The sequence below is a fragment of the Melozone crissalis genome, unplaced genomic scaffold, assembly GCF_028551555.1.
Source record: "Melozone crissalis strain CALT ecotype California unplaced genomic scaffold, PUWL_Pcris_2 ptg000006l_1, whole genome shotgun sequence".
Taxonomy (NCBI): domain Eukaryota; kingdom Metazoa; phylum Chordata; class Aves; order Passeriformes; family Passerellidae; genus Melozone; species Melozone crissalis.
Window position 1 is genome coordinate 21,720,600 of NW_026535784.1, and position 71,725 is coordinate 21,792,324.

The 71,725-nt window shown below is 43.8% G+C and overlaps 1 protein-coding gene across 1 annotated transcript; it reads left to right on the forward strand.

Moving 5' to 3' along the window:
• The first annotated feature begins 4,864 nt into the window (after window positions 1-4,864).
• On the forward strand, window positions 4,865-37,113 carry PDGFRA (platelet derived growth factor receptor alpha). Its single transcript, XM_054293717.1, has 23 exons — window positions 4,865-5,037; window positions 12,293-12,353; window positions 13,644-13,958; window positions 16,693-16,956; window positions 17,634-17,764; window positions 19,080-19,251; window positions 19,354-19,543; window positions 20,046-20,161; window positions 20,634-20,760; window positions 21,262-21,455; window positions 21,908-22,002; window positions 22,112-22,244; window positions 26,298-26,402; window positions 27,076-27,186; window positions 27,920-28,073; window positions 29,095-29,261; window positions 30,414-30,529; window positions 31,083-31,205; window positions 31,795-31,906; window positions 33,494-33,593; window positions 33,715-33,820; window positions 34,518-34,753; window positions 35,829-37,113. The coding sequence occupies exons 2-23, from the start codon at window positions 12,305-12,307 to the stop codon at window positions 35,974-35,976; spliced, it is 3,264 nt and encodes a 1,087-aa protein (XP_054149692.1). The 5' UTR covers window positions 4,865-5,037; window positions 12,293-12,304; the 3' UTR covers window positions 35,977-37,113.
• Window positions 37,114-71,725: the final 34,612 nt, after the last annotated feature.

Sequence of the window (71,725 nt, forward strand, 5' to 3'; positions counted from 1 at the left end):
TGCCACAGAAATAGAGGGACAATGTTTTGTTTGCAGGGGTATTCTGGAGCATGAAAGATCGGGTGAGGAGAAGGATCCTTTTAGAAACCTAATTGCAATTAATAAGCCTTGGCTGTTGCTCCCGTATTTCCACAGGAAATCACCCCAAAGGTGTGTGTTAATCACTAAGTGTCAGAAGAAAATCTGTTGTGAGATGAGGCAGAAAAATGTCATCCCTTGCCTGGAGCATGGGCAACTCTGGGTACTCGGTAAACAGATATGTTTCTCTCTTGAGTCTGACATTTTATAATGCTCAGCCTACCTTGGGTCTTCCATGGTAGGAATGCATGGTGGACATGATCAGCCCGGAAGCACGTGGGGACGGACACTGACACAGATGTTGGCACATGCCCACCGTGTCACAGCGAGCACGGCCGCGACATCCAGGGTGGCCTGCACACCATCCAGCCCCCCGTGTGGAACTCGGGGCTGGGCTCCCAAGCACAGTAGCCCGAGGGGAGCAAAGCTGGTACTAATAGCGAATAGCTGCAGAACGAAAGCAGCTTGGTCTGGCTGTGGTTTTGTCCTGCTGTAATCCATTAATTGCTGCAGCTCGAAAGAACAAAGGCAGGGATAATGGTCTAGGGAGTTACGAACCGAAGGCAAACCTGGGCTGAATCAGCAGCAGACGATCCTTTGATTTCAGAGGGAAAACTTATCATTTGCGGCACGGGAGGAATTTATCTCTCTGCTTTGCTCGCAACACGCCACATCCCCCGAGCTGCTGAGCCGGGTGCGGGCTGGACCTGCGGGCTGGAGCCATTGGGTTCCCGGACGGCCCCTCTCGGCCGCATTCTCCGGTCTCTGTGCCCCTGCCGGGCTCGGCGGCTGCTCAAGCGGGCTGCGGTGCCCTCTAGTGTCGCGGGGCGGTGGCACTGCCCGGCGGTGGTGCCCCGGTGCGGCTGCGATGCCTCCCGCCCGTCGGTGCCGCGGCGGGGCCGGGTCTCCCCGCACGGGCCCGGAGCGCAGCGCGGAGCCAGGCGGAGGCGAGGGGCCGGGGGGGGGAGCAGCCCCTTCCCCCTGGCTTTGCCTCGCCCCTAAATTGCGTTCAGCCTGCTTCTGGACCAGAGCGACGTGTTTATTCTGTCGCAGTCAAAAAAGTCAGGGCGGGAGCAAAAGGAAAAACAAAGTCTGTTTTTCAAAGAGTAAGGCTTCCACGGCTGTTCTGGCATCTTGTAATGTCGAGAGCCAAACGCAACAATGAAAGCAAAACAGCTCGACGTCGTGGCAGCAGCGGCCTCGGTGGGAAAACTACGGGCATGGGGAAGGAAAACGACGGACGCGGGGAACTACCTCAAATAGCCATGTGGCGAACAAAAATAAAGGCTAGGGAGGGCAGGCTGGGCAAAGTTAATTTCTTTTGTCTGGCTGCCTGTCCTCCCAGTGACACGGGATCCCTGCTATTCAGAGCCAAATTCTGTTGAACAAACAAAATGAGGGAATGTGTACTCGTGGAAAGATGGAAAGAAATAAAAATCTAAAAATCTGGTAGGACTGTAAATGTACACAAGACCCTGCCGCCTCCAGAACACTTTTCCAGAGGGGCTCGGGCCCTTGAGTTCCCGTGCTTAGCTCTCCTTCCAGGTGGGGCAGCCCTCACCGCTGCATTCCCTCCCTAGGCGTGGATGTGAGCACAGATGTGAGGCCGCTCTGCTTTCTCCCTCTCTCAGGGGTTAGAGGGGTCTCTGCCCCGGGCTGTAGCTGCTCCTCATGCAGGGGTTCCCGCTCTAAAAGGTAAAAAGGGTGACTACTGCTCCGTGCATCGCAGAACGTGGGTAACGATAATGAAACCCAGACAAGCCTTCCCATCCAGTCAGAAGGCTGCGGCCCCTCAGCGGGGCTCCCTCGGAGCCCTCGGGGCCGGGGCACCCCCTCTCCCGGGCCTGCCCGGTCCCGCCGGTGGCCACACAAGCCACCTATTAGCTCGTTCAATAGGCTTATCCAGTTAAGCGCTCCCCGGCTCACCCTTGGGAGAGAGCCGCAGGAAAGGATTTATTACTTGAAACAAATTGTGATTTCCCCAGGCAGGGGGATGCTGAGGGGAGGAAAGGGGGGATGTGAAGGGGCCTCGAAGGCTCCCAGCCCCCCTGGAAGGGCCTGAGAGCCGAGAGCCCGCCCCGCAATAACGCGGGCCGTCGGTGCTCCCGCTGCCCGGGGAGGGGGACACACACACACCCCGCCCGGCCCGGGGACAGGCTGGGAGCACAAACAGGCCAGAGCGGCTCTAGCCCGGGCACGGCACTCTGTTTGAGACTCGCAGCTTCCATCTGTTACCACATAAACACAGCTAACGGGATGCTGTATGCTGCAGCCCTTCAGGGGAGGGGAAGGCGGGAGGACAGGGAGAGGTAAAAAATCCCCCCACCCCCAGCCTGTCCTCTCGCTAACCCCACGTCCCCCTCGCCTCCCTGGACGGGACCCCCTGCACCACACGGGGCGGGAGGCAGAGCTCAGCAGCCGTCCTGGAGGGTTTATTTTAACTACCACCGTCTCTGCGCGGGAACAATCCATAGGCACAGCGCAGAGGGATCGGCCCAGAGCGGGCAGAGCCCAGCTCCCGCCGGCCCCGTGCTTGGGCCCATAGTGTGGGCAAGGGAAAGCTACGTCGGGGAAAGCGCCACCGCTCTCACAAGGGTCCCTGAGCCACGGAACACCTCGGTCCCTGTCTCCACACCTCGGTCCCTGTCTCCACAGAGCCGTCGGGCCCCCGCCAGAAGGGCCAGACTGGCCTAGCAGGCAGCCTCGCCAGTCGCCCAGTTCACAATTTTTATTTTTGTGAGATCCCACGTGGAAGCCGTTAACGACCTCTGGATAATGATCGTGACAAAGGCATTATTCAAATAAGGCAGATAATTGCAAGCAGAAGGCACCTCCTCCCCTTTCCTTTCGCTCCTTTCCTTTCGAAAGAGTAACTCTCGCATTACATCCCATCCTGATGGTGTTTCGCCAGGAATCACCCCGCACGTCGAACCACACACGCTCACGCCGGTACAGCGCGGCCCGAGCCCTGCAGGATGGCCCCGGCGCTCAGGGAGCTGATGCTCATCTTCGAGGGGTTTAAATTTGCGAGAGCCCGCAGCTCTGATCCGAGTAATGATAAAGCTTTTCCTTCCGCAAATTAAGGGGTTCAGGGTGCTGGGTGCGCTCGCCCTCTCAGATGGAGAGTTCCAGGGTGTGGTGTGGGGTTTTTTTCTCCTGTGTTGTTTGTTTGTTTGGTTTAGCTTTTTTTCTTTTTTTTTTTTTCTCCATGTTTTTTTTTGACTCTCTGGGAGCCTGTTGTTTATTCACAAGCATTACGGTATCCTGTTAGCATTCCGACCAGGGGCTGCTCATAGATGTGACTCCGATGATTTCCTGGAGGAACATGTGGAAGCAATAGCGGGGTTGTGCTCTCGCCCGAGCCGAGGACGCGCTAGTGGAGGGCGTGCAAAGGGCCCGGAGCCCCGAGAGCCCAGGCAGGGGCACCTCAGCCCTGAGCGCGCATCCTTGGGACGTGGTCATCTTGGGACGTTTCTGCCTCTGTTCTCTTCGGGGCATCTTCGTTTCAGAGGCTGAACTCTCCCTCGCTTAGGAAAGAGAAAAGCCACTGGGTCCTGGCTCTTGACTTCGAGAACAAACTTTTGTTTAATACTAAATGGGAGAAAAAGGTGCGGGTGGTGTGGTGCTGGGCTGGGGAAGGAAGGAAAAGGGAGAAGCCCCGGCCCAGGGGCACCTGGGGGCCCGTGCTCTGCCCAGAAGGCAGGCGGCGGGCAGGGACCCGCTCGGCTCCGTTCCTGGGGCTGCAGTGCCCCCTCTCCCGCGGCCGCCGCATCGCCGCCCCGCCGGCCGCGCTCGCCGCGCTCCGCACGAAGCCGGCAGCCAAAGGGCGGCGAGGGCAGCTCCCCGGCAGCCCCTCGGCCACCCCTTATCGCCAGCGATAGCGACTGCCAGCAAGGCAGAGATAGCCAGCGCTGCTCCCCGGCGGGGATCAAAGCTCCGTCGGGAGCTGCTCAAACGGGACGGGCTCGGACGTGCGCTGCCCGCGCCTCCGCCGCCACCTCCGGCCCCGGCCGGGTCCCCGCCTTGGTCATTACTGGGCTCTGTTCGAGCAGAGCAAAGCGAAGGCAGAGACGAAGAGAAGAGTGTTCTCGGTCCCGTCGGAACTGAGGGTTTTGGGGAGGCTGACTCCTGGCGAAGGTTACCTTTCGTTGTGTCTTTCATTCATAAATGTTAGTGATTCGTCTCTCCCCCTGTCTCTCCGCGCCTCCTGTCCCGGCTGGCTCACGGCCGTCCGTCCAGCTTTCTAGCCCGACCCCGAGCGCAGCGATGTACAAAGGACACGAGGAAGCCGCGAATTCGTTTCCAAATCAAACTCCCCATCCATAAACTCACACTGTAAGCGTGGACATCGAGCCCGGCGCCCGAGCCACCATCCTGGAGGGTCTGAGGAGGGAAGACTCATTCATGAAATTTGGGAGCACTCTGAGTTTTCATGAAAGTTTTTTGGGTCTTTTTTTTTTTTTTCCCTTTCTTTCTTTCTTTTTTTTTTTTTTTTTTTTTTTATTTTCTCCCCCTGCAGTGCAAAACTCCCCGCTCCCCCCTTTCCTCCCCCTCGCCCCTGCCATATGGCCAGCCTCCCCCTCCCCTGCGAGGCTCCTGAAATCTGGAGGCAGAGACTGGCCCCCCTGCCTGCGTAAGAGCCTCCCGCCGGCGCGCCCGCCTCCGCCCGCGGGGCTGGGGGCGCCGGGCGAGCCAGCAGCTCTTATTCTGAAGGGAACGGAGGGGGGCTTCATTTCCTGACAGCTATTTACTTAAAGCAAATGATTAGTTTTGGAAGGATGGTCTATAACATTGAATCAATTACGGGACGCGGTTTGTGAGACCAATACAGTCGGATCGGGAGAGAGGGCGAGCGAGAGGGAAAGAGCGCGGCTGAGCAGGGAAAGTCACAAAAGACGTGGACATATTTTGGATGTTTTACAATCTGCAGGATTGGGGCTGCGGGTTGTAAAGGAGAAGGTAAGAGGTGCGGGGCATTTCCCCCACCTTTTTCTCTTTTTTTGCATCTTTTCTCCCGCGTTTTTTTCCTTGTTTATTTTATTAGGTTTTTTTTATTTATTTGTTGGGGGTTTTCTTATGTTGATTTCTTTTCTTTTTTTTTTTTTTCTTTTTTTTTTCCTTTTCCCCCGATGCCCTGAGCCGAGCGGAGAGGTTCCTCTGGCGGGGCGCAGGCGGCGGGCGCTGGTGACCCCGCGGAGGGAGCGGGGGAGCAGCGCCGGCCGTCGGGGTGCGGCGGCAGCAGCGCGGGCAGCGCTAATGACAAACACATTGGGACGGCGGCGGCCACCGCGCCGCATTCCTGCCGCGGGGGCGGGAGCGACCCGCCGGGCTCCGCGGGCAGCGGCAGCGCCCGCCCCGGGGGGGAGAGCGGGGACGCGCACCGACCGAGTAAGCGGCTCCGTCTTTTCTCGCATCCCTCTCTCCCTTCACCCCGCTGCTCTCCCGTCCCTTCCCCCACCCTTTGTTTCAAACCACCTTCCCTCCTTTAGATCCCATTTCTCACCTCGCTCCCCTGACCCGGTAGCCTAAAATGCCCCGAGATCCCGGGCGGAGGCACGCACACAGCCCCCGAAAGGCGACCCGACCTCCATCACTGCGCGCCCCGTCTTTTCTTTTTATTTGAGTGTCCCGCTGAAAGGAAAGATGCTGAATTTAGACAGGGCTGGTACCTGGAGCCTTTCCAGCCTGCAGCCCCTCTCTCGACGGGAATGTCAGCCCTGCCGTATGCCCTGCCGGACTGCTGGACCCCACTGCCTCCTACCCCGTGAAGGGCAAAGTCTTCGCGGCCACCTTTTGGATTTTGTCAAGCGCAGAGTTGCAAACTTGCCAGCCTCTGCCAGGCTGGAGTCCCCTGGAAAAGTCCTAGGAGCAAGTAGGAAATGGCTTTTTGGCTGTCCGCGGCATTGCTCAACATTTTTGGACGCGGATCCCATAGCTCAGGAACCGTTCCAGAGAACAGGACTTGGACAGCTTTTTCTGGAGCCAGCAGCGGCAGATCTAGCGAGGCAGCAGCAGCAGTCCCAGGGCACAGCCGCCAGCCCCCGGGGCCCGTCCGTACCCCGTCGGGGAGGCGGGAGCGATGCCCTGGCCCCACCAGTGCCGGGGGCACGCTCCCAGCGCCCCTCGACGGCATTCCCGGCGCGTCTCTCGCCGGTGTTCGAGCTCCCTAGCGCTCCTGCGGGGCCCAAGTCTGCACGGCCGGAGAAGGCAGCGCATCGTCTCGCCCTGATGGGAACCCACGAGCCCGTTCCCGGGGCTGCGGGTGCATGGCTCCCTCTTGGTCCCACAGCTCCCGGGGACACAGCCTCTGTCCTCCGCCGGGACCCCCGCCCCTCTCCAGACCCCGCGCCCCGGGGCTCGGTGCTTCGCCCGACGGAGAGGGCTGGAGGAGAAGCGTCGGGTCGTAGCACCAGCTTCGCAGGGAAAAACGTCTGGGCTCCGCTCCTGTCCGTCTCCCCTGTCCCGCTTTTGCTTTTCCCCGACCACCCCTCATTAAGAAAAAAAAAAAAGTGGTCTCTCCAGCTTGGCAAAGGCTTTCCCATTGTTTCCCAGACAAACAGTGGAGGGGCTGGGGGCTGCCATCTCCGCTAGGTTTGCTCGGTGTCCCGGGCAGCCTTTGATGTGCAGCGGCTCCGGCCGTCGGGCAGCGCCGGGGGTGGGCGCACCGAGGGCAGCCGCGGCAGCGCCGCTGTCCCGCTCCCCGGGGGCTGTGCCCGGCTCCCTGCGGGCCCGCAGGGTCTGCCGGGCTCCTGCAGCCCGATGGGGGCCGGAGGGTGCGAACGGAACCTCCCAGCGTCATCCGCACCCCAGTCCCGGCCGGCTGCAGGCCGCTGTCCCCCCGACGGGACGCACCGAGGGAAGCGGGATGTCTTGTTGCGCTCTCGGCGTCTCCAGGGCCGGTGTAGAGCCCAGCTGGAGCCCCAGCGCGGCTGACTAAGCTCTGTGTCCTTAGATGGGACAAGACACGGGATCAAAGCAAGGAGACAGGCATCAAAGATCTCTCTGTCATCGTCTTATCAAAATCTGAGCTGTGGAGATCCGACTTTTAACTCTGTGTGTAGAAACGCTAGGAAGAGATCTCCCAGCAAGGGACTTTGGTTTTAGCTTCTAGTTAACAATGAGTGTTTTAGAACGGCCCGCAGCTAAACAGCGGTGTAGCCAACCTCAAAGCTTGGGGGGAAAAAGTTTGCAGAAAAATGAGACCTCACAAAACACTGGGATTTAGGAGTCCACGAGCGAAGCAGGTCTCTCAGCCTGCAGGCACTCTGCTGCTGCTTTTAAATGAGATCCCTTGTTGTGGTCCTGCTCTTCAGGCACTGAGGGGCAGGAGGTGTGCCAGTCCAGCTGCCGTTGGGTACTGGGGCCATCTTTGCTGTTACTAGTTTGTTGATGTATGGGAAATCTTCATGTGGCTCTGAGGGTAATACATAGGTATTAGGTTTCAAGAAAGCAGGAAGTAATAAATATTTTAATAAAATACTTCCCTACTACAGCATTGGGCTAGGATTGAAGTAAAGTATATCTAGACAGAAAGTCTTGCATAGCCCAGACCTCACAGATCATTTCCAGCTATACCCTTTGGTCTAAAGAGGAGGCTGAAATGTATAACTTTATATAATCCTTGCCTTGCTTGCTTCTTTATTTCGTCATGACTACAGTTGTACCTACTTTTGTACATGAACTCTAAAATTTTTAATAGAAGATGTTTCCTTTTTTACCTTTGAAGACATAAAGACAAAGGAATGACTTCTGAGAGGTGATTTTTCGTGGTGGTGATGAGAATTGCGGATAATTTAAAGAAAAACAAACAAGAAAGCAAATGATCCTTTCTCTCCCTTATGCCTTGCTCTCCTGCTTGACTCATCTCTTTCAAGCCTACGAAGCTTTGTGTGAGTGCCCAAGGGAAAAGTTTGCAATAGCTAGGCTTCCTAGCTCTTGTGGTCAGCTGAGATGGATATTTTTTTCCGCACAGTGCTTCTCAGCACTTGAGTTGGGATCTGAGGTGTTTTTTTATTTGATTCTGAGAACCTAAGGAAGATATATTACTTGGAAATGCTAGCTGGTTTGTTTGTTTGTTTGTTTGTTTCTTTTTCCTCCTGTTTTCTGGGACAGTCCAGAAAACCCTCCTTGGATCAAGTGGGAAAATTTAGGCTTTGCAATTCCCCCACCACCGTTAGCTCCTAGATGGAGGGACTCTGTCCTGGAGGGTTAGGCTGAAGAATTGGGACTGACTAGAAGGCTCCTTGGGAGGCAGCCTCACTGTGTCCTGCAGACCACAAAGTACTCAGCAGGAGACCAGCACTGGGCTGCCCTTGATGCATGGCTGTTCCTTGGATTTTTCTTGCTGCATAGTTTTTCTATGTACAGGCTATGTTGGATTCAAGTATTTGTAAAGGGCCATGGAGCAAGCCTTATTTTGGGAGAATATTAATGCCAGTCTTTTTCATCGAAGAGCTTTGAGCCTTTCCCCAGCAAAACCATCAGACCCACATGTTAGCGCTGCAGGGCAGCGCGGCTCTTGTGGAGAGTTGAGTTTGCACTTTGGGAACTGAGGACCAAGAAATGTTTCAGAAGGTCCTGTCTGAACATTTACATTCAGCTGGTGACATATACCACAAGAAAGAAATGTCTTTTCTTGGGCTGGCCTTAGCTCTTCCTGGAAAAGATCTGCTTTCCCAGAAGGACAGACTGCCACTCTGACAAAATCACTGCTGAAATTACCCAGCCCTCTCACAACAAGGATAATCATATCATTACGTGCCAAGATTTACAATCCAAATACTCTCCTATCACTTATGTAAATACAGAGAAAATGGGACCAGGGTTGATGTGTTGTTGGGATTTGGATTTTTTTGTTGCTTTTTTTTTGTTTGTTTGGGGTTTAGGTTGGGTTTTTTGTTTTTGGTTGTTGTTGTTGGATTTTTTGTTTTGTTGGTTTTGTTTCGTTTCGTTTCGTTTCTTTAATCACGTGAAATTCAAAATGTAGGAATTTTGAATTTTGAGTTGATCCGGAGACCCAGTTTAGGCGGCTCCGTTGGAGGCCAGCGCTGCCTTTTGCGGGCAGGGGATGTGTCTGGTTGGTGCGGACCAACATTGCCATCCTGCGGCCGCGCCTGCGAACTTCAGCGGGAAAATCAGTCCCGCATCTCGGCAGATGGGCTGCTCTCTGTCTTGAAAGGGGTCTTCGGTTGATTCGCAGCAGTACGAAAATAACATTTACCCTTGGCTCTTCTCGGTCCCCCTCCGCTCTTTCTCTGTAGGTCACATAGAGCACTCACCTAGGAATATCGTAATTTTCTAAGCGTGCATTTCCATTGAGTTTCTGAACATTGATTTTACCCTGCCTTTTGTGGCACAGTCAATGAAATCTTTCTTTATAGGAAGCCAGTGCTTGGCAGTTAGTGTTTGGAAAATTGACTCCTGGCTGATAACAGCTCTTTAGAATTAGCTTTCTAACTTGTTTTGTTGTTTGGTTTTTTTTTTTTTTTTTTTTTTTAAACCACAAAAGTGCACAAGAAAGATACCAGAATTTCAGTCAGAACCTCTCAAAATCTGTGTGAATGCAATGACTGTCCAACCCTGGGCAAACCCCTGCAAAGAGTTTGGCAAATCTGCCAGTGCATTACCTTGCTTTTACTATACACACCCACACTTCTATTTTAGCCAGCAATGTCTTAAGTATGCAAGAAAACAAGGTTTGCTCAAACTCACATTGTATAGGTTGTGCTAATACTGGGTTTCAGCTTACATAAACCTACTGGTTTTAGCAAGGCTACACCAAGTTATGGGTTGATAGGCCAGTGTTAGGAACTGAACCTGAGGTATTTATCCAGGGCTGAGATGCGGATAGCTGGGGACAAAGATAACTGATCTGCCATTAGGAAGGTAAAGGAGCTAAAAATGTAAATATAGAAACCCAGGATAGGTGTACCTGCTTGGTGTTGTGGGAATGAGTAAAATCTCATGCCTGTAAGTGTGAAATGGTGCCTGTGTTAAACCTCGAGCCCGGCATGGATGTGTGAGGGTATGCTAGTGCATTCTTAAGTCAGATGCGTGATGTGACTGAATTCAAACAGGTTTTGAATACAGCGATGTGAATCCTTTGTACATTATCCTGTCTTTCACAGCGAAGAAGTGTTGCTCTGGGTCTTGATGAGATTAACGGGTCATTGGGGAAAGATCAAAGCTCTGGGTTGCGAAAGAAGAGCCAGATGGAGAAAGCAAATTTAGTTAAGTCCTTGTGTTTTTAAACTGCAACGCTACACTGAGACACTCATTGATTTCAGTGTCAGCCTAGCCAAGACAGCAAGTTCAAAGCAGCACTTTGGAAATGCCATCACCTGCATGTCCATCGTTGGGCTTCAGTCCTCACTTACACACACAGCTCTGCAACAAGTCCCCTTCAGCACAGCTTCTGGTGTGCAAGAGATGAACTGGCTTTGTTTTTTCTCCTCCTCTGCTGCATCACTTGCACTGAATAGTCTGGCAAAACAACACAGGAGGGGGAGAGAGTTGTCTTTTCAGTCAGAAAAGGGAGGGAACTTGGCAGAAGTGGGGTAATATTGTCTTGTGGATGTTGGGAGATCAGGAGTCAGATCAATAAAGTAGACCATGGTAAGCCTTTAAAGAGCTACAGAAGGATGCTTTTCTAGAAAAAAATGCAGGGTATAAATGTGATTAAAATGAGTAAAGAGGCTGAAAGTGAGGGAACTATTTGATATGCAAGAGTCTGTTATTGATGGGAGACAGACACATAAACACATGGCAATTATTGCTAATTGAAGAAGCAGGCAAGATGCCTTGTCTCTGCTGGAGCTTTGTTAGCTAGATTTCTGATGGTGTTTGTACACGTTTTTGAGGCAGGTAGTCTTCTAATCCTTCTCTTGAGACCTTTATGTTTGACTATAAAGTTCTTTTGGTCTGCAAAGGGCTGCTGTCTGCTCCACCCATTGCAGGAGAAAAGCAGGACTAGATCAGAAACACTCCTTGGCATGCTGTAAGCATTTAGTTCCCATATGGCACTGCCACAGATGTAATAAGTAGATGCACCTACGTGTTTTCATATCTCAGCATCAGGAACTGAATACCAGAGGATGAATAGAAACTCTCCAGAACCTTTGTAAAAAGTCCCTGTCTTGGCACATCATCCTTTGTTTTACTCCTTGGTCAGTGTTTCAAATTAGGGGCTCTTCTGTGCAGTGTTTATTTAATCTCTTTTGGATTTGGGCCAAATCCTGTTGCTGTTAAGAGTCACCAACAAAGCATCTGTTGGTTTCAATGGGAGCAGGGATTGCAGGGTCATCTCCTTTAGAAATTACCTAGCATGCTGCTAGAGGGTTTCATGTAGAAATGTCATTACAAGGCACAAAAATTACATAGATGCTGATTGCTATTGTTGCCTCTATAAGACAGATACTTTAGGATTATATGTTTGAAAGCTGAAATAATTGCATGTGATCTATGACTCTCTGCACTGTTGGGGAGAATAGATGCTCTTTGAATGGCACTGCTGGCCTAGAGTCTGTAATGGATTTATTTCATTAGAAAATTTCAGCATGTGTTTTAAATAGTGTGTCTCTTAACCAAGGGAATTCCTGCTAAATAAGCAATAAGCACTATTGTATTACATTGTATTCTGTAAGCTATATATACACACATGTACAATGGCAAAACAAAAATATCACTCAGGGTTGTACTATTTGTAATAAGAGTGGCTTTAAAAATGTACTTTTTTTCCCATAATACTGCTTGCAGCTGAAAGGCCAGAACTTACTGCATGAATATGTTACATCTTCATTGATGCTTGTGAGGGTGCTGCCCCTGTGCAGGGGCATTTCTGTGGGCTCAGTCCCAGAGGCTACAGTGGGAGCAGAGCTGCCTGCAGGCTGTTGGAGAGGGGATGCACCAGGACTTGGCACCCTACACCAGGACTTGGCACCTCACACCAGGACTTGGTTCCTTACACTGCCAGTGTGCAGAAGGGGTCGTGGTGTCTCATCTGGCTGTGATCAGTCTGTGGCCACACGCACCTGGTGGCAGTAGTTGGCATGTGAATTGGGCTGTGAATTGGGGTCCCTGGGCCACTCCTCTTGGTGGCACTGTGTGTAATGATGGGAAGCTGCACTTGGGCGCTGCAGAAGAGGGGTCCTGCTAAGCCTTATGCACTTGTCAGTCCATTAATTGTCTCACTCCTGCCTTCTCCTTTCTGTTTCAGCTGTTGGCAGCTATGGGTACTTACCCACAGGCGTTCCTGCTCCTGGGATGTTTTCTCACAGGTAATGTTCCTCAATCCTCTAAGCTTCCCTATCCCAGTTCTTCTTAAGCTCACTTTCATTCTGCCCACAATAACAAGTGCCACATGCTTGCCAGCTGGTTTTTCTGCTTTTCCCCCCCGGCAGGCTATGACAAGCCCTACTGAGAAGGCAGTACTTTCACGGGCCCCTATCGGCCGCTCTGTCTCTCCTGAGCTGCCACAGCCTCCCACCGAGCAGGAGTGTGTGGGCACAGTGCTCTGCCCACCTGCGGCCGTGCCCGGGGATCCCGGCCGGGCTGCCTCTGCCTGGGTGGGCTCCCTGCATCCTCCCCGCCCAGCATCCCGGCTTTGCTGCGCCATGGGCATGGCAGGGCAGGGCTGGCTGGGCCACAGTGTGCCAAATATAGAAAGGGCCCCTAGAGCAAGGTAACTCTGGGCAGGAGTGGAAAATTATTTCAAAGAGTCTGGATTCCTGGTGCGGGTTTATTGCAGAGAGTGCCAACTTCACTCAGTGAGCCTAGGTGCTTGTTTATTGTACAGGTCATTTGGTAGACTGGAACCACAAACATATTTCCTTGGTGAGTTCCTCATTTTGAAGGGTTTGGATCCTCTAATTTTCCTTCTGAGAACTGGACTTGCACCAACCCACCTGCAAATTACCTAGACTCGCAAATCTGAGCCTGTAACTGGAGGTTTCATCTGAAAACCAGTTCCATCTACAACATCTAGTTCAGTGAATTGCAGTTTTATTTGGCTACAAGCCCTCTGTACATTTTGGCTAGAGGTAGACCTGACGTACAAGCTCCTGCTCCAGCCCTTTGCAGAAACCGAAGTCAGATGTAAAATGTAGGTTTTAGTCTTGGGAAGTGGTTTCCAAATTTCAGCTGTGAGCTTGCTTGAAAGCTGACAGGACTGCTGGTTTTGTGACCAGGGCTGTAAGAGGGTGTGAAGTGCCTGTGACCCAGCAGCCAGGGTGTGGAATTCACTGGTCTGCAGTAGAGCTGTGTACAGTTTAGGGCTGGCAAGCTGCGGTGAGGATTGGGAGCTATCTCTAACTTCACCTCTGTCTGTCTTTCACCTCTTGATTTGACAAACAGAAGCCAGCAACCAAACACTTAACATTTCAAAGGAAAGCCATTTGCTATTCCTCGGGCAAAGCTTTGGCTTTTAACAAGGGCAAATTTCCTGGGACATCAGCAGGTCTGAAGCAGTCAGAAAAAAAACCTGCTCTGACCCTCTCCCCTTCCTTTCACATCCCTGTACTGAAGCTGTTTTGTGTATTGACGTGCTGTTTATTTGTGTCTTTTTGCAGGACCATTCCTAACATTTTGCCAACTTCCTCTGCCAACTATTGTTCCCAAAAGGAATGAAATGGTGGTACAGCTCTATTCCAATTTCACACTCAAATGCTCTGGGGACAGCGAAGTGAGCTGGCAGTACCCAGTGACCGAGGGGAACCCCAGGATAGACATCAGACACGAAGAGAACAACAGCAACCTCCTCGTGACAGTGCTCGAAGTGGGGAACGCCTCGGCCGCCCACACGGGCCTGTATGTCTGCTACTACAACCACACACAGGTGGAGGACGGCGAGGTGGAAGGCAAGGACATCTACATCTATGTGCCTGGTGAGTGGGGATGCCACAGCTGTGCAGGGGTCTTGGGGTGGGAGAGGTGAGCCAGGGATGTTCAGAAGAGGTGTAAATTGCTGGTGGCAATTTGCTGTCCGAGGAAGAGAAATAACCCCAGGGTTAAATCATGTGTAAACCAAGGCCGGCCCCTGTAAATCTATGGATATGTTCCTCTTTCTTTCTATTGGTTTTCACTTTTTGATGAGAGTTTGGGCTCTCAAGAAGAGTGATGAACTCAGAACTTTAGAGCTGAGGTCTTCTGACCACCAGGGGGCTGGAAGGCAGACCTTGGTGGCCAGCTCAGCTCATCTGTGGGAGCATGTCCAGCCTTCAGGTTTGCCTGGCTCCCAGGTAAGGATTAACAGAAATTCCAGGCTTTTCAGGGGACACTTGGGTGGCTATCTTGGGATGTGTACTGACAAAACCAATGTATGTACTGACCAAACCATGCTAAAGATGCTGCCAGATGAGTAAGGCCATATCCTTTTCTTAACCTGAATTAGGCCTTGACTGAGAGCTGGGAAAAGCTCATGTGTGGACAGGGCCTGGGAAGTGTAAAGCATTGGAGATGTCCTAGAGGTGACTGTCAGAGGGAGGGGAAAGAAGTGTTCTTGCTGGCCAGTCTGACACAAGATTAAACAGATGGTGCTACCGTGCAGTGCCCTGTAATTTTCAAGGCAAACACAGCCTTCCCAGGCCCTACGCTGCATTTCTCTTTAGTGGTGGAAAACTGTTGGACTCAGAAGAAATGGCATCCCTTCTTTTTGGAAGTGCCTATTTCCAGCTTTGCCCTCCCACCCCCTTGTTCTGACTGGAAATCAGCCTAAAGGCTTTCCACAATCTCTCTGGGATGAGAATCTTTATTGTCATAGCTGAGATAGGCACCAGAGGCTGAGCCACGACTGACTGCTCCTGTAAAGCCCTGTCTGGATGTTTCCTCAGCACTGGCAGGGCTTCAGGGGGTGAGGGTCACAACTGCAGGGCCAGAAGAGATCTAGCCACTGGATTTGCAGCAAACATATTGAATAGGGAGCAAAAGAGTGGAGAAGAGATTGCAAATCATTCTGCAAAACTGCAGCGTGTTCTGAAGGAGTGATGCCTGCAATGGCAAGGAAGATTCTGGAAGGCCAAAAAGCCAGGAGGCAATAACAGGACTTGTTTTAAGGGTTATTTTGCAGCGGCATTAAGTTTTTGCTGTCGACAGTGAGAGATTCAAGGACAGTGATTTTTCCAAGACTTTCCATTTGCCACAACAAATGTAAAGTGTTTGCCTTCGTTCTTGAAGCAAGATGTTTCAGCAGCGGAGTATACTGCCAACTTTGGCACATATATCTCAATATCCAAGCAGCTCTAACCAAATTGCCAGAAGATGTTGTTTATGTTAAGCAGTCATGCAACTCACCCAGTGGAGGAATATAAAGGCAGGAGCTGGAAGCAGGAGCTTTTTGGTTTGGTTTTCGAAAGCCTCTAGACATCAGCCTACCAGATTCACAGGGAGAGACACCCTGTAATTTTTTCCACTTGCTAACCATCAAGATGTCATAAAGGCAGAAACATATCCTTTTCTCCAAATTACAGAGAATGTCTCTGTTTCCACTATAAACTTTGTTGTTACAATTGTTTTTCCTGCAATGAATTAGGAGGGCAATGGGTGGCAGCAACCCACTTTAGCCAGGGAGGATTACGTTGAGACTTCATACAATATCCTATTTTCACTAACAGCACATAGAAAACCAAACTAGGTGAATCTTTTTTCTGTTTTAAATTACAGTGGGAAAATGAATACATGGAGTTGGCAGCATTTTTGGGATGGAGTGCTGTGTTTGGAATATTGCTACAAAGAGCCTGCCAGTGCAGCAGAAAGTCTATTGTTGGAGGGATTTGGATTGCTATTTATTAAATTTTATTATAAAGCTTTGCACAGAAGCTTCAGGCTAGCAGGGATTATTTGTTTATTCTGAATGGCCAAATGGAGACTATTTGAGGGCTATGCTTTTTATGCATAATATTATGCAATTATGTTTTAAACTCAGACTTTGGATTGGCTGGGTAGCAAAGTTGGCATGTGTTTTGTTTACTTTAAAAGAAATAAAACTACTAGGTTCTTGTTTGCTTTTTTTCCTACTTGAATACTGTATTTTGAAAACCACATGCTGTGACCATAATTAACTATGTCTCATAACTGTAATGTTGGACATGTTAGAAATACATGAAGATAAGTACCTTGAACTATTTTTGATGAAATGTGGCTTTAGTGGTGTTCAAGATAAACAACATGAGACTGACATCAACTTGTTTTTTTTTACTTGGAAAGTGGAATTTTTATTTTATTTTATTTTTATTTTACCCCCTGCTTATATACTGGTTAGCAGACAGCTACTAATAAAAAAAGGTGAAAAAAATCTAACTTAAAGTCATGTGAGTTGTGGATAGTAACACTTAACATTTTGGGGAGGGGATCTTTTGCCTTTTTCGTTTTGCATCCTGAATTGTCACAAAGGAACCTAAGCCCTTTCCTTTTTTGTCCTTAGGAGAAAGGTTTCATTACACATCACATCAAGTAGCTAAAATGAGATACCACATGAAATTAGCAAACCGTACCTGCAATATCTGAAACAGAGGGAGAATGAACTGTGCAAGTTTCACTTATAAGTGGTCATTGATATGCAATGCTTGTACATGGACTTGCTGCAAACAAGACAGTGTAAGATTGCCTCTTGTTTTTTTACAGACCCAGACATGCCTTTTGTTCCTTCTATACCAGAAGACCAGTTCATCCTGGTAGAAGAAGGTGATCCCGCAGTTATCCCTTGTCGGACAAGCGACCCAGAGGCCCAAGTGACTTTAGTTAACAGCTTAGACAAGCCTGTGCATGCTTTATATGACACCAAACAAGGCTTCATAGGGAATTTTCCTGCGGGCTCATACACGTGCAAAACAATGGTTAAAGGCGTGGAGTTCAAGTCTGATGAGTTCCTCATCTATATCATAAGAGGTATTTCTTTCTATTCATTTTTTAAAAAATAAAAAGTGCTTCTGTTCTTTCTTCACACTGTAAGAGCACCAGCATCATAGGGTTATATAGGATATTTCTGCAATGATGAGCTCCTTGCTCCTCTGACAGTACTGCCACTTAATTGCAAGTTTACTTACAATTTTGATGAGAATAACATGTCTTTATCTTCTCCCCAAAATTATTGCAAGAAAAATGTTTTGTAGTCCATATATTTTCAATCTATTTGCTGAAACACAACTTAAAAGGCTGGTGTTTACCAGTGGCTTTGAACTGTAGAACTCTGGGTAGCCTGAAAAACATATTGATTTAATTATTTTGAAAACCTTTTTCCTGGTCATCAAGGAACTCTCAAAGACAGTCACTGATTAGCAAAATGGGACATTGTTTTTATTCCCAATGCCTTTTTACAGGGGGATTTGAGATAGGAACCTCTAATTGAAATTTTATTTGTGGAACATTTCTTTGTGGGATTGAACTGCAGTTCATGCTTTAAATACAAATTGTTTATATCAGTATAGTTCAGCAGTACTTTTAATGAATTTTCAAGGTGATTCCTCAGTAGAGGAATTGAAAGAGAAATCTTCCTCTGAAACTGCACCATGTGAAAATTGTAATGTTTTAAAAATTAAATGAGATCTCTCTCTCTCTTCTCTTAGCTACTTCACAGCTGCCTGTTGAAATTGAAGCTCTTAAAACTGTCTACAAAACAGGCGAGACCATCGTAGTAACTTGTGTGGTCTTTGACAATGAGGTGGTTAATTTACAGTGGAATTACCCTGGGAAAGTGGTAAATATCTCTCTTTCTTTCTTTCTTTTTTTTTTTTTCCCCACAACATTTGTAGTTATTTATTTGGCAAGCAAGTGAGGTTGTAAAATATTCTTCTCTTATCTGAATGAGGGCTGCTGAGGAGAGAAAACCAAGTAAAGTCTTTTAATTTTAGGTTACCATATAAGAAAGTCAGTCCCAAAAGGTAAATTTGCTGTTAGTAACTAAGCAAAGCATGAGAAGAAGGTGAGGTATGGGTGAGGAAGTAATGCTGTCTCTCAGGTCTTGTGCTGCTGCCAAAAAAAGAAATCTTGTGAAAATCGAAAGATCTAGGTATGTTGGGCGTCTGAGTAGAGTACAGCTGCTGAAGGTCTGAGCCTCTAAAACAGCTCTCTTAAATCCTGGTTCTTGGGGATAATAAAGGACAATGAAGAATCAAGTCTATAATCTTAAGTGCTCTTCATTATGCAGATGTAAACTGAAATAATTCTTACAGTCACTGAATTTACTAATGAGAAACATCTAGTAAGAAAATCTTGTAGAACCCTGAATTTTTTTTCAACTGGTTTAACATCCTTTTGCAGTGAAAACTTTTATTCAGTGGAACTTGGCTAGGGCCAGTCCCAGGCAATTTCAGAGTGTCCAATGTAAAAAGTCTGGTTGCTGAAGGAATGATGTAATTGAAGTGTACCTAGTTGTTACTCCAAATCCAACTTTTTATTTAAGTAAGTTAAGAATCCAAGAGGAAAAATTATTTGAGCAAGTTTTGTCTTGTTTTCCATCTTACACATGAGTATAGTCTCTGCTATATGCCACCTTTCAAAACTAGCCCCAGCATATTTTTGTACCAGCCCCTCATGATAACATGTTGTGTCATTTTCACCATCCCTCTACTCTCAGGAGTTTTCTCCTTGTCCATAAATTATTCTTGTTTTGAGAGTAGGCAGCACATAGCATCTATTAACTGGTTACTGTTTGTCTGATGAAGGGGATGAAAATTGATCTTACTTCATGGATATTGAACAAAAAGGACTCAAGGGGCTTTTGCATCTGAGGAAAAGGTAGTGCATAAAGAGTAAATTTCTCTGTCAAGTTGCTTACCCAAATTTTCAAAGGTATTTTGGTTTTTGTGTTTTTTCAAAACACAAAAGGGTGTATTTTCACAGGCACAGTTTTTCTGTTGTGGCTGAAAGAGGCATCCTTGTCTGAGCAAACAAGTCTTTTGCCATACAGAATTTAGATGTTTGCTCTCACTTCAGGGATATCAAAGATCCTTGGTGATGTGCTTTCAACTCAGTTACTTAAGCAAGGATTTTTTTCCTTCTCCAAACTACAGAAAGAAAAAGGTCTGATAAAGCTTGATGATATCAAAGTGCCATCACAGAAGCTGGTTTACACCTTGACCATTCCTGAGGCATCGGTGAAAGACACAGGGGATTATGAATGTACTGCTCGGCATGCAACCAAGGAGGTTAAGGAAAATAAGAAAGTAGCCATTACAGTTCATGGTATGGTCTGATTTCAGTGTCTAAAATTATCAACACATTGGAAAACATCATTCTTGGAAAATGTTGCATAGTGTTGTTTACACAAGGTTTTTTCATTTGCAGACAAAGGCTTTGTTCACCTGGAGCCTCAGTTCAGCCCTCTGGAAGCTGTCAACCTGCATGAAGTCAAAAACTTTGTTGTTGATGTGCAGGCTTACCCAGCACCAAAAATGTACTGGTTGAAGGATAATGTGACTCTGATTGAAAATCTTACAGAGATTGTTACTACTTCAGGAAGAGTCCAGGAAACAAGGTGAAAAACCTTCTGACCCTTACCTTGCCATGCTGACTTGAGTTCCTCCCCCAGAAAACTGGGCACTACTCCTGCTCACTTTTTACACCTCAGTTTGTTGCTTCTTCCTCAGTGGCATTTAAAAATAGTTTAGTTGTTTTCTGTTCAAAAGGGCAATGCCTAATTTACTACTTCTTACTACCTTCATAACATCAACCTCTTCAAGGTTCTTGAGCAAGAATCTTCTTCACTCCCTTTAACATGTCCCACACTAATAATTTCTGGCTGTTTCCAGTAAAATCAGGGCTTTGTCAGGTCCTTGCAGAAAGTAACTAAGGCCACTTCTTTCTCAGTTGTTAGTTGTTGATAGTTATTTACCACTTGAGTAATGACTTAGTTAAAGGCATTCTAGAAATGCTAAATGTCACTGTTATAATTGCAACATACCCAGATTACATGTTGCCCTAAAATGATTTTTTTATGCCTGCTTAAAAAATACAAACAAAAACTTGCATTTCTGCAGGTTTCAGAGTGTTTTAAAATTGATACGGGCCAAGGAGGAAGACAGTGGATACTATACTTTGGTTGCTGAAAATGAAGATGAGATTAAAAGATACACCTTCTCATTGCTGATACAAGGTAAGCAGCCCCAAAGCCTTGCCCACCAGAACTCCTGGGACACAGCAAAGACTTGATCCACTGGCACACCGCATTGCCTGGAGTATGGAGCCATGAAAGGCACGAACCAGGCTGAGCAGAGGAGTGCGTGTTAGTCTCTGGAGCTCCTCTAGCCTGATCCTGGCTTTCACTTCTGCCCTGGCCTTGAGCCAGAAAGAAACTTTATCCACCCAGCTAAGTAATTCCAGCTGACAGTAGGATGATAGCTCATTTAACATGACATGAAGATGTGGCACAACTGCAGCACTTCCTTCTCCTTGCTCTACCCTAGAATCCACTCTGTGCTACAGGAGATAAGCACCTCCTGCTTGAGTCTGTGTCTGTGGCTCTTGCTAAGGTGTTGGCCAAAGGACACCTGTCCTGCTTTGAAATTTGAAGCTGCTTTTTTGTAATCACTGACAAATATTTTAACAAACTCCCGACTCCTTCCCAGTTCCAGCTCTGATCTCAGCCCTCGTGGATGATCACCATGGCTCTGCAGGTGGGCAGACTGTGAGATGCTTGGCAGAGGGGACCCCGCTTCCCGGTGTGGAATGGCTGGTTTGCAAGGACATTAAAAAGTAAGAGGAGTGGGTGTGTTCTTACCTGAAATATGACCTATATCCTCAATTATATTAACATAATTAGTTACTGTACCATGTTTTCCTCATCAAGAGCCAGTAAGTTTCAGATAATTCTTATTTATTTTTAGAGGCATGTGTTTTGTATTTCAAGAGATGTTGTCAGTGCCCTTCTTTTTACATCCTATAGGACACAAAACAATGCACCAGTTCAGCTTTCTCTCATAAAAGCCTTCTGTTCAGTAAGCCGACTCCAAGGATTTCACAGTCCAGATTTGACTAGGGATTTTGAAAAGTAGCTGTCTCTCCATTTAGGGAGTATTTTTATTTTGAAGGAAGAAAGGTGCAGGTTTTTCAGAGATGCAATCTAAAGACCCTTCTGGTCCTTAAATGTATTGTTGTCAGAAGAAATTTGCAGGGAAAGGTAATTCTTGTTCTGTTCACTCTTATTCATCCATACACACACCCAACGCCCATTTCCTCCATTATTCTTCTCTGCAGGTGCAACAATGACACCTCATGGACCCTTTTGACTAACAATATCTCTGATATACACATGGAAGCCCACCTGGATGAGAAAAATATGGTGGAAAGCCAGGTTACCTTCCAGAAGGTGGAGGAAACCCTGGCTGTGCGCTGTGTGGCAAGGAATGGCCTCGGTGTCGTTACTCGAGAGCTGAAGCTTGTGGCTCCCAGTGAGTTTGCTTTGTCCTTCTGTGCAATTACAACAGCTAGTTTGGCCCTGCTCTAACTCCCCCCAGTTCAGTCCTAATGGATAACAATATGAATTGTTGTAGATAATACATTGAAGTTGATTTTTTTTACCCCAGTATTTCTGAAGATGATGCCTTTTACAGGTCTTTATGGTGCATCTACTTTTTGCTTCTTATGTGGTTCCATAATTCATTTTATCATTTTATTAGTACGGGCTATGGGACATTCTTCTAGATAATCTGCATTTGGTTTTGGAACACAATGGCAGAGCAGCTCTGGGCTCAGAAAGACTTTATAGTCACCAGCTTCAGGAACTGCTCCTGCCACTTCTGCAGGACACAGGAACTGCACCGATAGGGGAGGTGGGTGTCTTATGTGTGTGATGTCCCTCATGGCTCATAAAGAAAATGTGGTCTATCTTTTTACTCCACAGCCTTGAGATCAGAGCTAACTGTGGCTGCTGCTGTCTTAGTGCTGTTGGTGATTGTGATAATTTCACTGATTGTCCTGGTCATCATATGGAAACAGGTATGTAGAGAAGTATTTCAATTTGGGTGCTGAGCCCTGCTGGGTTTTGATCTGCACTAAAGTCAGGTCCAGGACTAATGCTTGGTGTTGCATTCAATGTGCTCTGCAGAAGCCCAGGTATGAGATCAGATGGAGAGTCATTGAGTCCATCAGCCCTGATGGCCACGAGTACATTTATGTGGACCCAATGCAACTGCCTTATGACTCCAGATGGGAGTTTCCTCGAGATGGGTTAGTGCTTGGTAAGTTTTCTGTGAGGGGCTGGCCCCACCCTTCTTTGGGGAGAAAGACGTTCAGTGACCATTCTGAGGTGTCTGCAGGATTTGCAATGGAAGTTATGGCCACCAAGTCCAGAGTCTCTGTCTGCCTGTTCTCATCAGTTCTCCTTCCTGATCCTCTTCTACAGTGGCATCAGCCCTGAGGTCCCTGTGTTAGTGTCTCCTGTGCCTGCGTTCCTGTTCTCTTCCTGTGTGCAGCATCCACCCCTACGTGGCTTAGGGGAGTCTCTCAGTGTTAAACACCCTTTTTAACCCTCATTTCTGCTAAGGCATCCACAAGAAGGACATAATTATTTTTTGTTTGCAAGACATTTATATACTGTGCAGAGGCCAAGAAAATCTGCAACTAGTTATGTAGTTTTATTAAAAATATTTTAAAAATTATTAATCCATGCCATGCACATATCAGTGCTGAGTAACTGCATATTTTTGTGGCTACTGTCCTTCTTTCTTCTTCCTTCCCCTTCTACTTTCTTGCTTTGCTATTCCTCATTGGAATTCATGCACAATTCAGTTGTAATTATTTCCTCAAGGCTGGCCCAGCCTCTCATTTATATCAATGGAAAGTGTAATGACTATAGAAAATTTTCATGCTTTATCAAGATAGTGCTTTAAACATACAAGGCTTCCCTCTCTTGGAGATATCTGTGAACCAAATTGTATTGCAAAACACAGGAGAAGTTGAAATGTGTCTTTTTTTAAATATATTTCAAGAAACATACTCCTCTGGTATATTTCTTCATCATCACAGAGAAGGAGTTAATTCTTGAAAGAAGCAAGAGAAAAATTTCCAGTTCAGGAACAATATCCTTTAATTAAATTCATGTTGCTAATTGAAGACTAGAGGAGGGTGAATGTTTTATGGAATTATTTTATTACAACCCAGACTTTAATTATATGCCTAAATAGGATTTGTCAGATCTGAGTTGTTAAAGACCACCACTGTGACTTTGTCTCCCTCTGACTCATGAGCACAGGCTGCTTCAAAGCCTTCTTGTTTACAAGTGTATTCAGAGTAGTCAGTAACTTTCAAACCCAGTGCTCCATATCCTCCTGTCAATCTGGGTTGCACAACTGCTTGACACACTCACCTGCTGGCACTTTTGAGGTATTAAATGCTTGCTGATGAGGGGGGACCCTCTTTTGTTTCTGGGGCTGACAATTCTGATTTGTATGGATTTTCTCTTATCTAACTGGGAGATGACAGCAAAGCAATTACACCTTTAGTTGAGGGAGGCTCTGAAGCAGGTCACAAACCCATTTTGGCTCTGCCAAGATGAGTATTTCCCATTCTAGCTGTGTAAACCAGCTGGCATTTATTTGTTTTTTCTAGCCAGTAGTGCCTGGAGTGCAGTGCTGTGTTAAAGGCCAACTCTGAACATTGGCTGGATGGAGCTTCAATTGATAAATTTGGGTTACACTGCAAATTTCCCTTTGCAATCTCTGATCCACAGTGTATGCAGTGCACTGCTCTTTAAAGGGCTCCTGAACCAGTGCAAGTCCAGGAGATGTGTACCAGAAGGAACAATGCAGTAATGCCATGAGCAGTTTGAACACCACGGCCTTCTCCTGGCTCTGCTGAGAACTGGTGAGGTCCCAGCAGGAGCTGGACCTCCTCATCTGGCTGACAGAGCTGAGAGCAGCTCCTCTTGAGGCATGGGGTCAGAGTGCTGCTGCTCAGGATACCAGGGTGGCTGTACAGATACAGCAGAATTGCTCTCATCACTTCCCAGCAAGACACTTATTTGTCCTGGTGACCTTAATTAAATGAAATGCTGGTCTGACACAGAATCTGACCCTTGCCTATTTGAAAAAGGCAAGTTAAGATTCAGGTCACACAACAGTCAGAGATGTGGTATCTAATTTAATGAGTCTAGAAACTGGGTGTAGATTATGAAGCTTGACACTTGTTTGGCTTTTAATATAGCCCAAGAGACTTATGGTTTCATTTCGGGTGGGTTGATTATCCCAGGCCAATTTTAGAAAAAGAAGCATCCAGCTGAGATGGCTGCATCTGGAACAGATTCACACACCCCACCCTTGTATCCTCTGAGCAGAAAAGCAGCACCTCTCTGGCAGGCACAGCAGATAAGCTCTGTGGATGGGTACAGAGGCTGAATTAGCTGCTGTTCCTCCACTAGTTTGAGGAATCTTGAGCTGCTGCTGTGTCTGCGCCGTCCCTCTGTGGTGGTGAAGCAGCATTGCTCCTCCAGTGAGCAGATCACAGCAGTGCCTTTATGCTGAAGAGTAAACTCTCACTGTAATTTTGAGCCTCAACGAAGCACTCACCAAGAATATGATGGCATTACAGATGCTTCCAGTTCTTGGGCAGTTAACTCCCACCTGGCTCCCAATTTCAAGTGCAAAAGACGTGGGGCTTGGGCTACATCTGCAGAGAGGGCTGGAAAGGGGAAATAGCAGTGGTGGCTCCCTGCCATTCGGGAAGTGCTCTCACTGCCTCCACATGCACCCCAGCCCAGCAGAGGTGATGGAGAGGGAGATGTGTGCCTCGTGCTCAGCTGACAATATGGTTTTGGGGAGGAATCGGCTTGTGAAGACAAGAAGATCAAGGAGCATCAGCAGATACCATCACATTCTGAAGGGCTGCATCCTGCCATATGGCTCCCAGACCTTCAGCCTGAAAAGTTTCAGGGGCCAAATTTCAAACTCAGGTTGTTTGAATTAGTCTAAAATTTAGTGTGAAGCTTTCTCACATCCTGATTGGGAAGGATAACCTTTGGAGCACGAGAATCTTGAAAAGAAATCACATAGCTTCTGTGTGCATGACAAACTATGCTGTCATAATCTTGGAGAGGTTCACCAGTGTTAACTCAGCTAAGCATTCTTTAACCATTTCTTGTGCTTTTTAATAATGTAGATATTGTTTGGTTGGAAATTTTCTTTTGAAAGCGTGTGCACAATAAAAGTGGGGGCAGTAGCTGGAGGATAACAGAAACATATGGCATTGCATGCCAGATAACACCTTCAGAAGTGTAAAAGGTGACAAGTTCAAACCGCAAACGAACGTCAAAGACAAAATGCTGTGTATCTCCATAGTAAAAGTTACTACTCATTCTTTCTGTGCTTCAAGTTAAAAACTAACATAAAACCAAAGTGACAGCTTGTCAGGCATGTGATTATATTCGGGCATCTGGACCTCATACACAGGTTCGTTCACTAAGTGTTCCCTTGATGAACTTGGTTTTCAGTGCAGGAGCTATGAAATACAGCATTTTGGAGAATGTTCGTGCAGTTTCTATTTCTCTAAAATCTCAATCTGTACAAAATTATTCTGGAGACTGTATCCATATTCGAAGACAGGATATATTAATCCCAAAATTTTGTCTAAATTGATTTGTGGCAAGAGTAAAGGGTCTATAAACATTAACTGTTTCATTACAGCACTTGGAAATTTGCAATACAATTTATTCCAGCAGATGAAACACACTTGTACATTAGACTTCAGAGAAATTTTCCCTCATATGTGATCAACATGTATTTCAGCTTCTTGCAGATCTGAAATGATGCTGCCTGTCTGAATGGGCGGTTGATGTGCTTTAGTCCATTTTACTGCTGGATGTATCCAGCATTATATAAAAGACCAAAACTTCAGCTGAGGGACCCAATTAAGATTTGTAAGTCAGGAACATGCCTGTATTTTAATCAGGTGTTGACTGAGGCAAAGAGGTCAGCTTAAGCCTAGGACAATCCATGTTGTAAGAGGATAAAGTGAAGATGGCAGAGCACAGGAAGGGATGAATTTGAATGAGCTGAGCTTTGAATGAGGTGCAGGTGTGCTCTTGATGTTTGCTGGCATCTTATTAAGAATTGTACTTAATGATAGCACTTCATATCTGCTTTTTCTGCTTGAAAACAACAATAATAGCAATAATACTGGTGGTCTGGCTAAGGGAATGTGCCCTTTCCACACAAGAATCAACTTGTAGAGGAATGGAGATAGGAAAGGAGCTGAATTGCTGTTACTTTCTGAAATGAACAATGCTCTCCCTTGTTCAGGTCGGATCCTTGGTTCGGGTGCCTTTGGAAAAGTGGTTGAAGGGACTGCATATGGATTGAGTCGCTCCCAACCGGTGATGAAAGTAGCTGTGAAAATGCTGAAACGTAAGTTGTCATGGTTCCATTTCCCAAGCCAGGCAGGGCAGGTTCCCAGAGGGTTATTCAAACTTTGCTTGCTATAAATTAATTCATCATATCTGAAGTTGAAAATGAATGGTGAAATGGTGGGATTTTAAAATTATATGTTAGATTGCTTGCTGGCATTTCAAGCCTGAAGGTACCCAGGCTTTTGAAAGCATCCAAAGTTTAGATTTAGCTGAACAGCTACAATAACTCAGCAAATACTGAGAAAGATAAAGTAACCATGAATGCTTGTGAACAAATGAGGACTCTACAACAAGGGGAAATAGGCAGGTCTTGCATAAGTTCACTGAAGATTTCCTGCTTCATGAGAACTGAGAATCTGATGCAGTGATTCTGTAGGAGCCATGGGGAGCTTGCTTGTGTTGAATGAGCAGCTTGTAGAGTGCTTCTGTGCCATGTGGCAATCCACTACACCTCTGGAGAGGGACAGACAGACTCAGTCAGCTACTGAGCTGCATCAAGAGAGTCCCTTATTAATCATTTGGGGTTCCTCTCCAAGTCTTAAGAAAAACATGTATCAAGTAAGGGACATGGTGGCAGCAATGCTTCAATGAGGCAAGCAAGGAGAATTTTTTTGTAAATATGAAAAAGGTGACTGCTCCCACCAGGTGGCTAATATGTTTTTTCTCAACAGCTACAGCTAGATCCAGTGAAAAACAGGCACTCATGTCTGAATTGAAGATAATGACACATCTTGGCCCCCACCTGAATATTGTGAACCTGCTTGGAGCTTGTACAAAATCAGGTGAGTTTGGCTGACAAAATAAAGGTTTGCTGTGGAATCATCATTCAATATTTAACAAGCACATTGCTGCCTAAAGATTTTTAGATTTTTATGTAATCTTCATGTATTTGTAGCTTTGTAGACTGTTAAATACCTAGGTATAACTTCTAGTACTTTTCCAGCTTTCTTCCTGCAATGAACAAATGTTTATTGATGCATTCCTTAAATTTTATCTAGTCTTGCCTGTTAATTTACTGAGGACCTTTTATTTTGCACCACGTAATCATAGACACAAGAAAGATAGGGTAGGAGATCGGGGAGAGAGCTCCAGTGGGGCAGAACACAGGGTGGAGGTTTCCTAACCAACTGCTCCTCAAATTGGACAATATTGGCTAGATATTCTAATTGCCCTATTTTAGAAAACTGTACAAATTTAATTCTAAGCAGGTTTTTTTTTGCCATACTGCATATCTGAAGGTTTTTATATTATCATTCTTAAGTTATTTGGAAAAGTTTGTGTTCTATTTTCAGGCATCAACACAGGTTTCAAGTAGAGGACTTACCAATAAATATAACCAAATATAGGTTTTCAGAAAGCCTCTTGATATTTGGTAATAATTGCAGTCATAACTTAGTAGATAGAAATGAATTAACTCACAACTATATTTTCCAATACTTTTGGAGGCTTTTTGTAGTTGTTTCTGTTTTTCAAAACCGCCACTCATCAATGCATAATTTTGCTTTATTTTAACAGGTCCTATTTACATCATTACTGAATACTGTTTTTATGGTGATCTGGTGAACTACCTGCATAAGAATAGGGACAATTTCCTGAACCGACACCCTGAAAAGCCTAAAAAAGACTTGGATATCTTTGGGATGAACCCTGCTGATGAAAGCACAAGAAGGTGGGAAAAAAATGAAAAAAAAAAAAAATCAGTGACCTGCAACTTAAGGACTTAAGCCGTTACAAACCCTTATTGCATTACTCTCATTCATTGGTTTAAACTCCTCCTCAATTTTTCTCATTAGACTTTTATTTGTCACATTTCATAGGTCTGGGAAGGTTTCAACAGTTTTTATTCAATGTCCCTGACATGTGTCCTAGATCTGTGTTTCCTGCATGTAGACATGCCTGCAGTCTGAGGACCCCTGTGGTTTCTCCATAGATACCCCAGTGCACCTACCTGTCTCCTTGTTTCCATGCTTGGGGAATTTCCAGTGTCTAAAACTCCTTCCCTTCAAGCAACCTGGCAGAGCCTCCAAAACTCATGTTCTCCAAACTCAAGTTCTCTCCTTTATCTACCAATTATAGCCAGTATCAAAAGTGTCCTAATTGCTAATGTTCATCCCAGAACTTTTTCCAGATGATAGTTGAGGAAGCTTGTCATCATATATTCAGCAATAATATAATACCATAAAATGAGCCAGGATTTAAAAGGTGGACAGAGATTCATTCAAAAAATTGCTCAGAGAAATAGATCAACTGCCTTGGTAGCTGAGTAAAGCCAGTGCCATTCATCTGGGCATGGGTTTGTTTGGCAGGACTGGATTTGATGCAAACTGTGTGAATAAATTACACCAATCATTTGGAATACCTTGAGCTAAAAGCCCTAGATAATGATACTTGAGTTCAGTGGGATTTTGGGAAATAAGGCATGGTTACATACCTGACTGCTGGCAAAAGCCTAAATTTGCAGTGCTTGTGTTTAACTACAGTAATTCACAGTAACATGTATTAATAAGTGATGGTTATGCAATAAATATGATATCTGGTAATGATCTTTATAGATGTATATTTCCTAACAAGAAGCCAGCTGTTGAATTTCACCTCAATACAATAGTACACCATAAGTGAATGATTAGATATGCACATGGTCTGGCAGGGAAGTCACTACCTGGTACACTTGTGTTTTTTCCCAATTTCAGTTATGTGATACTATCCTTTGAAAACACTGGAGAATACATGGACATGAAACAAGCTGATACCACTCAGTATGTGCCAATGCTGGAAAGGAAGGAGGGCTCTAAATACTCTGATATCCAGAGATCTGTGTATGATCGGCCTGCTTCGTACAAGAAGAAATCCATGTCAGGTAATGTAACTGTCCCTTCTGCATATATCATTGGTACAAACCACTCTTGTGTAAACAGGTATCTGATTTTTGTCCTCTAAATGCACACAAATTGTTTAGCTCTGTTCAGCAAGAGTGTGAGCATAAGCTTTAAGGCAAAATCTCGTGGTTGTGTTCTTCCATCCTGCTCTGGGGGTAGGAGAGCATGTTGCTGGGGCAGAAGGGGTCCCACTGTGTGTCTGTTTCTGTGCTGAAGCACTGGGCAGTTGTGCTCTGCAGTGGGGCTGCAGGCACTCTTTGGAGGCAGTGATTTTATCAGTCTTGTAGTTTGAAGGATTTTGAGCATTAGCAACGACCAATACTAATAGTAGTTTATATTGTACTGTTTCCACTTACATTTCACATTAACTGACACTTATCAAATGCAGAACACTCCCAAATATTTTCCTGGATTATGTAATGAAGATAATGAATGCATCCTATTCCCTGTCCCTGTTCTCAGAACCCAAATATGCTTTTGTTTAAAAACAGACACCGCCACCTCTGCCTCCAGGCCTCAGAAATGGAACCATATCCAGTCCCAGATTTACATGGCAGACTTATGCACTCATGCTCTAGGACAGTCAGGGAAAATGAATCACTGAATTTTGACTGGATTTTTTCCGGCATTTTTCATAAAATAAACAAGAATTGTTGCCATGAATTCCTGACCCTTTTTGCTGGTATTGGATTAGTCCCAGTGAATACTTCCTGGGAAACAACAGTGTTCAGCAAAAGTAAATGGATAAGAATGTACATGCATGCACAAAACCCTAATGAAGGCATCTCTAAATAAATATTTTTGTGCCACACAATGAGTAAACAACCTGTGTGACAGCCAGTAATGTCCAGCAACAATTCTTTCTCACTTTACTTTTTCCTGCTGTTCACAGGGGAAAAAAATTACAGACAGGAAAAATTCTAACCTGCTATTTAACACTGGCTGTTTTAAAAAATGCAGTATGTGTCAGTGACTGATGCAGACATTAGAAGTGGCAATAGTTACTATGAAAAGGCTGTTTTGGTCATGGTACTCTGCTAAAATTATCAGCTTGGAATCATGATAGGTAGGGGAAGATGGATTCTACTTTCACACTCCACAGCAAAATCACGTCTTTCTTCTTTTTTTGATAGAATCAGAAGTCAAAAACCTTCTTTCAGATGACAGTTCAGAGGGCCTCAGCCTATTGGATTTGCTGAGCTTCACCTACCAGGTTGCACGGGGAATGGAATTCTTGGCTTCTAAAAATGTAAGTAAATAAAAAAGTGAGCGAAATGGAATAAGGTGTAAAAATGTCTTCTGCAGCTATGGTTTTAAATTTAGATTTTGAGCATATGACACAATATAGTATTACTTTTTGAGATATAGACAGCTTTCTCACTTACCTGGAAACAGAGATCACCATGGTGGGAAAAAATCAAAGCAGCAGTCACTTGTCTTCCCCTGCTTCATCCTGTGACATTGCTGGAGTCAGGGTAGCAGAGATGGTGGAGGGTCAAAGCAGGGTCTGGGTGAAGGGTCCAGGCAGTCACAAACCAGCATGGTGAGAAGCACAGGCATATCACTAGTACATGAGGGATGGAATGGGAGAGGGTGATCTCACTTTTGCCTCCTCCCCCCTAAAATGCATCTTTGTGAGATCTTGCTGGTCCTGAGGCCTGGTGCCTCCCTGCTCCTGTCAGCAGGTGCTTGTTCAGTAGAAGGTCATGTTAGCACTGCACCTAGAAAGCCAACCCTTTTCTAAGGCAGTGGCCCTCATGGAAAAAGCATGTCCTTGAACAATTCCATTTTTCTCCACGCAGTGTGTGCACCGTGACTTGGCCGCTCGTAATGTCCTCCTGGCTCAAGGAAAAATTGTGAAGATCTGTGACTTTGGGCTGGCTAGAGACATCATGCATGATTCCAACTATGTCTCCAAGGGCAGTGTATGTACTTAATCTCTGGAGCTCTGCTTTAACTGAAATGAAAATTGTCAGTTTTAAATGTTATTTCATGTTCTTGCCATTCAGTGTTGGTTACAGTAATTGACCACTGGGATGAATGTGCCTCAGAATAATTTATCTTCAGATCATTAATTCCTGTAACTTTTGTAACTCTGTGTTAAAGTGAAAAAGTACACATTCAGTACTCCACTTCAGTCTGACATTTTTAACAGGCAGGTTTTGTGACTGGATAAATTACTAAGGAACTGTCAAACAATGACATATCAGACCTAGTTCAGCAGTGCCAGATTTTGCATCATACCTTCAATCATTTACTACCTGTTCATTTGCCAGTAATGAAATGAATACAGCTATGGTTTAACTAGTTTTTGTGGGGAGCAACAAGTAGCATTGCTTATAATCCTGGTACCTCTGTATTAAATTGAATTGAATTAAAAATAAACACTAGCAAGGTTAACATAACTTTTCTTATAGAGAGATAATATTCCTGGCTATCAAACAACAATTGCAATAGTAATAATTTATTTAATGGCTAATCTGTGTGTTTGGGCTTTCTTTCTTTTTATTACAGACTTTCCTCCCAGTAAAATGGATGGCACCTGAAAGTATTTTTGACAACCTGTACACAACATTAAGTGATGTCTGGTCTTATGGCATTCTGCTGTGGGAAATATTTTCTCTTGGTATGTACTGTGAATATTTTCCTATGCGTAGTGATTAGTTTTTTTCAATTCAAACTGTTATACACAAAGTATTTCAAATTCTGCATATAAAAATATACACATGAAATCCACTGTTAGTTATTCTTCTGTATGGCATTTCAGATTCCAGTGTTAGGTGTGAAGTGAAATGTCCATACTCTCCCAAGGTTCTCTTTAGTTTTGGTATGGATTTTTTTTGTTCCTTTGTTTGAGGGTTTTGCTTTTTTGGTTTTGTTTGTTTGTTTTAGCCATATGCTCTTTTCTTTTTTTTGTTGTAAAACTAAAAGAACTGTGTGAAAATATTTTGTGGAAAAGTATTGGTGTGCCACAACAGGATTGATTTTCTGTCTTATATGAGAAGGAGCATGTTTCTCCCTTGCAACGGGGTGCCTGGGGCTGCAGCCCAGCTCAGCAGCTGCTTTGGAACAGTCTCTATACACATTTCAAAAGAGCCTGTCTTAGTCCCATTACAGAATGAAAATAAATGTCAATCTTCTGGGACACTGATTTCTCATTTCCAGGTCAACACTGCTCACACAGTTGGTTTATGGCAGCGTAAAGTGGTTATGACAATATATAGCAGTTCCAGACAACGCACAGCTCCCAGCTGGGAGCAGCCTGGCTCTCTCCTCAGCCTCATTAGTTAATTAATTAGCCTCCTGGACGGGTAGATGGCCTGCTGCAGCGAGCCTGCATTGCCCAGATTTACTGCCAGCAGAATTACTCATGCCTCTGTGGTGTCTACTGCTGCCCCACGGCAGCCCCAAGCCTAATGTTATTTGCTAGAACAAGTTGTCACATAACTGCTTCTCAGAAAACAACAGTTGCACCACTATGGTATTGATTCCTGTAATCTCTGGGCATCACAGGCTCCTGTAAATAGCCATTCCCTGATATCCCTGGGAGGCATTGGACAGCTCAGGAACTGAAGCACTAAACTTCACTGCTCTAGCTGTAAAGAAGGTTCTGAAGCTCATTTTTAGGTGAAAATCCTGCTTTTGAAAGGGCAGAGATTTCTGAAGTAATATTATAGTACGCCTCCTCCATCTGAGAAAATTGTTTCTTTTTGGAAAGCAAAATATATCCTCAGTAGTGTTTGTTTAAAAGATCAATTATAACATCTTGATACCATGTTGACTTCAGCTTGAATTACTCTTTAACACATCAGCAACAACTGAGCATGATGACTCTGTGCTGCAGCCCCAAATTATCAGTTAGCTGTGTTAGCTTGGACCAAGCCCAAACTTTTTGACAACCCATGCCAAAGCAGGCTGGTGACCTGATCCAGGTATTATCCAATCTCTGTCCCAAATACATTCTATAAACACTGAAAAGGTATTTTTTCTAACTAGCATCTACTTCAAACTTTCCTAGCCAATGTTTCACATTGGGGCTTAGCGTAGCTATTGTTACCAAGACAATAGCTCTGATGTGAAACGCTGGCCAGGAAAGAATAATTCTGATGCCATGTTAAATTGTAGTGCTAACATCAACAAGAAGATAGTATTTGGGAACTCTGCATGGATATTTAAGTATAGAGTAGTACTTTTGCTTCTCTTTTTTCTGTAGGTGGCACACCTTATCCTGGCATGATGGTCGATTCTACTTTCTACAATAAGATCAAGAGTGGATACCGAATGGCCAAACCTGATCATGCCACCAATGAAGTGTATGTGCGCATTTGGCTTTTCCACACCTGCCCAGTCTCCAGAGAATCTTGGCTTCAGTTTCTGTTTGATCAGTTATGTTCCTCTACCAGCTGGTTAAACTGGTTTCCTTCTTATCTGCAGGTATGAGATTATGGTGAAGTGCTGGAACAGTGAACCGGAGAAAAGACCTTCTTTCTACCATTTGAGTGAAATTGTGGAGAGCTTGCTGCCTGGAGAGTACAAAAAGGTTTGTTCTTTGTAATTTTCTCTGTGTTTTCTGTATATTGCTTCAGAGGGAATTACAAGCATTGTTCCAGCCATGAGAGCCATGAGCACTGAACTGTGAATTATGTGATTAGCACGGGGACATTGCATGTTTGGTTTCCTCAGTCAAACTAGCTGAGAGAAGCAGTTCTGCAGTATTAACTGGGAAGCAGAACCCTTTATGTCTAATTAAATCCTAACAACTCAATTTTTCTACTGGAGAACTAGTTCTGTATATTTTCATGGGATTTTGTAGGCTGTGAAATAATTATATAAAAGGGACTTCTTGGCCCATGAGTATAATTTCCCTGTCTCTTCTTCAGATCCTGACACCAGCAAGTTTTCCCCTCACATTTCTGATAGCTCTGAACAAGTTGTGCCTTCCCCATCATTCAGTGTTTCATTTTTCTGACCTACCTTAACTCCCTTTTCCTTACCCTTCTTTCACATCTACGTGTCTGCTTTGTGCTGCCACAAAGCTTTGCTCCTGCATCATCTAGATGTCACACTTACATGACACTTCTCCTTTCAAAGCAATTGAACATTCTGGACTTCTCTATCCAGTACGGCTGGCTCATAGGGCAGGATATTTGCTAGGCTAATGAATCACAGCTGCCCATCTGAAGAAAGGCAGCCTTAGTGAATAGCATCTAATGAAGGGTTGAAATGAATTTTTTCAGAGCTATGAGAAGATTCATCTGGACTTCCTGAAAAGTGATCACCCAGCTGTCACACGCATGAGAGGGGACTGTGACAATGCTTACATTGGTGTAACTTACAAGAATGAAGACAAGCTAAAGGACAGGGAGAGTGGATTTGATGAGCAGAGGCTGAGTGCTGACAGTGGATACATCATTCCCCTGCCTGACATTGACCCTGTTTCTGAAGATGAGCTTGGCAAAAGGAACAGACACAGGTAGGTGCAGTTTACAGATCCCTTAGCCCATAGTCACCACTTGGGGTCATGTTTGGCAACGTCCATTTACACTTCCCAGCATCGTACTCTGCAAATGGTTTCCTTAGCTCTGTTCAAACTACTTACTGGGGGAGTCACATATAAATATGGTAGTATGACTGCCCACAGTGTTTTCAATGGGAAAAGTTAATTTTTCCTGTTTTGTGGTTGCCGGGTAAGGCGACTGCTGGTGGGGGGCTTCTGTGTGTTTTTGGGACTCCTTTAATAGCTTGGTCAAGTCACAGTGGTTGTCTTGTGGATCTGTGGGCAGAATTTCCCAGAATTTCCATCACATCTTGCCTCCTTGCAGCTTCATATGAGACCTCAAAGAATTGATTTGTTTGTGTGAGACAAATTCTAAATCTAGGAGAAGTTTTTGATAATATCTTCTATGTTCTATGTCTATATATCTCCTAGTTTTCTATGAAAGCTGGGTGCCCAGAACTTTTTACTTCTTTCTTGTCAATTTACATGACCAATGCCACTACAACACAGCATTGCCTGACCCTAATTGTGAATGGTGCAGGTTTAATTCAGCTCTTAATTAATAGTGTATAGATTCAGCAACCTAGAAATGCCTTTTTTGTTTTTTGTTTTTTTTTAATATTTTTGTGCTTTATTCAAGTGAGGGAAGAAAGAAGTCCCTAAAAGTACTATCAAAATTAAGACATATTATCTCTGTCTGTTATTCTTATCTTGCTGTTATTGCTATCTTGTTTTCACCTGACCTCCCTAGATTTATCTAAGTGACCTATTGTCACAGTAGTGTTATAAAACTACTTCTCCAAAAAGTATCTGACTGAGAGTGCTTGGAGGAACATAAGAACAGCATGCTCCTTTGAATTCCAAGGTGGTTCACTACTTTTGATATACAAGATATGTCATGTCCTAAGAAACTGGTGGTCATAGTCACCTAAGATTGCACTGTGGGTCAGAAAGCATCTGGGGAGATAGCGTTCAGTTCTGCCAGAGACTGGAGTGTTTACCCAGCCAGAATCACCACGTACCTTATCTCTGAGATATCTGTCTCTTCCAGTTCACAGACATCTGAAGAAAGTGCCATTGAAACCGGTTCCAGTAGCTCTACCTTCATCAAGAGAGAGGACGAGACCATCGAGGACATTGACATGATGGACGACATTGGCATCGACTCCTCAGACCTGGTGGAGGACAGCTTCCTGTAAGGCACGGCCACCCGCCAGCTCTGCACACAGGGAACCTTCCCCAGCTCTCCACAGACTTCTGCTCCACACAGAAAACCACTTTATTGCAACGTCAAGGATGTGAAGAGGAGGTGGATTTGTAGAAAGGAACGCCCAGGAATGGGCAGAGAACTCAGCCTGAGTATAAATGAAAGAGACATGTTGAAGATGGATATTTTAGTGTTGCTTCTTGCAGTACTTCAGTAGCATCTCAGTGTTGTTTGCCATTCCATCTGGTAGGAGGATGAAGGGAAAGGCCACAAACAGACTGGTTTTGTGTTTCAAGGGCATTCATATGACTTTGATGGATCAATTTTCCACTGCAGCAATACTTCACCATTGTAATTATGTAAATAACTGACTACTCAAGGATCTTTTGAGGTGCACATTGAACAAATGCCATGGATTTTAGAAGAGGTCATTCATGAATTCTGTGTACTTCCTCCCTCAATCTCAATGTCAGCTGCTGATGAACTATCATGTGAATTGAAGAACATGCAAAAACCACTTTTGGACCAAAAAGGTCTAAAACCACAAGGGACTGACCGGTACTATAAAACATGTTACTTTCCACCATTAATGCAAGTAAAGGGGAATAATAATGATAATAATAATAATAATGACAATTAAAATTCAGTCTATAATAGGTGTTAGAAACCTAGTAAGTCTTTATTAACTATAGAAGGTAGCTGTTTTCAAAATAATACTACTACTGTTTTCAGTAACACTAAATGTATATTTTACAATCCATTGTCCTTCAGTAAAAGCACAATATCAAAACACTTTTTTAAGTGCAGGGGAGAAATTTCCAGCCCAAAAAATTTTATGAAATTTTCTTTTTGATCTACACCGAATGGTAATTGTTCTGGTTAGCTAAAACTACTTTAACATGGAGAAAAAATTTAAGATTTTTTTCTTTCATGAGCTGAGTAGCTTTTCTAATCAGATGTACTAGAAGCAATTAGTTTTCTTCTGATTAAGTGGGGTCCTAAAAATTTCAATTAAAAAAAATTATGCCAGATTTCTAAGATGCTGGAGAATGGAAGATTATGATAAACCACTAGCAATACCCCATTATTAGTGTTTCATGGTACTCAAAAGAAATCTTATCCTGAGGTTAGCTGTGAAGAATTGATTTGATATTTAAACTGTTCAAGAAACAAAGACATTTCTCCTAGCCTGAAATGCAACTTCAAATAAGCAAAAATAAATATGCAGAAAATATTCTTGTCTTAGTTTTCAAGTTTAAACAGGAGCAGAAATCTCTACTATCTTTGCAGACTGTAACTACAAAAGGTAAATGCTTCTAGGAGTGTTTTTTGGAAAAAAGTGCATGAAAATCAATCTGCTCTCAGCCTGCAATTGTTGATTTTTGACACCAATCATGAACAAAGTATTATGGTTACTGCTATCACTGTACAATGTGTTATTGAGATATGACACTTTGGAAGACTTACATGTGAAAAAAAATATATCACTGCCAAGGGCTCCATCCTTTCTGGTACTCAGCTTTCAAACTTTGCCTTAATTCAGTGCAATGAGCACCTTGTAGGATATGCCCAGCCTCTGCTACGATAAAACCAATGCAAATGTGGTGCAAACTCATTCCTGTGTTGAAGTATTTTCCTAGGAAGTGTGAAAGAGTGACTGACAGAACATGCTCCCATGTTAAACCACAGTTTACCTTCAAACAGCCCTACAAAAAGCTTCGTAAGTCCCCTTGACTTGACTTGTGGACAGCTACAGATCAAACAAAAGCAAATGCAATTTTGGCAGTGTTACAGTGTGGGACGCTGCACAGGCAAATCATTCTGGGTCTGAGTTTCAAGCTGTCACCTGGCTGAGGCCATGCACAAGATCACAGCAAATGTGGAAACAGGACCTGAAGCGAGCCCCCACATTTTCCACCCCGCTGGAAGCTGACAATCAGGAGGAATGGTGATTGATGGTGCATCCTCTACTTCTTGCATTCGACAGATCAAGAACAAGTGTCTTCCTGGGACCATGCTTTTGCCAAACACGTCACTGAGCTCTGTACGGGGACAACTGTGAAACATAGACTCTTGGTACAGCCAGGACAGATGAGATGGTGTGAAATCTCCCTCCAGTTACGAACCATGAATTGAGGAAACACAAATGTCTATGGATATCCCAGATACCTGAATGGCCACTCGAGATGACATGTGCCTTAATTTGCATGTGTGGTCTTTACAACTACACATTCAAATTAGGCAAGATTCACCTGCATTTTTGCACACGGCCTGGTGTTCTTCAGGGTTTGAAAATCAGCCCCAGCATGTTTTATTATATCAGTTACTGGAATCTAAGGACATTTTCATGCAGCTTTGCCTTCCCCTCACCAGGCTCATTCTGCATCTCACAGTGCATCTCAGGCTAGACTCAGCCAATGAACCAGAGCTGGCTCACTTTCTGGTACATGATAATGTTAATTCCCCATCTTGTCATGAGTATTGTACAGATCAATTGCATCCCTGGCAGGGGTCTAGCCAAACCCAGCTCACTGCAGGCTTGGAATCAGACAAGCTGGCCTGGAAACTGGAATGAGAAGAAGAGGAAGAGAGAGGATTTATTAGAGAGGGAGAAGTGTGAAAGGATGAGAATGAATTGTTTAGTTTCACAATATTATCAGTATTACAGACTTTTTTTTTTTTTTTATGGCTTACTTTTTGAGAAGCCACTGGAAGAGATTTTCCCAAACCTTTTGCTACAGTAATTGTATAACGACAATCAGTGTTATCCTACAAAATGCAGCTTTTGATTTGGAATGGCCAACCAATTCCTTACAGCGTGGTCTGCGACTTGTACAAAATGGTCCTATTACATGATGAAGGACGTGAGATATGATGATGTTATACATCAATATGTATATAAGTATTTTTATATAGACTTCTAGAATACTGCCAAAACATTTATGACAGCTATATCACTGCCTTTGTTTATATTTTTTTTACTGTGATATATTCCACAGGCACGTTAACTGTTGCACTTTGAATGTCCAAAAGTTATATTTTAGAATAATAAAAAAGGAAGTGTTTCCAAAATGATGGCTGTTGTGAAATGTTTGAAGAAGGGCAAACTGGCCTGAATGATGGTAGGCACAAAATGTATTTCAAAAATGCCCCTGTTGATATTTTGTCTTTGAAAAAATCTTGTAAATGAAGATCTTTATATTTCAATAAATGATATATAATTTAAGGATATGTGAGGGGTCTATACTCACTTATTGAAAGATGGTTATAAAGAATCAGTCTTGCTCAGGGATTTTTTCCCTCAAGAGGTCTTTGAGCTGTCTGTGAAGCCATCAATCAGTAATGACAACCCTGTCTCCGAGCCCTTCCATGGGCACAGTGAGGGAGTGCTGGCAGCAAGTGACCAGGATACCAAGTGACATCTGTGGGCAGTCATGTTATCTCCCAAAACACAGCAGGTGTGGTGCCCCAGCACTAGGTGGGTGAGTGGGTGGGCACTGGGCTCCCTGCCCAAGATGAGACCCTTGGCCTTGGCACCATGTGTGCTGGGGTTGATGCCTGCTCTCTGCACACACTCAGGAAAGGCCCCTGGCTTCAGGGTTTTTCAACTTGTGCTGAACTCACCACCATTGTGAATCACACTAAAGCTTTAGTATGGTTCTGTGCTCCCACAGAATCAATTTTACACAGCACATGTAACTGAATGTGAATTTGAGAAGATTTGCAAGATTTCAACCTGAAATCAGAGTTAAACTTGGCAGCTGCACCTCCTGCACAAAAGGCTGTCTTGGTTTTCCAGTGGGAGCCAGGCAAGGCTGGCTGTGGGAATGCCCTGTGAATGGGTAGGTTAGCAACCTTCTGTCCTTGGGGTGGTCACTGTTCCTGCTGGGAACTTGCTGGGAGATGAACTCTCCATCTAACAAATCCCCCTCCTCACTCAAATGGGGTGCAGCATCCTGGGCCCTGGCCTTGGATACGAGTGACAGTAGGTTGTGTCTCCTTTGTGTGTCCTTGCTGAAAGGAGCCTTTATCCTGTATCCTGCACAGACACACAGCACTTCCTGCCACCACAGGGGCACAGGAAAGAGCCCTGGAAGTGCTTGTGCCCTCACATCCTGCTGGGCTGTGCACCTGCTCTTCTGGCAGCTCAGCAGCTGTGTGAGACACAAGGACCGATGGAATTGCCATTTCTGCTGTGTGGGGTACCAAAATCCCTCTCTATGCAAGAGCCTGACTACAGAGCCTCCTCCCAAGCACGAGGCATGGCTGTGTGTGCCTGGGGAGCATGGAGAGTGAGTTTCTCACCTTGCTGAAGCAGACCCATTTTGGGCAAAATTCTAGCTCCTTGCTCCACCAGGCTGGGGGTCCAACATGAGTTCCACACATCATCTTGCTCCCTGTCCCAGGGCCTCAGCAAGTATTTGGCTGGAAATGTGCTGAGGTCATGCAATGACACAAGGCAGAGGCAGCCTGCCCAGGAAACAGGAGCTGTGAGAGAGCAGCACAGTGCCAGGAGCTGAGAAGGGCAGGCTTCTGGCCAGGAGGATGGAAAGAGAATTACTTCAGGTTATGCAGGTAAAAAGATTTTTGGCTAAGTTGCATTGCTATGAGTGGAAAAAGCAGCAGGTTCACAAGCCAGGAAGAAGTTATCCAGCCCCCTTGAGATGCTCCCCATGGCTCTGGAAACCTGAGGCATGGTGCCTCTGCAACTGTCTCAGCAAGATTGCTGTGTCCCATCAAGTTATCCCCATTGTTAGAGGCTGTGTGGTATGGGAGCTGTGGGCTGGCATAACCCCCAGGAAGAATGAAACGGCAACAAAGAAAAGACTTTGTAGGCTCAAAAACAAAGAAGAGAGAATCCATGTCATGGGTCTGGGCTAGCTCTTGAAGCCAGCAGCTGAAGCAGAGTCCATATCCTGCTGGAGTCCCATCACTGCTGCCTTCAGCAGGGTGAGGACGGGCTCAGCACTCATGGGCTTGTCCTCCTGACCCCATCTCTGTCCTGCACCCTTGGCACAGCAGCTCATGTGAGACCAAAACAGAGTGTGTGGCAGAGGAGGCACCATCCCCTTCCTCTGCTGGCATTGGTATTCAATGCTTTTCAAAGGGAAAACCTAGCTTCCAACCCCAATTCATTCCCATCCAAAAAACTGGAGGTAAGGATTAGAACCACCTCTAAAAATTCCAGTGTTTCCATTCATTTGTTAATAATAACTTAACTGAAATAAACCCCCAATGTTTTCTTTTCCAAGTTGGCCACAAGATGGAAGCAACAGACAAAAATATGTGAAATTGTTCTTTTCCTCATCCTTTCTCTGTTTTTGCTTGCACAGCAACACAGATGTATTGCCACTGCAGAGGCTGAACAGCTGGAGCTCTTAAAGCAATAGGAGGAACACACAGTGTCCATCAGCTCCACCTTTTTGCTTGGAAGAACTTTGAACCTCTTGTGATAGCTGTGGTTTTTTGCAGGATGAGACTGGCAACTGCCTTGCTGTCCCTGATGGTGCTGAAGGGCACTCTGCCTTTGCCTCAAAAAATGTACCTCTTGTGGAGAGAGAGGGAGGGATTTAAAATAAAATATTATTTAAAATGAGGCAAGAAGTGATACCTTAGATATCCTAATATCACCTGAGATGATGTCTTTTTCTCTGCGTTCATTCTTTTGTTGCTTTAGTGCTGTGCTGGTGCTCGATGGGGAGCTAAAAGCACTGCTGAGCTGAGGGCCAGGTTCATGTGCCTTTGTGAGACTCAAAAAAATAGTTGGGACCAGCCTAAGGTACGTACCAAGACCCCCAAAATGTAACCCCTAGAGAGCATGGGGGGTTGGAGGTTAGCTCCAGTTTGCAAGCTATTCCCTGCAGCAATCTGATGTATCCGCTGTGCTGTACCACCCTGCCATCAGCTCTGCTGGCCTCTGCCACAGGAGCATTGTCTGCTTCAGCATTTCTCCATAAAATTGATCCAGGATTTGTAAGAAGGGGGATGTAATTTATTAGACCACCTGATAAATCTGAAAAAAAATGAGAAGAAGCTCACATCAGGTACTCGAGCCCTTGAGGTGGGGCTTGGGTAGCCAAACCTGGGTTGGGTTTTCCAGCTTTACTAATTGGCCTCATAAAAGTCTTCTTTTGCATATTACTGCTGGGTGGCTGAGACAACAGCCCCTGTGTTGCCAGCAGAAGCATGTGCCAGCTCACACCCAAGTCTAAGAGAGCCATTTAAAGGCAGCTCTAACCTTTGAAATTGCAGCCACCTTGTGTAAGATAAGCCAAGCACGTGTGGGTTCTCAGAGACAGCTCTGCACAAAAGCATATATAGGTGTAAATGTATTTATACCAAGTGCATTTGTGATCTTGTTGATTGAGTGCTTTTAAAGGTAGAGTTCTGCTTTTTTCACAATCTATTTGACATGCAAAATGATGGGTGCTTTGGTAGGCAAAAATGCTACTCTATTGATGTGGGAACAATGTCAATGCTCTAAAGCTAATCTTCAATTACACAAAAAATAGAGTCTACTCTAATCATTTAACCTGGCATGCTGTATGATACAAACCAGAGGGTTTTCCCAAATTAATTCCCATTTGAATCAGAGCCTGCCATCTAGAAAAAAAATACGCAGGCTTTTCTCATCTCTGTGAATCCTTGTGTAAATATCAGGTTTTGCAGCTGCTTACATATGAGACAAGTGTTCTTAGTTCAACACTCTGGGCATGCACCAAACCAAGACTTATATTTTCACACTGTTTGCTCAGAGGAGCTCAGAAACCCTATCAATTCTAGTCTGATGGGCTGGATGAGCAGGGAAGTGGGATTTCATCAGCATATTTTAGTTGTTTTTAGTGTAGTTCCTGGTGTCTGCCTCCAGCAGTCCTGGTTACATGTGTGCAACACTGATGTTCTGTGTATGAAGTGGGAACTCCTTTGGCTAGAAGTTAGTGGAGGTGGACTGCCCTGAAGGAGAAAAGATGCCTGTAGGGAAAAAAAATAGCATAGCACTTCTATTCAGTAAAAACACGCAGGTGAATTTAGTTAAATGTGTTTTCCCACTCTATCATATGACCTTTCCATGCTTCTTTGAGCTGTGTCTCCCTGTTGTTGGCTCAGAGAGATTTCTCAGCGAAGAGCAGGAGGGGTGCCACTGCCAACCCCTCCTGGGCTGGGTCAGAGCTGCTTGCACTTGGTTTTTATGAATGCAAAAGCAGGAATGTATAGAGGACCCTCCATAGCGTTTCCAGCTACAGTGTAATGCAGCAACACGGAGGCTTTGACACTGCCTTTGGCTGCAAGTACAGGGACAGCTGTGGGCAGGTCAGGAGATGCTCTCTCCTGACTGCAAGGGTTGGCACAAATAGTGAGACAGTGCTGGGACATGACACAGTCTGTTTTTCCTGCTGTCTTGCTAAGACTGCACCATTTGATCAAGGATGCGTTTGACTTGGCCCTTTTCTCCTGTGCTACCCTTTTCAGCTTCCCCTGGATGAGGGCTGGGAGCTCTGCTGCATCTCTGCTCCACTTCCAACATGGACAACACCAGCTGCTGCCAGGGGTCAGAACTGGAGGGGTCCAGTGCCACTTTGAGCTGCTATTGAGAGCTGCCATTGCTAATGCATTTCCACGGCTCCTCCCTGGATCCTCGGCTGTTCCCCTGGCAGTGAGAAACCCTGAGAATTAAATACCGTGAAAAAGCGTTGTTGAAAATGTTCAAGAGAAACTGCATTTCAAGAGAAAATGCATTTGAAAATGTCAGCATACTGTAAAAGAAGATGAAAAAAATGGTGCGAATATATGTTGCTTTACTGTCAAAAACTGAGCAGCCCAAACCTGTCCTGAGCTGCCAAAAATTAAAAACTTTATTTTTTGGCTTGAATATTTTGGTATTCAGATTTTTTTCCTGAAAATTCCTTTTTTGCCGTGGACTAAAAAGCAAGCTATTGGGTTTTTTTGACCTGGTTGAAATCCACTTTTACCTCCTTCCTCCTGAGGTTCCAAATAAATGCTGGGAAAGGATAGAGGATAGAAGATAGAGATAGAGAACTTTGTCTGCTGGGTTTCTGCTCAAACTGTGGATAAGGGATACCCAGGCATGAAAGATGCATTTTGTTCCCCTGCTCTGCCCTGTGGTAGTCAGCTCTGGGAGCCAGTGGGAGCCTCCTTTTCCAAGGGGGTCCCCAACACAAGGGCTCAAATGTGTGAGCAGAATGCAGTGGCCCGTGTATTTGGGCACATGTCTGCCTGCTGGCTGCTCCATGCCCACAGGAATCTCACCTTTATGGCTCAGGAGTAATGGGAAAGAGGGCTCTGAGCCCCACCACGGCCTTACAACTTCACATTGGTCAGAGACACCGCCAGTGCTGCCTGGGTTTTGCCAGCCATGTGGATGGGGCTCATAAAAGACATTTCCAACCTGCCAGCATATTAATCCTGAGACCATCTTAGCCATGGAGCTCTGCTGTGCCACACTGAATTTTGTCACAATACTGCTCAGGTTATCTTCTTCTCCCTCACCAGGGAGAGAACAGGAGGCTTGTGAGAGCACTGAGTCAGTAGAAAAGAAGAATTTTCTTACACGTCTGCTGAGCAGTGGCGATGCAGCTCACGGCAAACCTGCCTCCCTGTCTTCTCCTCTCTCCAATACTTTATATCTGATTCCAGCAGCCTGCTATCATGCTGTCCCCAGGCTCCTGATGAGGTCTCTCTCAGCCACACACATACTGCTGGCCCTACTGCTGAGACCTGTCTGACTCATGGTGTGGGAGGAACAGCAGCTCTGTTCCAGGAGACCTCTCCAATAACAGGATCTGCTGCTGGTGAGGGAGGTAGAAGAGAGACAGTCTTTTTGGTAGAAGACAATCTCTTCTACCAAGACAGTCCTTGGTAGAACTGTCCAAGGTACAGTTGTAGGTGGTGGGAGGGGGAGCCATACCATGTAAGCACTAGACAGGATAAACACCATATTATGGCACATCCTACAGTGCTAGCAGGAATTGAACCCTGTCACCTTGCCCACAACAAAGCACCTCAGCTGACAACTGACCCTCCTGTCAAATCCCCAAATCACCCATTCTTCATTTCACCTTGAGTTTTACGTCCAGTAGCCATGCAGCAGCTAAAAAACTGTCAGATGATTATTTTTATGTCATTGTATTGTTGAATCTGATCTGATGTAATGAGATTGTATTGTTTATATTTATATATACTTGACTATACCTTCTCTCTCTTTGAATAGACAAGCACTCCAAATATTGGGAGTGTTTACAAGTTCCTAATTTTTAAATGAATCTGGAAAAAAGGAGATATTAAAAATAGTTTAAAAATTTAAACAATTTAAAAAATAATAATAAATAAAGTAAATTAAAAAATCAATTATTATCTATCTCACATTACCCACAGCCTAGGCTGAGATAAAATCTTTTTAGTACAGCAGGCACATCTTGAAGACATACCATTTTTGTTAACCATCTGAATTCTGGCTTTAGTAGCTCTGTGATGAAGTCTAGACACAAGTACTAATACTTCAGAACAAAAGTGAATATTCATTTATTACAAAAATTGTACATCTTTCAAACTTTTCATTACATTGTCATGACTACATCAAAAACGGCTTGTTGAAATGCAGTTTTAGCTTATCAACCTTTGCATGTGATCTTACTTGTCAGGAATTCTGTATAATAAATTCTGCTAATTATGTGAATGTACAGCTATATATCTGCACAAAAGGGCCACATTTTCTCAGCAGAGAACATTTTTCATGAAAATGCAGTTATTGTTCTGGACAGAGCAATAAAAGCAAAGGATGTTAGGCAATGAGAAGGTTCTGGGAGAGCTGGACGAGCTGGGCAGTGGCTGGGCTTGCTTATATCCCATCCCAATATGATCCCCCCCTTTAGGTTTCAGCAAGCTCAGCTCTTTTAGCAAAGAAATGGTCAGAAATATTTCTTTGCATGCAACAAGCAGAAAGTGGCAACTGATAAATACTTGTCTTTCCTGCTTCCCTCCCTCCCTTCTAATTCTGCAAACATACAATTATGTATGTTTGCAGAATTATATACACAAACTAACAGCACTGTTGTCCTTTCCTGTCCTTCCTCTCCCTTAAGGCCACATCACCCCCATGATATGTCTGTGGTCAGTACCCTGGAAAATCAGTTTGACTCCTCCTTCCCTCCCTGCAGGTGCTGTGAGTCATTTGCCTGAGCCTTGCTCTGGAGGACACAAATGCTTTGCTCAGTGCTCACTGAGGTACTTTGCTCCATGCTCACTGCAATACTTTGAATCACATATTGGCCTTGGGTTTAAAACCTATAGGTTTTGAAGGGCCATACATGCCCTTCAAAAGTAAGGGTAACTGTGCAGGAACTCACTGGGATTGCATCTTTAAAAATACGTATTTTGATGCAAAATGTGCCAAATGGAGAAGCAGAGAAAAGCAGAGAAACCAAATTATCAAAATGATAAATGGACAATATACATCAGTGTCCCAATATCCTCTCCAGTTCCTGAATTCATGACTCTATAATCCTTTGTAAATTAAGGCACATTTTCATCTCTGTTTCCAAAATATTATCGAAGGACTATTAAAAAAGTCCTCATATGCCGTTTCATCCCTATTCATATTCTGGTACAAGTTTGGAAATATTCCTACTGGCATAGAAAGATTTTGACTCAAAATCTGTCTTGATTACATAGTGGGCAATCTGCTCCTTTCTGGCTGACCTTATTAACCCTGACTGGTGCCTAGGAGGCAAAATGATTATGGTGCTCAAGAAAATACCTGAAGCACTGCTGTACCAAATAACAGGAGCCATAAGCTGATCCTCCAAGGCAGGATTTAAAATCAAGACAAAACATGCTGGGTTCTTTCAGTTCCACTTGATAGACTTTCAGGTTTGTGCTTGTTTCACATGATGTTGTTTTATCTTTAACAATTAGCAATGCACAAATGAAAGTGAAAAATCTGTGATTCCAGCAGGTGGGACTTCACCATCCATCACAAAGACATGGCAAAGGAATCTGGTACAGCCCATCACCAGTCTCACTCTCCTCCCAGAAGTCCACAGGAGCTCACAGATTACAGGGCTTCTCCAGAAATTCTCTCTGTGGGAAAACCACCAGCGTCCAGCTGATTAAGTAGAGTTGTGTTCTTGGTTACATGGTTTGTCAGGGAAAAAAAAATCCTTTCTCTTGTCTTTTTCAATTTGCAAATAGCTTTTAAAAAATGAGAATCCTGGAATCTGCTCAATACTTCTAGAATTTTTCTGTTGAGCTTTAATAACTAGCAGCAGTCTGAATAAAACTGAAAGAAAGTTCAGGAGCTATACTGAATAGGATATTCAGGCACTGCCTTCAGTCTCAGATATTCACACCCATAAAGCAGAACTGTAAGAAAGCCATGATTAATTTCTATTTATCTCTCCCATTTCCAAAAAAGTCAGGTTTATACTGTGTCCTGTGCAGTCATTAGCATGTAATAACATAGATAGCTAAATTCCCTTATCAAAGGGAGTTGTTGGTCTGCTTTTCATCTTCTGCAGGTTGAGATGGCTGTGTGTACACAGCCACAGGTGTACGTGCACGCTCTGGTTTGGATCTGACACTTCCTCTTTCATCCCATCCATTCCAAGCCAGGCAGTGATGAGTGTTTTGTATCTATGAAGGCCATTTCCCTTAGCTGCTCCTTGTCATTTCCTAGCAGGATTTGTCTGTGTATGTGAAGGCGCAGCTGGAGAGGGGTGATGTTTGTCCTTTTTTTTCCTACAGCTGCTCTGTGTGTGTCAAAGCTGTCAAGGAGGCTTCTTGGTCACAATGAGGAACAGTAGAGGACTGTGACCTTGGAGTCTTCTCAGGACACAAATCAGCTCCCTGGTTTTAATTTGGTACTTCCTGGGGTTTTCGATGTATAATTATTTTCCCTTTTTGCTTCTTGGAAAATAAATTAATGAGAAATGGGGAACTGAGAAAAAAAGCTGAGTGTCTTGGGTTAATGAGAAGAGGCAGGAAAAGAGCAGAGACAAGTCCACAGCTAGGGAAGGTGTTAGAGATTATATGAACCAAAGTTAAACCTGGCTCAAAGTTTGCAGCAAAGGAGCAGCTGTAGATGAGGAAAGGCCAGTACCAGAGGCAAAGGTGGTGTTTATACAGAGGCTGTGAAACCAAGGGCAGGTACTAATAGACTTCCTTCAACCTGTATTACACCAAAGCTCTCATTCAACAACAGCATTAAAAGGCACTGAAAGCTGAATTTAAAATATCCTTTTCTAGACTGATTTCACAAAAATTCACATTCCAGCTACGACTGGCAGTCAATTTACCAACAGAATGAGGGTTAGGTCCTCTAAGAAAAGCACATCTTACCTTGTAAATCTCTACCTTTTTTTGTTAAAAGTGTGCTGTCAAAATGATACCTGCGTATTTCCTAAAATGAGCTAAATGTAGCTTGAGGATTACACCTGTCTTTGCCAATTTCTATCATTAAACAATTTCCTGTCTCCAGTTTTGTTGCTTTATTTCCTGCTGATGTCTAAAGGATGCGTGCTGACAGCTGAAGAAAGCGGCTGTTGTGAAACACTGGCGCTGCCTGTGGGGCCATGATCAGCAGCAAGGCTGACTGGTGAGCCCGGGTGAGATGTTTGCTTTTGTTTTGATCAATCGTTTAGCGTGAGAAAAACGTGGCTTTGGCAGATCTGGCACTGTTCACTAATTGGGCTGAATGTACAGATTGACTAAAGCACATGCTTATGTTTTGGGTGATCCAAGTTCAACTCCACCATCTGCTTCAAGCCTCGTCTTCCTGCAGCCCTTGCTGAACGGGCTCTGGGCTGAGCAGAGCTGGCAGGTGCAGAGTCTCTCTCAATGAAGCTGTTACACTTTGCATACAAAGATTAAATATTTATTAGTGCTGATGGTCCTCTGTGTCCCAGCTCCCACGTGGGTGCCCCAGTCCCTGCACTGTAAAGCTCCCTCTGGAGCAATTTGTGTTCAATGTAATGTGCAAAATGAGAGCACACCAAGGGGAGAGGTGGCTAAGGCCTTCCAGTGCTGTGTAACAGTTTGCAGGGATAAGACAGTCTCCTGGGGAAGGGATGCAGTTATGAATCTCCTTGTACAGAGGAAAACAGGGCAGAATTGGGTTTTCCTTCACTCTGAATGCGTGCCAAGCTTGAGGCTCTGTGGAGTTCCCCTTTGGGTATGGAAACTTCTCCAGTCTCTGAGCTGTGCAAAGGACCATGAAAAGTGCTCAAGAAGCCTGAGCCTGCAGGCAACATTCTAAATCCTTTGTACTAGCATCCTCACCTGGCAACTTTGGGGAAATTCAGCTGATCGGAAGAGCTGGAAACAAGTGGAGAGATGCTGAAGTAAAGGGCTGCCACACCCTGCAGAAGAATTAAAACTAAGACTAGCTGCATTCTCTTTTGGCTTTTATCAGTTCAGGTAAGATCCATTCAAGTATTGCTGAGGTCTAAAAATTGCCCCAATCAACAACACAACTGCAGAACTGATTCTTTCCTTCAAAATTTCACAGGCTCTAGTAGGTAAATATAGTTCAGACACAAATACGGTTTTAGATGAAGAGTGTTCTTTCAAATCTTTTTTTCTCTCTTCTGAGACTGCCAAGTAGCACCAGTTTTGAAGTAATTTCTGAAATGTGGACATCTGTCTTCTAGAATCTGTACTGAAAACACCATCCTTTTTCATATGGCTTACCAAACAAGTAATTCATTAGTAATTAGTTTTAATTTTAATGACTTTAGGTAGTAATGACTATTGGTTGTAACTCCTGAACTTTGTGCCACTGTCAGTGGGGTTTGCATGAACATACACGGGTGTAGAATTGAATCTGTCCTTCTTTCTGGTCAGACTAATTATTTTCATGTGATTTTTCACAGGTCTTCATTGATCTCCAGAGCACTTCTAATGTCTGAGAAAGAAAGAGTTGCAGAAGAACAAATATGCCATAAAATTACTCTAAAAGTAACAGTTAATCTCCTATTTGAGATGTTAATTTATAGAAGGAAATATTTTGGAATATACCCTGAATCTTGTAATTAAGTGACTTGCTGTTTTCTTAAGGTGCTTAAGTATGTGTTCTACACCCAGGTCTTTTAGCAGTAGTTGAAAGGTATTTCACATCAGTCCACACGTAAGAAAAAGTATTTCATCAGTCTGAAGTAAGGTATAAACAACCTCAGGAAGTTTGGAATATGTTATTAAAACTGTTCTCTAGTATCCTTCTTACAGTGTGTTTTGGCATCTCATCCTTTAATGTAAACTTATTATGTAAGTCACTTGTTGGCTCGCCTCTGGTTTGTCCCATGATCTCTCACTAGAAAATCACATTGTTTTGTAAGTAGGGTATGGAAAGAGAGACTGCTGTGTGCTGCTATTCATTCAGTGATTCATCTGACTTGCTTTCCCCCTCTTCTAGACCCCCTCTGTATCTGAATTTCAATCTATCTGTGTCTCAGGCATTTCTCCTGACTTTCTCTTTCCCATGTTTTGGGCACATCTGCACTCAAAGATGTCCGGCTTGCCTTTGGTCGCTGTCCTGAGCAGGGTGCCAGGGATGTGCTGGCCCTCAGGCCCTGCTGCAGCCCGGGGAGGGGCTGTGGCACCCAGTGCACACAACAGCCAGCGTTAGAATGTAAAGGACACTAAGGAAAGCCCCTTTGCTGCCCTGCTGTAGGGCTGGAGCTGAGCCTCCCCAGGAGATGGCTCTCTCTGAGGCCTGTACACCATCCCATAGCAGGCACGCTGCCACATTCAGGCTTTGCAAAGAGAGGCGATGGGGTCCCTAAACCTCTGCAGACACCAAAAGGTGTTTAAACCTCTTTAGAAAGGGAAATGAGGCACCTAGATATTTGTGTTTCCAGTTTCCAGAGGCCTTGCCTCTTACCTCATATTTGATGTATTAAACTAAAGGATGCCACAGACAGATCCTGTACCTAGAGGGTTTTAAAGATCAACCAAAATATCGCTCTTTGAAAAAACTTTGAGGCCCTGTAGCTGTGGATGCAACAAGAGGTGTTCATTAATGAGGTATAACTGTATGTGGTCACAGGAAAATATGAAACATGAATATGAAATATTTACAGCACTGAACAAGGAAAAGCATCAGGTAGTTAATTTTTTTTGACAGCATCTCTTGAAATAAATAGGTCAATGTGTTCCTAGGCTGACATACCTCAGAGTTTTCAGAAGTCTTCAGGGCTGTAATCACCTGTCTCTTTAAAAACCCTTGACCCCATCCTTTTATTGGTCAAGCTCCTCATGCTGAGTAAAGTCTGTAAATCACCCTGCAAATCAAGTAACAGACCTGAAAACAGCTGAGCAAATGGGTGCTGCTGAGCACCACCAAAGAAAAGTCAGCTTGAGCTTGTGGTGAGGTTATGTGAGCTGCCCAGAAGCCCCAGAATGGGTATGAGCTCAGCCCCCCAGGGCCCCTGCACTGCCTATCACACCATCAGGAGCCGCGGGCACCGGGGCCACACGTGCCACGGCTCACAGGGCATGGAAGGAGGAGGAGGATGAAGGCAGGGGCAAAGCAAACTTTCAGAAATATTTCTGCACTTTCTAAGGCATTACCAAATTTTGACTCCAAGCAGGAGTATCTGGAAGAAATACTTTGGTGGCAATGAGTCAAAAAAAAAAATCCCATTAAGTGAACATTGCCAGAGTTTGCAGATACTTCTTCCAAAATTGCTTTGGAGGTGGAACCGACCCTGAATATTTCTTTGCTTTTCTTTATACAAAGGTATGTTTAAGATACCATTTTTAAAAGGTTATCAAGTGGCTGTAAGATTATATATTTGGGAATTTTTTAACAGAGCTGTGAGGTGAGGGATGAGCAGCAGGATCAGAGAAACCCAAACCTTGTGGTGGCAGGGTGGTGAGGCTGGGGAGCAGAGTGGGTGGCTGCAGTGGTCAGGAGGGAGGGCAGCAGCCTTCGTGTGGGAAGTGGAAAAAGCCTAGGAGAATGTGCTTACAGAGGGAGAAAATACACAGCAGCTGGTTACCTAGTCTGTCCTTGTGGCAACTTGAAGCCCATCAGTAGAAGCAGCTATGGTTGTTATACATTATAGTTGTGATATATAACAACAGTTACATCAGTTACATCTATCGTCCCTCAGGAATTAATAATGTGTTAATGCTACCTTATCTATTAATAAGTACTATAATGTAGGTAACACAGAATTCTGTTCATTCTCTGTCTCTACATTTTGCTCCCTCTAAAAAAGGCAGGTCTGTATCTTCTTATTTGCTTATCTGAATTGCTTTTGCTGCTTTTGCTACCACTGCTATAAATTTCCTAGGAAACCACCCTGCAAAGCCACGGTAGGAATTCAAAATTTCTTCAAGGTCACTCACATCAGAGGTTTTGTTCAAAGCTTTTAAAATAGCTAGCCTGGTGCTGAGTCAAACATATTTTTCTTGACTTGGTTTGTATTAAAGTCCTGAGCTACAAAACTTACTCAGGCAAAACTTTATTTTCGCCAGGGCTTTGGCTCCTGTTGCGTCCTGGCTTTGCTTGCTTTAGTAGAAATCAACTTGCATGACACCCTGACCTACACATATAGTTGGACACTAACCTTCTTTGACCAAGGCATCCTTGGTCATCCTGTGCAGGCAGATATGTTATCACAACTGATATGGACATAACAGTGAGGGAGGGTTTGGACAAACCACTGGAACACAGCCATTTCCTGAACCTCAGGCACAGCTGGGTAAGGCCATCGTCAGGACCCATCCATTCTTCTGGGACAGCAGTCAGATCTTTGCAAAATATTCCCCCTCGACTTGAAATGTTCTTTCAAGGGCCAGGAGAGTGAGGTGAGGCAGCAGTAACTGAGCAGGAAAGGAAGGTGGCCTGTCCATGCAGCACAGATGTTCCCAGGAGCTCCACGGGCTCCTGGAACTGCTCTGCGTGTGCGGCTGGGCTCTGCGACTGCATGGAAAGAGCAGAGTGTCTGGCTTGACTCTCAGATTGGTGTTTACAAGGCAGGCAGAGGAAAAATGAATGTTTTACTTGAAATGTTATGGAAATCGTTCAGAAATAATGCCTGCAGAAGGCAGTTCTCAGAGTCTATTTCTGTTCGTGAAAGGCGTGCACCAGAATCAGAAATTCTGCAAATCCATTTCCTTTTGTTTTATCGCTGCTAAGTTCATGAACTAAAAGAGGAGCCTGAGCAATTTGACTCAGTTTCCAAGGGGAATTATTAGGTTTAACTTTTTGAAAAATATATATACATGCTCAAAACTATTTTTTTTTAAGATAAGCTGGGATTTTTCCCTCCATACAACAATAGTTAAATCTGATACTCAGTTGCTTGACTAAGAGACTGATAGGATTAAAACCTAAAAATACAAAAGATAGAAACCAGATTGTGTTATCTAAAATATACATCCTCTCCTGTCGTGCTGGTAACTTAAGTTCACACAGTGTAAACAGAGAACTAACAAGCTCTGGTATTGTCATTTGGGCTAGGGATTTTTTTCTTTTTTTAACATAAACTAGCTCCAAGCAGCTTACAGAGCTCTCTCAGAGAGCAGGTACATAGGTTTCAATGTGTCTTCAGTCCACAAATGTTTGATTGATATAGTACAGTACTCCTGTTCATATAAATATTTGAAGTTTGAAAAACCTTCTGGTTTTATTTCTGTTAGAAAAACCCAAGAGTTTAAGCTAATTTCCCATAGCAGAACAGTACTTACACACATCCATGTGCAGCTCTGTTTCTTGTATGTAGATCCCCACCAAGAACAATGGGCTTCATGCAACAGCTTGGCCCTCGTTGTTTCGTACAAACCAGCAGGAAGGTACCAGGGGCCTGACCCAAAGCCAGCTGATTTTTCATATTCCTCACTGACTTTGGAGGACACTGGATTAAACAGAGTTGTAGTGCTACTTGCTTTCTGGGTTTCATGTGTTTCTAGGGATTCCAGTTGTTCTCCTCACCCCTCATGCAAGCTGCAGTCCCAGCACGGCAGTTACAGAAGTAAGTGTCCTCACAATAAAAGGCTTGGACACCTCACACACAGATCTACTGGTCTGGATGTTCAATTCATATGGAAGCCTTTTTGTTGCATTCACAGCTTCCTGAAAACATAATGCTACACTTTCATTATGCTGTTATGAGAAAAAAAAAATGTTACCAACTAGATAGATCCCTCATAAATGAGTATCTGAGAGAAGGGAAATGAGAACACTGCAGATTCTTGTCATCCTGGGACACGGGCAAAAGCTGTGAGTAAGGAAACCTGGAAGAGAATGGTCAACAAAAAAGAAATTGCCACTGACATTTAAAAGCATTCTGGGATGCTTTGCTTGACAAGTTCAGAGCTGGAAACCACGTGTAAGAATCCTCAAACAAGGAAAATAACAACTAAATGTCAGAAAAACTAAGAGGCTGATTCCATAATCAATGAAGGCAAAAGACACAGCAAAGTCAAAGGCACGAGACAAAACTAGACTCCTGTGCTCTGGGTTTGCCTGTTCTCAATTTGGTTTTTTTTCCTTCTACCTTCTCAGTTTCTCTACTAGGACTTCTCCTTCCTTACAATCTAACACTGAAAATACCTTTCTCCAGGTTACCAGTGTGGATCACAGCATTGACGAGCCCAGTTATCCCAGGTGGGGAGGAGATGTCTGACATACTCCAGCTTCAGACTTGGATCAATTCAACACTAATAAACCAAGCACCAGCAGAAGTCAGAAGCAATCTTTCAGATGCTGCTCATGTGTGCAGGGATGTCGGCAGCAGCTGGAGACGAGTGTGACTCACCGAGCACAGCCGGGGAAGGCTCCGAGGTGCCTCCATCATGAGATGCACGTCCTCCAGACTCTGCCAAGTGTGTTGGGAGCCACAGTCTGGTTCCCCATGAGGAGGGAGCTTCAAGGCTTTGCCACATCACAGCCTAGTTCCTCCATGAGTTGGTGTGGCTTTGCCCATAGTTCTTTCAGGGAATTAGAGATGCAGTGACAGTATTTTTAATTTTAGGCAGGATTGTTGACATTTTTGCACTGAGTATCTACCCAACTGGGAAGTAGGAGCCCACAAGCACAGTCACAACATTGAGAGCCATTTGCACTGGTTTCATTGTCAGGGTGGCCTTTGTCCTTCATCCTACATAGAATCATGGAGTAGTTTGGTTTTTGGTATGGAAGGGACCTTAAATAATCTAATCCAACTCCCTGCTGTGGACAGGAACACTTTCACGGGACCAGGTTGTTCAAAGCCCTGTTCAGCCTGGCCTTGAACACTGACGGGAATAAGGCATCCACAATTTCTCTGGGCAATTTACTCCAGTGTCTCACCACCCTCATTGTCAAATTTTCTTCCTAATATCCAATCAAAACTTTTCCTCTTTTACTTTAAAACTGTTGTCCCTTGTCCTGTGACTGCAGACTCTGGCAAAAAGTTTTTCTCTGCCTTCTTATCTGCTTGTGCCCACACAAAGTCTGTGATGCATGGAGGAGCTAACAAATGTGTGTCAGCAGGGGAAGAGGTAAAACCTTGTTGTGAAAACTGGGGTGAAGCAAGGTCACTTGTAGTGTTTATTCAAAGCTGTCCAGACCAGGTCAGCTCTATATCCCTGCAGGTTGCTTTCCTGGAGCAGCTGCCTGGTAACCTGCAATTAGCAGCTTCCCTGAGTCTTGAACCCTTGTGAGAGATACCACTTCTCTGGGAGAAGTTATTTCAGACTCAGGAAGCCTGTGGAAGGAATAAGAGGCTGCTTCTAATATGGTGTGAGCTCAGAAGCCTATACAGTGTATTGTTCTGTGCTTCTTGACACTTGGAATTGAATACAATTGCAACATTTAAGGTAGGCTGCCTGATTTAGTTTCACCTTTGTAATTTTAATTTGTTTGCTGTGATGGTGATATTTTTTTCTTTTTTCTTTTTTTTCTTTTCCTTTTTTTCTTAATTCTGGCTTATACAGGTGGAGCCAATCTATGCATTAGCTTGTTCCTGTCTTCCTGTGGCTTAGCCATGTATTTTAAGACTGTTTTCCTTTACAGGAAATGGGAAGCCGTGGAATGCAAAGTATCATTTTAGTAAAAATAATACTGCCTAACAAACCCCAAATGATTTAGTGTATGCAAAAAAACCAGATATACCAGAGAGATTCACTTGGAAAGTGTATTTTGTGTTTAACTTTTTTTTCCACACTGCACTTTTTAAAGTTAGTTGGATACATCTAGAGAGGCTGACTTGAGTAGGTGGTTTGTTATTCCTCACTTATTTTTCAGCTAATTCTCCAGGCATACACAAAATACAAACATATTCATTCTGCACCAGTGTCCCCAGCAACATTTCTGCCTCTAACACAGTCAATCTGAAACCATTATCATATACAATACAGAATTATCACTGACAACAGGAAGTCCAAGGAAAGTGGGCAGATAGTTAACCTTTGGGATGAGTTACTGGTTAAGAAGCAAATATGAATGTATCAGAGATTCCTTATTCATTGATGAAAAATAATAGAATGTTGCTACTTTTAGTGTTATACTGAGGACTGAGAACTTAATAAAAAAGATGATAGCGAGTGTTTGTAATTACCTAAAAGACAGATGAGTGCTGGGGTGGCCAGTAGCCTGCAAGATGTGGCTATGGTCTGCAAGTGCAGAGCCTTGCAGGGACAAATCTGCTTTCAATAATTCCACCTCCTCAATGACCTGGCTGCTATTCCTTTCCTCCCTGTTTCCCCACACATGCACATGTGAAGCAGATCAGCTAATCAAGTAGAAGATGAGCCAATTTGTGAATATTTTCCATGGCAGAGGGGAAATTAGGGCAGCCCCTTTGGTCTGACCTTGGGTGTGGGGCATGGGTAGAGCCCCTGAGTCCTTTGCCCTTGCAGGTGCTGAAGGTTCACGGCTATCATTGCAGTTTGCCATTTGCAGCTTTCACACTCCAGGCACCAGGAATTGATTTACTGGTAGCTTGGCAGAGTTGGTGGGTGTTGGAAGGGGTCTGTGGCTTAGCTGCCCACCAGCCAAGACGCTGTGCCCAGCAAATCCTTATGTGCCAGAATGTCTTCAAGAATAGCAGGGAATCAGTTTGCAAGCTATTAACTTATTTAAGCTGGAATTTCTTGCACACACTAAATTCATTTGCACTGAATAATTCCATCCTCAGCAGTGAATGGTTAGTTTTGTTTGTGGATGGACTGCAGGAATGAACACAGACTTTTCAGCATCCGTAACTCAGTTTTGACCATGAAGAGTAATTAAAGAAAATATATTAAATGAAGTATGCTTCAGCTTGCATGTTGCAGAGGCTTCTCTTGGCAGCTCCAGTTACTTTCAAATGCAGTGATAGGGTGCCATTGTTCTGGCAGAAACTCTGCACAGCAATGTTATCAGAACAACTTTCAGCAGGCACACGTGGACAGGAAAGTCAGCCCAAGTTCCATGGAACTGGGTCCATCCCTGACAGCCCAAAGAGCTCTGTTTTGCTTGCCAGGGAAATGAGGGAGGATGTGCATGGTGCCACAGCAGAAAACAAATTAAAAAGAAGCTGTGAATCCACTGACAAGCAAGGTAACCATACCAAGCATATCTCTGCCATGCAGCTGTGTCAATTTGGTTAAAATATTTACATTTTATACATGTCAAAAATACAAAGTATGCTACTGTGTTTTTCTTAGAAAAAAGATAGCATGTTTAATAGTGTAAGTAAGAGAGAGAAACCCTTATTTTATAAACAAATTTGCTACAGGTATTTTTCTTCTTTTATATGAGTGCTTATAATAAAACATCAGTGGGAAAACATAGGCCATTGCTTTAGCAGGTCATCCTTCATGCTGACCACAGTGTCAGGCAAGTACAGCTTCCTGAGACACCATTTGGCATCATGATTTTGTTTCTCCTGGACATCATCCTTTTGTTTTGAAAGAGGGGAGAAGAAAACAACATTCACCTGCTGTCGTCTCATGGATGCCTCATGCCTATTCATTTCATTTAGTTGTTTTTCATATTCCAAAGTAAACACATTCTTCCTCACAGTGTTTGGTGTTTGCCATGTGCTGGAAAGCAGATTACTGCTGTCTGGTACCCTCTCTTCTGTTGAAAGGAGTCCAAACCAGCAAGGTCTCCAACCTGTCAGTAATACTTACTCAAATAATGGGATACTGCATAGAAATTACAAACTTGAGCAAAGATTGAAAAGTCAGTTTTGCTCTCAAGAAAACACTACTGAACATGAACTGAAAAAGGCAGAATTAAAAGCTGAGAGAAGGAAAAGAAACAACAACAAGAAGAAAAAGACAAAAACCTGAAGGCCAGACCTTCAAGTCCTAGAATATACCTCCTGCACAGTATTTGCAGGTAAGCAAGTTGCTGGTAAAAATGTTCAGTCCACAATTAAGTGTTAGGGAGTTAATTCCATTTAGGTTCTTCAGTGCTTGATATGTGGGTACCACCAGATGATTGATGGTTACTTATATCAATCACACCAGGTCACAAATACTGGCTGTGAAAATTGTATCTCAGTGCTTAAAAGCCCGAAAGCAAATCAGATGCTGACATCAGGGCAGCCCAAATAGCATGCCTTATTTCTTTAAAAGAATTACAAGTGAGGAAAACTCCATCAGTGCCAATGTTTCTGGCTTGCAGTGGACTTGGGTCAGATCATCACCAAGAGCAGTAAACACTGTAAATGGAAGCATCCAAAGGCGAGTTTTAAAGTGATATCTACTGCAAAAAGCATCACATAAAGCCCGAAACCTCTCCTCTAATGTGGTTAAAACTCATACTAAGGTCACTGAGGGAAGGATCAGCTCAAAAAAAATGCCTCCACAGGTAGTGATGGCAATTTGAATGTTGTAAAGAGTGAGCTCTTCGATCTAGGGATGCTCTCCCAGTCCTCAAAGTGCCCCCACTCCCAGCTGGGAGCAGTGCCCTTGTTCAGGAGGGCTGGCTCTGATTGTCAGGGAAGCCTTTGCTCATCTGCTGGGCTAGCCCTATTTTCATGAGACTGCCTGTGCCATGCTAGTTTGAATAACTGGCTTTTCATTTTACTCACAAACAAAATGAGGCTTTTTAAAAACCAGAACCACAGGGGTAGATACAGGCTATCCAGCAGACTGTATTAGCACTACCAAACTATTCAGAGTTGATTCCCATCACTTTGCAATGTCTTTCCAGTTATTAAGTGCAAAATTTTTGTTTAAGGCAAAGCGAGAAAAACAAAAATTTGCTTTTGCCCTTTTATTCCTCAGCTATTAGGCCATGGTGCCGTTTCAGTGGTCCAGTGTGCTGGAAATAGGTGGAGATAAGGCCATTTCCAGAGTAAATCTGGGTCACTCTCACCCTGTTACCTCATTGTGAGATTGATGAAGGTTTTTTTACTGAGTTGTAGGTCCAGCAGTTGAAATGCTGCTTTAAGATGTATTTCTGAGTTGTACTGCTGGGCCCAGCTGTCTCCAGAACAGAGAACTGGGAATACTTTTTGTTAGCTAGAAAAGGCCTTTTACAGATATTATATTCAGTGCAGATCAGTCTAGCTTTGATATCCTAACTTTCAGTGTACTTTTTAAATGAAAAAATATATTTCTTTTGTAATAATGTCACACTTGCAATTGGTGATATTTATTCTTGCTCTTGAAGGGACAAGTTTACTGCCTTATTTGAGCAGTTCAGTTGTAACAATGTAATACTAAGATCATAGTGCAAAGGAGCTTTCCTTCTCTGTGCTCAATTTCACTTCTTGAAGTCTCTATACCTAATACATGTATGTATGAAAAGTGCTGCTGTGGAAGATTCAATTTGTTGAGAAGCATAGCCATTGATTTGTGATCCTTTTCTTCTGCTGTAGTCTCATCCATTGCATTAATGCTAATCAAATCATTTTCTTTGTGAAACAATAGCTTTTACACATGTGTGCAGCATTTTTATTACAGCTCCAGTTCATAAAAGGTATAGATTTACCTTAAAAATTCAACTTCTAGGCTTCTAGGCTTCTTCAATTTGTTTTTGTTTTTAATTAATTTATTTATTTATTTAATTTTTTTTTTTTTTTAGTAATGAAGAGCTTAGCTCCAAACTAATATTTTTTTTCCAGACTATTGTTGTTAGGCCTGGATACTTTTGAAGTTGCTTAAATGTTAGGTATTAGAAAAATTCAGTTCATGAGAACCCTTTTACCAGTGCTGGTAGCTTTGGTCCAGGTGTCCCTTATTGCAATACTCTAAGGAAAGATGTCAGTATATGAGCTTGTGCATGTGCTGGGTGTTCCTCAAAAAGACTTGTTTCTCTGTCTTCGTGGAAGTAAAAAATTTTGAAGCCTTTGTTTCCAGCGAATATCCTGTGCACTATTTAATGAATGCCAGCCTCTGAATTGCTCTCCTTTTGGCTGACTCCAAAGTTTCCATGACACTGGATTAGGGAACCATAAGCAGCATGCCTTACAGATTCAATTACAGCCTGAGAGAAGAAAGGTGAATAAGATGGAAACTTGCAGCCAGAGCAAAAAGCTTCTCTCTCTAAAGGGAATCCAGAATAATATGCTTAGGAAAGAAGGGGGTTTACCTTAAATACTGTGAAAAAAAGGAACAGCAGTTTCCTGAAAATAAAATGAGGCTGATGTGTATTCTCTTGTGTGTGTCACTCTTGTAAAGTGTATCTTTTTCACAAGCTGGTTGGAGTTGAGATGATAATTTGCATGTCAAGCAAACTGTCTTAATTTCCTTGTTCTTGCTTCCCTCCTAGGATGACACTGCCTGATATGTATTCTAACAAACATGTTTGTCAATGAAGAAATCACAGCAAATGCACAAGTTAATGACAGTGTTAGCTGCTCTCTGACTTCATTGTCAAATCTTCTGGTAAAGATAGCCAGCAACACACTCAGGTACACGCAAACCAGCTCAGGAAATCTGTAAAATACATTATAGTCCAATATTTCTCCTCACAGTCAAATTAACTTAGAATTTAAAGTGTTTTAGCAGTTCTGATGGGACTCTGTACCTGCATACAATCCTGGTCTGAAATGCATAAAAAGCCCAGTCATACAGCTCTAATTTAAATTAGCTTTATCCTTTGTAGCATTAGCATTAATTTTGTGAAACTAAATGCACTGTAATTACAATAAATCCGTTGGGTTTTCTAGTCCATTAAAAACACAAATGAGGAAAAAAAAAGTTTTTTTCCCCTTCCCAGAAAGCAATGGTTTTGAACTGGAGACATACAGACATTTCAGGAAGTCCAGGTGTTAATGTGAATGACTTTATTGTTTCTGCTTCAAAGCATCCTATTGCGACAAGTACAAAAATATGAATGCAGACATTTAAAATCAGTAATTCCACATTGATAAGGAAATACCTTTGTCAAGTACACTGTTAATTACTGGCACAATGATATTACTAAAATGAGAAAAACCTTAGGGGGCAAAAAGGAAAAAGAAAAAGACATTCAAAAGGAAAGGGAAAGTGTTATAAGGGAAAGTCGTGCTACCATCTCAGAAAGAGATTGTAAACTAGGTAATATCTTCTCATTTCAGGGTTCACTGGAGTTAATAATCTTGCATGTTCTGCTCATTCCTGAATCTTCATGGTCAAGCAGCAAATATCTAGCCAAGGCCCTTTGATGTGGAGCAATATTAAAATGCATTCTATGCACCAATAATAATAATAATACACATCTCATTTATGGCCAGGAAGTCTTGGTCACGTTTTCACACTGGACACTGCAATAAGAACACACTGGCTCAACTGCTGCACTCTCTCAGCACAAAGCTTCTGGTTTGCCAGAAGATGATCTCTACATACCAGCTTTTGTGTTAATTAAAACAAATTAAGCATTTGTGAATTTTGGTTGCTTGTCTTGACAATGACAGTCTTCTGATAATAATATCTCACTGTTGACATTGCTCGGATTAGAAAAAGTAGCAAGGGTGAGTGTACACAAGGCACTTTGTGTTCACTTCCACTCAGCCTAGAGTGTATTGCAGCAGGCTGATTTCAGACAAAAATGTTTCTTTTTTTTTTTTTTCTTTTTTTTTTTTTTTGAGTTCCAGAGAAACTAGCCCTGGGATTTATGGCAAACACTCCTGCTTTTGGGTTGCTGGGCTGCTTCTCTGCCTTTAGTCCAACTGCGTGTACTCTCCCCACAGCAGGTTCAGCTTAACCTGGTGCAGTGGTCAGTGTGATCCAAGAGGAGCTGGTGGTGCCCCCATCTCTGCAGTGGGGTGTCCCTTTGCTCAATCAGAAACCTCCCTCCTGTGCCCCCTCCTAGGCAGGAGATGCAGCAGGTCCCTGCATGGCCTGGGGGCCAGACCCTTCGGAGGGGGGAGGCCAGGGCCTTGCAGGGCCCAGCAGGGCTGGGGAGGCTGGATAATGGAGGCTGTGTGTCCTCTTCTTTCCCAGCTACACCTCTTTGCAGGGTTACACCGTAGGGCAGGATCTACCACGAAATTGTGCACGCTAACAGCTCTGGTGCTTCACGCAGCATTCACCTCCTGGCAAAGCTTTCCCTTTGTCAGCAGAAGCCAAAGGATTTCGGATGCTGTGTCATGTTGCACAAGGCAAAAACACTCAATGTAAGCACTGAGGCTCCTGCACAGGATCTTAGCCTCTATAGGCATCCACTAGAACCCACCATATACTGCATGAATAGTCAGTGCCACTGAAAAGAGAGGTGCACCTTGAGTGGCTTTTAGGCAGAGCTCAGAAGGGCCAGACTTATATAGAAAAAAAGCAATGGCTGGCTTTCATGTATAGATGGCCTACACATGTAGTTTCAAAACATTCCTGTACTGGTAAATCTAACTCCTGCTTCCATGAGAACCACCCAGCTTAACTCAGCATTCAGGTCTACAGGCAGCACTTCTCGAAAATGAAAGGCATTAAAGGAATTAATTAGAGATGAAAAGGATATATATAGTATTGCATGCTAAGCAAACCAGCTATATTTTCTATTTACTTAAAATAGAAAGATTCTGTGTTCCTGAGAGTGATAATATTTTACCACACACACTTCAGGTAAAATTGAAATACTCTACTTGAAAGTCTCTGAGGACATTTTTATTGAAAATTCACCTTCCAAGAGAGTATCAGTGGCTTTTCATGGTGTCAGAATGCAATTTTGTAATTTTATAATCCTACTGGTTACCTATTAACAAAAACCTGTCCTGCAGACAGTCAGCACCAAAATACTAATATTCTATACATCTGTCTTGGGGAGGAGGTACCTTAGCAATTACAGTCACTTGCAGATGTGTGTTTTGTAGTGTGTTGTAAAGATTTTTTTCCTGAACATCCTTTTGCTCTGCAGCATGTGTCAACTGAACCGAATGAATTTCTCAGTGTTTTCCTGGGCTCAGCCATTGAGAGCAAAGGCTCTTCCTCTGTCTTCACTGATGCTTGTGCATTGAGCATTGTTGCTGCATTTCTATCGTTCACAGATGGATTGCTAGGAAATGTGTGAAACTGCCTTGGGCACCAAGAAAGCAGGGGCATCAAGCCAGGACGTTGAAAGACTATTTCCAACAACTGCAGCTGCAGTGTGCCTTACTCCACACTGAGCTCCACTCTCCTCCCCTGGCTGGTTGGCTTCCTCTTTATGAAAGAAACAGGGCATGTTTCAAGTGCAAGCAAGTTGGGGAATTACAGTAAAAACGAAAAGATAATCTCCTTTAAAGCATGTGTAAATTCTTTCTTTGGTGCTCTAAATCTGCACATTCCCACATATGAGATGAGCTATGGAAGTGCTTAGACCTGAGCATCCTTCATCAGATCCCTCCCCGTTTGTGCAAAAGTGCAGAGAATGCAAAGAGCAGTAAATAAGCACCAAAAATTAAACAGCAATGTAATTTAAGATTTTTATTTTAAGCCTGATTTTGTCACTTATTTTTTCTCATCATTTGATGAGAGTGATGGTCCCCAGAACAATTTGAGAGGAGAAACTGGGAGCAGGAGGGAAGATGAGCAAGCTCAGCATCAAGCTGTAAGGAAAAGATAGGAATTACCCTCCCATCTCAGTGCCCAGCAGACCTGAGGCACATCACAAGCAGAAGAGAGCAGTTAAAATTTGGCTGTAAATTAGAAGTGTGGGAGGCTGCAAAATCAGCAAATAACAGGCTTTAAGAGGTGTACCTGTCCCTGGAGAAAAACAGAACTCAGGGACAAAAGAAAATCTTGCAAAATTTTGGCTAAGTGACAAAATTACAGATACTACTTGAGCTTTTAAGGAATGTCTAAGAGAAGAAAAAAAGGAGATAAAAAAAGGATATATTTGATACCAATAAAAAGGACAAAAATGTAACCTACATCAGCATAAATTATACTGTGGCAAGTCTAGGGCATCATTTGTCTGTCTTACAATACATCATAACTGTATTCTCTGCATATTGCAGCTCATTTCATCATTCTGCATCTGGAATGCAAAAAAACCGAAGATACCAAACTGGAAACAGATGGAATTCCCTCTACCTAGATTAATATTTACATTTCTAGACACCTAATCTCAAAGAAACACCATAAATGGAAGGGACATAGTCAAGTGAAAAAAATGAGAAGAGTACAGGGAAAACTGCCCTGGTGAGAGAGCTGGATTGTAGAGGAAGGGGGGGAAAAAAAGGAAAATAAACTGAAAATAAACTGAATAAATTGGTAAATCCTGTTTCATATTACAAGGACAAGAGAGAGAGCCAATGGAACTGGAAATCAGTAATCAGAAAACTAATTAAATCACCCTGCTTTGTCTTTACACAATGCATAATTAATCTATGTCACAGATGTTCTAGAGTCAAGAGAGATTAGATGATTGTATACGTAATATGAACATCTGCAGCCATGTGATATAGGATGGAAGCCTTCGTGTTGTACAGTATGACCCAGGTACTTACTGATGGAGCTTTGGATCAAACTTCTCTTACTAACAGGCTATTTTCTATAGGCTGGCATTATATTTATAGCAACTGGCAAGAGAGTTGTAACTCTGAATTCCTGACATGTTAAACTATTTGGCCTTTTCTGACCTGTGTCATTTATTCCACACTGAATTAAAGACAAATATGTGCCCACATATCAACCTCACATAATAAAAATCTCTCCTGAAAGAAAAATAAATATGCCTTATTTCTTCACGTGGCTTAAAGCAAAGATTGTGTCTTAAACACTTTGATTAAAAAATATATATTAATCCTGCATATATTATACAGAATTAATCATATGGATGCAGATCCCTTCCATCAGAAGGCTGGCTGCCTTTAAGCAGCTTTTCTCTTTGAAAACCCTGAACTCTGGATGTGACAAAATCATTAGTATTTTAATAGAATTACAATGAATGCTAAAGAGAGACCCCCACTTCCCACTTCCAAACTTTCTGGCAATAAAGAGCCTTTTCAGACTGTATAATCCTATTTACTGTTCTTAATTGGAGAACTGTGTTTGTCAAAAAGTACAGAAGTCTTCAGTTATTTGGAAGTGAGTCTGGCTCATCAGCTCCCAAGGGAAGAAAAGAACTATTTATTTTAACTGTTAAGCCTAAATGCAAACCACACAATAAATTTGTCTATCCAAATACTGACCTATTTCATGTAATGTCAGGATGAGGCTGGCCTTGCTCTATAAGGCTATTGTGGCACGTAAAAAAAAAAAAGCAAACCCTATTACTGAGCCCTGGAAGCAGCTTCTGGGAGGTGGCAGGGTGAATGACTGCCAGCCCCTCTGCCCCCCTCAGCCCCAGGCCCCTGTGCCTGCCAGGAGGCTGGGAATGAACCTCAGTGGCCCAGCTCCATCTAGTGTTTGGGGAGCATTTCATCCCTGCCACCCTCCCTGCCCGGTGAACGCCGCCCGGCAGGGATGTCAGCGCTGGGATGGATGTGGGGGCTCACACACCCACGAGCATGGCCACAACCACCCAGTTTCTGTGCCAAGGTGTGACAGTGATCACAAGGGTTTTCAGGGTGAAGAGAGAGATGAGAATGTTGACTTCATGTTCAGAACGCTTAATTTATTATTTTATGATATATATTACATTATGACTATACTAAAAAGAATAAAAGGAAAAGTTCTCAGAAGACTAGCTAAGCTAAGAATAGAAAAAGAATGAATAACAAAGGAGCTCTCTCTGACTCTGTCCGAGAGAGCTCGGTCCTAGATTGGCCATTAATTGTACAAATCCAACATGGGCCAATCACAGGTGCACCTGTTGCATTCTACAGCAGCAGATAACCACTGTTTATATTCTTTTTCTGGGGCTTCAGCTTCCCAGAAGGGAAAATCCTAAAGAAAAGATTTTTATGAAAAGATGTCTGTGACACCAAGGAGCTTCTTCTATAGCCGTGGGTCTTGCTGGGATCTGCGGACTGCAGGATGTTGGTGAACACTTCCAAGATGAGCAGGTAAAGGAGCAAACTGTACTGGGTATGCTTGGCTTGTTAAGGGATCTGAATTTCCCCTTGAAGATTTACCAGGATCAGCCACAGAAACCCACTGATCCTCATCCAAAAGTGGTGGCCAGGAGGAGATGGTTTTGAAGCTCCTCAGGAATGTACCAAGGTGTGGCATTCAAAATGAAAATGCCTCTGGATTTCCAGACAGAAGCAAAAGCATCTAAGCCAATCTTACCTCCCTTTAACTGCCCTAAAAAAAGCAAGCCTGTAGAAAGCAGAACCCAAAGAAATGGCAAGAGAAAAGGTTGTCTCTGGGGCCTTCCAAAGATCTCCTTTCTGGAACTGCTGACAGTTGCCCTCTGCTCACTTTCTCTGGCTCACAGGTGACTTCTCTTTGGCAGCCAGTAACTGAGCTCCTAGGAAAACGTGCAACAGCTCAGCTGCCAGTCACATTTCTCAAGTCTGACATGTTTCAACTATATTTCTTTAAGAAGGAAATAAATTTACAGCTCTGGAAATAGGAAACCATGTCACTTTACTTCCAGTACTTCAGTCTGAGCATTTTGAATAGTGCTGAGATAGAGCAGTTTAAATAAACAGCATGACAATGTTTTCAAGAATGAACCCGTCATAAGGACTTTCCAGGAAATACTTGTAAAATTTCATTAAAGATCTCCATTTAAAGCCAGCTGGCTTTCTTTCTGGTCAGCTCAGAATCAAAGTTTCTTGCTTTTCTCTCTCCTTAATAATTTTAAGTGATTTGATTGGCAATGCACTCCAGCCAAATTTCCTAGGTGATTCACAGTTTGGTCCAGCAGAATGGGGATTATTCCTGTTTAGGCTCTTTTTTAGATCAAAAAGCTATCAAGCTACTTCTTCTGAAAAGTCTGAATTATAAATTTCAATCAAACCTTGCCCTCATACTGCAATGGGGTTACTTCACTGAATGTGCAGAAGGCTCTTTTCCTGAGCGGTAACAATAGTTGTAACTCCACAACAGCACTGTACTCTTTGCTTCAGGGTATCTGATTTGCATCATAACTAGAGAGATGGATATTGTGGAAAAACATGGGCCATATGCAAATTCTTACGCTGTGGGAGGATGGCAGCCTTGGGAACCAGTCAGAGAGGAGAGATTTGAGTAACTCCTTCACATCTGTTTTTGTAGGGTATGTTGCCTATGAATTATTTTAAGGTGATGCAGCTACAGGCCACCAATTATCCAGCCCCCTGCTGCCTTCAAGCCTGCCTTGCTGGCCCTACCCTCACACTGTTCAGGGAATACCAGGGAATCTCAGATTGCTCCCCAGGGCACAGCTGGCTCCTGCGCTAGGTGAGCCTGGGTGTCTCCTTGCCCCATGGAAGAGCATCTCAGCTGCAATTCCCAAACCCGAGCAGTGCCAAATGCCTCAGCCCCACCTCCCGGTTTCCTGACAATATTGCAGGGCCATCAATGCACAAGCCTTTTGCCACAGCAACGTGCTGCTCAGCTCTCCTGCAGCATGACTGGATCTGCAGCACCTCCTCCTCTACCTCATCCTAACTCCTGTTGCCTCCTTCTCTATAGTCTCCTTTAATCAGCCTGAAGCTAATCCCATCCATGCCTAAATAAATGAAAGGTAGTGTAAGCTTCTTAGATTTACTTAATGGCCCATACCTCCTCCTCCCAGCTTCCTTCAAACTCTCTGAGCTAAAATATAATTCTCTTCACGGTAATCCATAAAACAAAGCACATTTGTAGTTCTTTAGCAGTCCATTTTGCAGATTTCCAGAGTGAACACTTTACCTCTGAAGAGCGACAATCAAAAGGGAACATGCTTTAAAAACATAATTTTGCACTTCTTTTCTGCTTCTCTCTAGAACTAAAGTAGCAGACAATATTTGGTCTGATTAGAAAGTAGCATGGGACATTTTGGAAAGGACATTTTTGGGGCAGAGAATGCAGAACAAATTGCAGATATTGGTAACTGGACTTGGATTTAGCTTTGCACTGAACTGCAATGAGCTTAAGCAATGCAGAACTGGAGGACAGTCAGCATTGCTAAGCCTTTCTACTGTGCTATCTTTCTGCAGACATTAGCATCTGTATATTGCTTTATCTAGGGAGCTGCTGTAGGTATCATGAGACCTATTGACTCATGGTTATTAGCAAAGTCATAAACCCACAGTTACATTTATCTACAGTAAAACATTTTGCCATCTATGCTATCAAAATAGAGCAGAAGTCAAAAGAAAATACATAAGTCTTTATCAGGATCTAAAATGTTTTGGAGTAATTACAGCTCAGTGAAATCCACACTAGAAAACAGCTCACACATCCTTAGGTTATTGGGATTTTACTTGCTTACCCAGAAGAGGCCAGTGCACCATTTTAACGTGGCATCTGATAATTTTTGAGGACAAGTTTTCTTGAGGACAAGAAAACTTCTTGAAATTCTGCAAATTTGTAAAACATAGAAAAAACTAAATGCAGGAATAAATCTGAACCTCTGATGAGAATGTATCCGGAAGTTCACCTTTCACTGTCCCACACTGCAATTTTCTCATTTCTACACTTCTTGGGAAGAGAAGTGGTATTTTTGGTATTTTGTTCAGAACAGACCAGGAAGCATCAGAATTCTAGATTTTAAAAAAAAGTCTGAATATAAGAGATTTTCAGACAGATTTGTCAAGCTCAAAGTTTCAGATCAGTGTGGCTAAACTTGGGATAAGTATTTCAGCTTGTCTTAAAAGTTCCATACCTGTATCCTTTAAAATTTAATGAAGTGTTTTGGATTGGACTCTGGGCTGGAGAATAACGAGTGGAAAAATCTCTTTGTTGTATAAATAATCATGATGAGGACATTTGTTGCTATTATAAAAATATTTCCCAAGATCTCTGCTTTTGCATAGAAGAATGTTGAAATAATTCAATTAGTTTCAAATTAAATATTTAAGCAGAACATGTCATTGTCCTGTTAATGAGAAAAGTGAGATCATACTGGGGCTGCTCAGGTGCCAGCTGATCTCCTGGGGCTGCTGGCCCTCCCACCTGTCCCAGCAAGCCCTCAAGGCAGAGGCACAGCATCACTGTCCAGGCAGGGGCAACCTCCCCAAACCCAGACTACCCAACACTCCAAGAACAGATCTTAGAGTAAAGCAGCTTTTGCAGCACTCAAAAGAAAACTGAGGTGTTTCTAGACACCCTGAGGGGCTTAGTCACACTCCCAGAATCCTCCAGGGAAATCCTTCCAATTCCGGCATATGGCACCATTTCCCAGGGTACTTCTTTAGGCAGAGAGGAGGGGAGGGTTCTGTTCTTCTTTTCTCCTTGGCAGGATTGGTCATAGCCAGAGATGGGGAAAAGCATCTCCAAACCATGGGAAACAGCATCTGCAGTAACATCTGGAGAGTATGCCTATAAAGGAAAGAGCAATTGAAATCATGCAGGTAGGGGCAACCACTGAATGACATTTCCCTTCTGACACCTAAAAACTCTGCCTGCAGGTCTGATCACAGATATCCCCTGGGTGGGCACTAGAAGCACTTGATGGCGTGAAGTTTTCTGCCATGTCAGTGAGAAGGATGAGCAGCTGATGCCAAAAGGCAGGAAGAGAGGTTACCACATTCCCAGATGGCTCAGCCCAGACCTTGTTTTACCCTCCTTCTCCCAGCATGCTGTTCTCCTGGCTACTCCAGGAAATTACTGAAGCAGTATGTGATGTGGAAGTCACCAATGAACGCTCTGCTGGCATCATGCATTAGCCAAAGCACTGCAGTTTTAGCTACTACCACTCCTAAGCTCTGTCAGAACAAAAACCTTCAGTGGAAATTGTGGGTGGTCTCTGAGTTTTCCCATTGCCAGGAGGTCTAGGAGATACTTGGCAGACTTTCCAATGCAAGACTGATTCCCATTGGACTGGCTGAATTGCACTGGCCATGAGAGGATGTTTTCCTGTAAACAATAATTTCAACCTTTTCACGGCTCCTGTAATTCCTCCTCTTATACAGATGGCAAAGGGTCAAAATAACCCCCTGTGCACTTGAGGGTCAACAGAAGTTATCCATTGTGTTGCATCATGTTCATTTTGTCCTCATTCCCCATACCCTCGTACCCCATGTGAGATGCCAAATGAAACACTTGAGAACATTCACAGCAGCAGCAGAATATGACTTTGAGAAGCTACAAGGCAATTGGAGGTGTCTGCTCCATGACTAATGTGCTGATTATAATATCTGCCTGCTGAATTTTGCATAGTACATGGGAGAGAACGACAGAAAAGGCAGTCAATAGCCTTGGATCACTTTGCATGCAAACATCTCTGCTGAGATCTGCTGCTGCTGCTGCTGAACTCACACAGGATTGGTCAAGATGAGGGAGCTGCAGTGCTAAGCTGGGCTGGTTCTCTGCATGTGTTTTCAGATCAGTGCTGGGGAACTGGAAATAGATGAGTGAAATTAAGGTTATATTTGGTTTAAATGTAATTACATGTTGCTGGCTTGATCTGTGCTTTACAAATGTGCGTTTATGAATTTTTTCTCATGATTAGCAATTTCTATTTGAAAGGGTGAGGAAGTGCTTGGAAGAGTGAATTACTGCTCACCGCTGCTGCCAAGTCTCATGTTTTAATTTCAAGTTTCATGATTTTTGATGCATTTCTTAAAACTTAACATTCTTGGAATAAAGATTCTATAACATTTCCAGCTTTTTTAAAATGTAAAACTTGAAGAGATTTTACCTAGGAGATTGGATCTAAAAGGCAAATAGAAAGAATCCAAAATGTGTTACTTTAAGCATGCTTTATGATGTTATGTTAATCTGGTGGGGCCTGGGAGGCCTGATTCCTGAGGGTTTAAGGAAATTCTGTGCTTTACTTCTACGAAAAATAATACGCCAATGATACAATTATATTTTTCAAAATCAGTTGCAATAGCCAAATGAAAAGAAACATTTGCAATGACAAGTACAATGGAGATGGTGTTTGTTTCACATTTTCATACAGTCCCTTTCAGTTAGCTCTCAATTTTCCTCCTCTTTGTATGGTAACTATCGGAAGAAAAGGACACAAGATTTTCAGAGAGCAGCAGCTCAAGAAGCACAGTTCTGTATTTGAGCAAGTAATATAAGACCTGTTGGGGAGAGAAGTTTTATTTTTCATTTAAAATACCCTTGGTATTCTGGATTTTTTTTTTTTCTGGAAGCCTTTCTTAGCTGGTTCCTTCTATTCTGTCTCAAGCTCTGTGCACTTGCACAAGTGGCTTATTCAGAGAAATACCTTTGATCTGAGCTCAGGTTCATCCTGTCAATGCATAGACAGAAATTAGGCTTTTATATTCCTGGGATTTGAGATTTCTATTCTCCTCCTGCCACAGATCCAATTTTCCCACTCCAACCAAGTCTATTTGTCAGTGATTACTACAATG

Excerpts from the sequence above, each read along its gene's own strand:
- PDGFRA (XM_054293717.1), top strand. The coding sequence starts at position 12,305 with ATGGGTACTTACCCACAGGCGTTCCTGCTCCTGGGATGTTTTCTCACA. Across the intron at positions 13,959-16,692 it reads CATCTACATCTATGTGCCTG|ACCCAGACATGCCTTTTGTT; the intron begins GTGAGTGGGGAT and ends GTTTTTTTACAG. Across the intron at positions 19,252-19,353 it reads AGTAGCCATTACAGTTCATG|ACAAAGGCTTTGTTCACCTG; the intron begins GTATGGTCTGAT and ends TTTCATTTGCAG.